Genomic DNA, 72,089 nt, shown 5'->3' with positions numbered 1-72,089 from the left:
GCTATTTTAGCAGGTAGACAGTGGGTTTCCTTATGGCTTTAATTTACTTTTCTTAGTAGGTAATAGGAGGAACACGGTGTGCATATTCGTCACATTTGTCTGTTGTGAATAATCTCAGTCTTTGCTCATTTTTCCATTTCTTTGTTCCTCTTGCTACACTGTGAGAGTTTATAATACATTTTATACACACACTCTGGTTCAGGCATGGCACTTTTCCAATATGTAGTTCATCTTTTCATCCTTTTAATGAATTATTTCATAGAGCAAATACTTTTCATTTTAATGAAGTATAATCTGTCAAATTTGGTTTTGGTATCTAGTCTTAGAATGGTTTGCCTAACTCTGGCTGCTGAATACTCTATGCTTTATTCTGAAACAGATATAAATATAAATTATATATATATATATATATATATATATTACATGTAATTCTGCAATCCTAATTAAGTTAACTTAAGTATCTTAAGACTTGTGTTAAAGTGTTTAATTTGAAGCCATGGATGCTCAGTCACCCAGCACACATATTAACACCTATTGGGATTCAGCATAGAGCAGAATACACTGGCTCTTTATCACAAGGTCAAAATTAAAACCCTTTCAAGAAGCACCAGTTATCCATGATATAAGACAGAAAGAGCATTTGTCAATGAGTGTGACCAGCTCAGCTGTCAAACTTAACAGAGATCCTTCCTTGAGAGTACCACCCTAAGCCAGTGGCTGACACCAGCCTGCACCTCTGGATTCAGGGTTTGTTTGGTGCCAGAGATGGTAGAACTCACAAGAATCTTATTTCAAGAGGGAAAAGCTACCCTGTGGCATTTGTTCTTTGCTCAGGTAACATTTTTACTGTTTCCCCATCTTTTCTGCTTTGCAAAATTGATTATTTCATAGATGAGACATATATGTATCCAGTAATTAAATTAACAAATTCAGCATGTCTAATAGGTAACAGGAATAGAATTAAATAAAAAGTAGTGTCTATGGAAAGAAACATTCTTTTGTCTACTTTAAAACCATATCTTTCTCATAAAGTAGGTAGAAATGTGGTATAATATCAAGTCACTCTGATATTTTCTACTGACCTGGTAGTATTGTTTTATTAGTTATACTAGTTTAAGAATTGTGAAAATAACATTATTTAATATTGTTAATGCAAAAACCACAGGTTTCACCTTAAAGGAAATTTAGTTTACTCTGGAGCCATTTTGAAAGGCAATGGCCTAAAAACAGAGATGTAAGTTACCCCAAATTCCATGTTCCAATGTGGAAGCAGTTTAATGAAGTTTTATAGTTTTACAGAACAAAGTCATACATCAAGGCAAGTTTAAAATGCATGGTTGGGTGCATCAGCAAGACAGTTATAGCAAAATGGGAGTCTGTATTTTATAGGACCTAGATGCTATTTGATGGCATTCTTGGGTTTTGCATTGGTGGAAGCTAGTGGTCTAAGTTAATAGACTGCAAAACAAAACTCCTATCTATTAGTCACAAATGTTAGTTAAGACACAGGGTTGTGGGCAAGGAATAGCTGTTCTAGATGCTTAGAACCAGCCCAAGATAAGTGATTAGTCCTTGGGCCTGCAATCTTCTAACCTCTCCATGGTACTGAAATTCTAATCAGTCTCTGCAGGCACAATAGTTTTCTTTCACAATATCAAAGAATACAGATTAGTGATTTGCCCCCATCCACTTATAGGTACTTACTAACCGTGTGTTCTATGATACATTTTAGAACAACTATTGCCTAGTGAAATAATTATCTTGCTATTTTAATTAAATTACATTTTGATGACTAGATTTCAGGTCCAATTGTATCATTGAGAAATTGACTTTTTTTTTTTTATCTGAGTACATGAGTTGTAGGTTATTTTTGCCATTAATAATTTTCTTCCCTTAGTACTATTTAATATGTCCAGGTTGCTGCTTGAGTCAGTGATTTGAAATTGTTTCCTCTCTTCACAGTCATGGCTGAAATATTTGTAGTAGGACTGATAATTCTGGATGGAGGAACAGCCTGGGAGAAGATTTACAAGAAGTCTGGAAATAAGTGACTACCTTCCCTACTCAAGTGCCTTTCACATTATGAACCCCACACAGAAAAGACCTCAATCTCTGTGTGCATGTGTATATAGTACATGCCTAGTGATTATGTTTGTATGGACACAGGGTGACCTTCTATAAGCTGGATACTAATCAAATGTACTTTGGAGAGATATTGATTTAAAGAATCATTAGGAAATGTATTTCTTTTTTTTTTTTCTTACATTTATCTTATGTATGTTTTGATGTCTGTACTCAAGAAATTAGAGACAATCTCAAAGATAACCTCAAAGATAACCAAGTCTGGAATTCTCTTCTGAAAAATCCCCCCACATGGGTAAACAAACAAAGTTATACTTGCACAGTCTTTTACAGAGGACAGACAATAAGAAAGAATCCACAAGCAAAATTTTGAAGACCTATTCACTAGAACTGAAATCCTGAAAATATCATGTTAAGACAGGACAGATCAATTCTTCCCTGACTTATCTGTGCAAAATTCTCAACTGTGTCTAACAGCTCTCTACTCAAAAATAATACTGAAAAAGCACAACCATGCCAGATATTGTTAGATCTAAGTATAATAAGGAAAAGCAACCAAGTCAGTAACACCTAAAAAAAAAAAAAAAAAAAAAAAAAAAAAAAAAAGAAAAAGAAAAAGAAAAAAATGGTGGTAAGGACCTGAACCATCTCAGAAAAGCAGAAACACAAGCAAATCCATCAACATCACCTTTGTGGAGGTTCTGGGAATTTCAGTGCCTTATAATCAAGTACTGATGTAAGGGAGGGGACAGTAGAACAGAAAAACCTGTCCCAGCCTTCTTGCCTTCCCCAAGGTCTCTGAAAATAGGCAAGAGGCTCACAAGCTATAGCACAGGTAATAGAGATTATAACTGAAATGAATCTATAGGCAATGTTGGTTGCTGGGATGGCGAGTGAAAGACATTTTATTCAGTGGTGTAGCCACTAGTTAAATTACTCATGCTTCTGTAAGCAACCCTAATGAAAAGTCACTGTGTCACCAAAACCAAAACTAACAAAAAAATGACAAAAATTAAAGGGTAGCTAGTTGGGAATGGGATCAGTGGAAGTGGGAGAGACACAAAAGGTAGTAACGGTAAATATGGTAAAAATATCTTACATACATGTATGAAAATGTCATACGGAAACTCGTTATTATCATTAATACATGCTAATAAAAATAAAACACTAATATTAACACAACAATAAACTAAATTTAAATAGGCTCTGTGATATTTTTACTCTCATCATTCCCACAACTGTTTTGCAAATCTTGATTCAAGAGCTGAACCACGTGAACACAGCAGAGCTTCTCTATTTGATTGTTTTCCAATTTTCCTTGAATTAATACAGAAAACTGAGCAGGAGATCAGAAGACTATATTAAGAACTGTGAAAATGGATAGGTGTTTTTACATAATAAAGTACAGGTACAAAGTATAGGAATATTTACTCATACTTGGATAAATATTTTACCTGAAAATTTTACTTTAATACATTAAGCTATGAGAAAAGTTTATATTTCTATTATCTTTTCTTGTATTTCTATAACCAACTATATATGTCACCTAGTTTTCATTTATTTTATTTAGATAACTGGGAAATATTTTAACTGTTTTCCTTTTCAACATAAAAGTAGTACACTAAAAATTATGTCAGTTTTCCTTAAATAAAATATTCACTTCTATGTTGAAATATAACCAAATATATCAAATAAAGTTTAAGGGTTAAAAAGTAAGAAGACCTTTTTTCAGTTTTAACAATAAGTGCTGGTATTACCTACTCCTGACAGAATTAAATAAATACATTATTAAAGTTGTTAAACTGCCAGCAGAACTCTACTTAGCACTAGGGCCACCTCTCTGGAATTAGCCTGTGTCTGGCTTTTTGAGCCACTGGAAATACTATAGTAATCAAGGAGCTTAAGGAGAAGCATTCAAACCACCCAGTTGGGAGATCAGATGAGTAGACACACTGAAGCTCCTCATTACCGTGATGCTGGGGATGTCTGAGAGAGCTGTGAATGACCCCCCACCCCTAGTGTGAGGATAAGGAGACCTGGAATCCAGATGAGCAATATTGCTTTGCCTCACTGCCCTTCCTGTATCCTGATGGCACAATCTGCTATGCCTGACCAGAAGAGAGGAAGAGAATATCCAGGTACCAGGTAAAAATTCCTGGTACCTCACCTTGTGAGCACACACAGCTCATTCCCAGAGAGTTCTAAGAACACGTAAAGTGGCCATAGCAAAACATGTGTTGAAAGAATGTGGCACAACTTCTTTGCACCTCTTTGTATACCACATTGCCTTTGGAGCCCAGAGACTTTCTCTGGAATTTTGCCAAAACCTCTCCTCTACCATCTTGCTAGTTGGTTCCAACCACCATGCTAAAGGACTTTGGGTATATCTCCCTGAACCACTTCAAGAGGACAGATAAAGATGTGTGGCCTCCATTTCCCTATAATCCAAGTAGAGCATGTTTCATGCTGATTAGGAAGTCCCTAACCCTTACCTACGTAGCAAGACAGTTTTACCTGTCTGTCTGAGTTAGGGTTTCTATTGCCTCAATGAAACACCATGGACAAAAAGCAAGTTGGGGAGGAAAGGGTTTATTTGGCTTACACTTTGCTTTGCTGTTCATCACTGGAGGAAGTCAGGACAGGAACTCAAATATGGCAGGAACCTGGAGGCAGGAGCTGATGCAGAGGCCATGGAGCAGAGGTGCTTGCAGGCTTACTTGCTCCTCATGACTTGTTCAGCCTGCTTAGTTATAGAATCCAGGGCCACAAGCCCAAGGATTGCCCTGCCCACCATGGGGTGGGCCCTCCCTCACCTCACTACAGCTAGATCTCAAGGAGGCATTTCCTCAACTGAGGCTCCTTTCTCTGTGATGACTCTAGCTTGTGTCTGTGTCAAGTTGACACACAAAACCAGACAGTACAACTGACCCCTTGTCAACTTGACACACAAACACATCACTATTAAGCCACAACCCTTCCTTTCTTATTCATACCCAAGATCTCATATTAAAGTCATGAATAATTTTTAAAGACCCACAGTCTTTACAAATGGAAACTATTAAAATTTTGGTCTCTTGTAAATATTTAATCTCTTTTAAAAGTTCAAGTCTTTCATCTGTGGACTTCTTTAAAAGGGTGCATGTGAGAGGGCAGAGAGAGTAAAAGGGAGGGAGGGGGAACTGGGATTGACATGTAAATTAATAAATTAAATTTAAAAAGTCAAAATTAAATACCTGTTTGCAAGAGGGGAGAGCAAGAGCATCATCGCAATCTGAATCAAGTGAAATCAAACTCCACCACCATAAATAACTCAATGCCCAATTATGGAGGATTCACTCACGATATTTTGGGCTCCTCCAAAGGGCTTATGTCACTTTTCCAGCTCCACCCTCTGTAGTACACACAGCTTGACTTTTAGGCTCCAACTGGCTCTATTCCTATGCTGATGTTCTTGGTGGTCATCCTTGACACTGGCATCTCCAAAGTGCTGGGGACGTCTGCTGCAACTGGGCTACAATTTCACCAAAAGCTTCTTGTTGGCTCTCTTCATGGTGTCAACCCTCAACTTCTTTACCTGACCCCTTCAGTCCTGGGCCTTCAACTGTTACTGAGGCTGCATCTTCACCAATGACCTCTAACAGTGCCAAGCCTCAGCTGTTCTTCGTGACTCCGTCCTGCCTTCAAAACAAGTACCACCTGGGTGATACTACAGGTTACCATGTCTGGCTGCCAGCATGAGGTACAAACTTGGCAGCCTCTGAACACAGCTTCTTTCTGCTCTCAGGAAACACTTCCCAGAAGATTTCACCTCTTGATGCTGGTCTCCTCTTAATCATCCCTAATTTCTTGGCTGCAGCTAACAAGCATCAAGTATCCTAGCAAAGCAAAGTTCTGTTTTAATGGTTCTGGTATTTTGTTAATAACAGCTGATTCTTCAGCTCCAGCTAACCAGAAACCACAGAAACCCTGATAGAGCCCTTAAATTTCCCTCTTTAACTTTGCAAGCCAGGCCTCCATCCACTGCACTGCTCTTAACATTCTTATCTTCCAAGCTCCCACAGAACATCCCACAGAGCTCTTAACACTCAATGGCGCTTCTAACTCAGTCCTTCCATAATCCCCCCTAAAATGTGGTCAGGTCTACCACAATACCCCACTATGCTGGTACCAGTTTGTCTTAGGGTCTCTATTGCTGTTCCAAAACACTATGACCAAAAAGCAAGTTGGAGAGGAAAGGGTTTATTTGGCTCACACTTTCAGATCATAGCCCTTTCTTGGAGGATCTCAGCACAGAAACACAAGCAGGGCTGGAACCTGACTGCTGGAGCTGATGCAGAGGCCACAGAGAAAACCTGCTCAGTGGATTGCTTCCCCTGGCTTGTTCAGCTTGCTTTCTTATAGAACCCAGAACCACCATCACAGAGATGGCACCACCCACAATGCCCCCCCCTGATTACTAATTGAGAAAATGCCTTACAGCTGGGTCTCATGGAAGCATTTCCTCAACTGTGGCTCCTTTCTCTCTGATGACTCTAGCTCATGTCAAGTTGACACACAAACAAAATAAGCCAGTATACTGTCTACAGGAGATAAGCTCAAACTTCAGCAAGTTAGGTGTTCTAAGTTGTCCCTGATACTACCTTGAAGTTGTGCCAAAATCCAACATCTACTCATGTTTCCACACATGCTTATAGCTATTATGTTAAACATGAATTGTGAGAGTCTGATAGATAAGGGTATTAAAAGGTACATTGTATTTTTTTTTTAAGAAACTGAGTCATTAAAGATGGAACATTGCCAATTAAACATTTAGCACACAGCACCTTCCTGTTTGTGGGCAGGCAGTATGAAGAAACTGAAATCCAAAGACACTGTTGGTTGTCAAGGCTACATGGCCTGTCAGGGCTCAGTTCATCAAAAACCCAAGTCTTACCTGTGTATATATCGGCATCTTGTTAATTATTTCAGGAAAAGAATGGCTATGCTCCTGACATCACTACCATCTCCTGTACTAGAATCTCTATTTGTATACAAACACTCATCCTCTTGCCCAGGAACTCAAGAGAAACACCCTTTATTCCATGTTTTCTAGATGAGGGAATGGCAAGGGCATTTATTCACAAGGATGCAGTTAATAAAGTAGTCAGTCCATGATCCATGAGGAGGTGTGGTCCAAATACCCATTTTCTTAATAAAACATGAGAAACAAGCTGTATCTGGCCTTTTCTTTTGATCCACCATCCAGTTCCCAAACCATGACACAGAGATTTATTGCTAGTTTTGAATGCTTGGCCTAGCTTTGGCATGGTTCTGGTTAGCCCTTTTAATGTAAATTAACCTGTTACTCTTTATCTACATTTTACCTTGGTTCTTATTACCTTTCTTACTTCTGTATATCTTCCTTTCACTGCTTCTGTCCCTATGGCTGGTGTCTGTCTGCCTGGCTTCTTGCCCTGAGCATGTCCCTCATTATTCCTTCATTCCTCTTTTTTTTTTTTTTTTTTTTTTTTTTTTTTCTGTCGAGCCTAGATTTCTCCTTCTATTTATTCTCTCTGCCATCTAGCATTACCTATCCTTTCTCTTCCCTAACAACTGTTCAGCCCTTTATTAGACCAATCAGGCAGGCAAGATGAAACAGATGGAACAGATCTTTACATAATTAAACATGATTCCTCACATTGTGAAATATATACAACATAAACAAAAGTAACACACCTTGACAGTTAAAGTAATATTCTAGCATAAACAAAAGTAACACATCTTTGCCTAATATTCCAAGAAGCCAAATTATACAATGGAAAAAAGAAAGCTTCTTCAACAAATGGTGCTGGCATAACTGGATGTGGCATGTAGAAGACTACAGATAGATCCATATCTATCACCATGCCCAAAACTTAAGTCCAACTGGATCAAACATGTCAACATAAATCCAGCCATACTGAACCTCTTGGAAGAGAAAGTGAGAAGTACCCTTAAACAAATTGGTACAGGAAACCACTTCCTGAACATAACACCAGTAGCACAGACACTGAGATCAACAATTAATAAATGGGACTTCCTGAAACTGAGAGGCTTCTGTAAGACCAAGGACACAGTAAACAAGACAAAAGGGCAACTGGCAGAATGGGAAAAGATCTTCACCAACCCCATCTGACAGAGGGCTGCTCTCCAGAATATACAAAGAACTCAAACAAGTCACCAAAAGGCCAAATAATCCAATTAAAAAGTGGTGTATAGAACGAAATAGAGACTTCTTAATAGAGGAATCTAAAATGACTGAATGACACTTAAGAAAGTGCTCAACATCCTTAACCATCAGGGAAATGTGAGTCAAAACAACTCTGAGATACCATCTTATACCTGTCAGAGTGGCTAAAATAAAATACAACAAAGATATTTTATGCTGAGAAGATGTAGAGAAAGGGGCACACTCCCACTGCTGGTGGTAGTGCAAACTTGCATAGCCACTTTGGGAATCAGTATGGTAGTTCCTTAGGTAAATGGGAATCAGTCTTCCACAGGACCCGGCAATTCTCTTAGCATATACCCAAATGATCCACATCCATGCAACAAAGACATCTGTTCAACTATGTTCATAGCAGCATATTTTTTATAGCAAGAACTTGGAAGCAACTAGATGTTCCCCAAATAAAGAATGGATAAAGAAAATGTGGTACATTTACACAATGGAATACTACTCAGCAGAAGAAAACAAAAAAAAACAAAACAAAACAAAACAACACTGTAATCTTGAAATTTGCAGGCAAATGGATGGGACTAGAAGAAACCATCCTGAGTGAGGTAACCTAGTTACAAAAAGACAAACACGGTATGTACTCACTCATATATGGATTTCAGACATAGAGCAAAAGATCACCAGCCTATAATTCACACTGCCAGAGAAACTAGGATACAAGGAGGAACATAAGAGATTCATACAAGGTCCCTCACAGAATGGGAAAGGAACAAGATCTCCTGAGCAAATTGGGAGCAGAGAGGGAGGGGAGAGGAAGTTAGGAGAAAGAGACAGGGAGAAGAGGAGGGGAGAGGAGAACATGAGGGAGCAGGAAGATTGAGTTGGGGGTAGAATAGAGAAGAACGAGAAAAGAGATACCATAATAGAGGGAGCCATTATAGGTTTAAAGAGAAATCTGGCACTAGGGAAATGTTCAAGGATGACCCCAACTAACAATCTAAGCAATAGAGAAGAGGCTATCTTAAATGCCTTTCCCTGATAATGAGATTGATGACTTCCCTATATGCTGTCCTAGAGCCTTCATTTAGTAGCTGATAGAAGCAGAAGCAGACACCCATAGCTGAACACTGAGCCAAACTCCTGGAATCCAGTTGCAAAGAGGGAAAAGTGATAAGCAAAGGGGTCAAGAACAGGATGGAGAAACCCACAGAAACAGCTGACTTGAACAAGTGGGAGTTCATGCACTCCAGACTGATAGCTGGGAATCCAGCAAAAGACTGAACCAGACTCCCTGAACACAGAGCTCAGTTAGGTCTGGGCAGTCTATGGGACCTCTGACAATGGAACCAGGATGTATCCCTAGTGCATGAACTGATTTCAGAAGCCCATGCCCCAAGGAGGGATAGTTCCTTAGCCTAGAGAAACAGAAGAGGGCCTAGACCCTACCCCAAAATGACTTGACAGATTTTTATGATCCCTCATGGAAGGCCTCACCCTCAGAGGGGAGTGGATGGGGGATGGAATAGAGGGATATGTGGGGGTCATGAGAGGGGAGAGGGGGAATCTGGGATCGATATGTAAAATATGAAAAAAAATAATATTTCACAACAGCAACCTTATAGTAAAAAGCATAAATGTGTAAATTTAATCAACTAAGCATCTTCAGCAAACTTGAATCTGCCCTGGAGGCAGATTACATCAACATAGGGACTATAAATTGACAGTTCTCTATATGGACCTAGTGTCACAGTCAATCCATTCAGGAGGTTCAAGAAAACCATATGTTCAAGTCCTGCTTATGGTACAGAAAAAGTTCAATGACAGTCTTGTAAACTTATTGAGACCCGATGATGGGAGATGTCATTCTGTATATGTTTCTCATACTGGTTAATAATAAAGCACTGTTGGCCAATAGGAAAGGAAGATAGGAGGGACTAGGAGACAAGGAGGAAATAGGAAGTAGTAAGGAGGAGTCAAGATGGAGAGAGCAGTATGCAGCAGCCGGCTCCCAGTAAGAAGACCACATGGAAATACATAGATTAACACAAATGGGTTAATACTTAAGACAGAGCTAGCCGATAAGAAAGTAGTAACTGGCTAACAGTATAATATCTAATACAGAGTCTCTGTGTGTTATTTGGGGCTGGCGCTGCGGCAGGACAAGACGGGACAAGGAGTTTGGGAGGAAAAACCCATACTCCTTACAAGACCCCGTTTCAAAATAAAAGTAAAAAGAGGGCTAGGGATATCACTTAGTATATGCCTATCATGCACAAAACACCAAGAATTCTGTCCTCCTCTAGTAATATTGTCTGTCCTGAGGAATTGCTGTTCATCCAGGAGAAATACCATGTACTTTAAGAAAACTCTCTTCACCCTGAGAAAAAAAACTGTTCACTCTGAGGAAATGCTGCCCACTGTGAAGAAAGATGTTTACCTTAAGAAAATTCTGTCTACTTTCAGGAAATGCTATTCAAGGTGAAGAAATATTTTATCATGAACCATTGTCCAGTGTGGAAACTTTCCAATCTTAGAAAACTGTCTGTGCAAAGAAAATGCTGTTCAGTTTGAGGAAATTTCTATCTACTGTGAAGAAACATTGCTTGCCTTGAGGAAGCCCTGCTCATTCTGGAGAATTGCATCCCTGAAGTTCCTCTTTCCCCAACATTGAATTCCTTCTGCATACAGCACTGCTCCCTGGGTGATGGAGAGCCCCCAGGCCTGCTATCTGCCCCATCCTCACCCTAAACTGAGACCTGTTAAAGGCAAAGACTGTGCCTTCCAATTTGAGCATTGCTACTGCTCAGCTGTCATTAAAACATCCTTTATGTCAAAACAGAAGAGGATTCGTGTCTGAAATTGGTTTTTGCTGCCTCTAAAAGCAATGTGACCTTGTCCAAGTGACTGTATGACCTCTGCTTGGGAGGAGTTCAGAGCTGATGAGTTCTAAATCCCTTCCCAGGCTGAGGATTTTGTTTGAAGGGGTGAAAGGAGCCAGAGGGAGCCAATGCTCATCTCCCACCCACAGACTCCTTGGTACGCACACAGAGGTGTGTGCATCTACCAGGAAGCACAGATGAGCTGTGGGTGTGCCTCTCCTGCTGCTTTGTCCCAAGCACCACCACAGTGGATCAGCCTCTGCCTTCCACAGCTTCCCTGCTTTCAGTTTCAAGCTGTTCATACATTATAGACACCAGATAGCCCCCTATTTAAAGAGTCAATTAGAATAAAAATATGACCTTGGGGTCAGATGAAAGCATAGAATTTCACAGGAAATGTTAAAGAACAGTGAAAATATTATTAAAATATACTATTCAAAGAACAGAGGGAGAAAGGGAACTGTAACTTGGACAGGACATTTTAAGATTGGAGATGTCCTTCTGAATGAATGTCCATAGCCCAGCAAGATGCTGGCCATGGAAACAAAGTCAGATGTCTACAGAAATCTCCAGAGAAATCTACACCTCCATTATTTTTATTATTGACTAATACAATAAACATCAGAAAGCTAATACCTATGGAATTAATCTGGGTACATAAAAAAGAAATAAACACATGTTTAAAGGAAAATTGTACTTTTTAAAAATATTTTGAAATTTAAAAACCAGAATAAGCTACAGTTTGATAGTTGCTTCATGTGGATGAATGATACCATTGATTTTTTCTTTTGATTCATCATGTATTTCAAGCTTAGAGATGACCCATTGAGGACTCAGGCAGTTCTAAGTACCCAGTGAAAGGTCAAATCCACTGGCCTAGGTCCAGAATGATAGAGTCATCTACTATTAGGAACAGCAGTCATCTTCTTTAAGACACAAGAAATTGGGAATCTCACAGAGTGGGAGGATAGATGATATTGGTGTTCTTTTCATTATTATTATTCATTTTACATACCAGCCTCAGTTTCCCCTCCCTCCACTCTCCTCCCCCTCCCTCCAGCCTACCCCATCCATTCCTAGAAAGGGTAAGGCCTCCCACAGAGAGTCAGTTGAAATATATAACCAAGCGCCCCTCCCCCACATCAAATTTGAGCAAGGCATGCCACCATATGGGGAAATAGAGATATCCTGGGTAACCTGGGAGCAGGGGACAGTAAAGGGGAGGGGTGGGGGATGAGAATATGAGGAAACAGAATAGCCAGAGTTGGGGGGAGGGGTGGGGTGGAAGAACAAGGAAAGAGATACCTTGATAGAGGGAGTCATTATGGGGCTAGGGAGAACTCTGATGCTAGGAATATTCCCAGGAATCCACAAGGATGACCTCAGCTAAGACCCCTAGCAATAGTAGAGAGGGTGCCTAAACTGGCCTTCCCTGCAATCACATTGTGACCACCTTAATTGCTATCATAGAACCTTTATCCTGTAACTGTTAGAAGCAGATGCAGAGATCCACATCCAAGCACCAGGCCAAGTTCCAGGAGTCCAATAGAAGAGAAGGAGGAGGAATTATATGAGCAACAGGGGTCAAGATCATGATGGAGAAACCCACAGAGATATCTGTGGTATTCTAAGTAATTCCAGAAATTAAATTACATTGAATTGGAATGGAATTTTAATTTATGAGGGGGGTTCCTATGCATGCTGTCATTATTGAAATTGGTCATTCCATCTCCTAGGTAAAGCTGTAGCTTGGAGTGTTTGAATAATATTCCCAGGAAAAGGGTATAAGGGACAAAGCTGGGAAATCATCACTTTATCCTCTGGAGTTGCTGTGATGAAACTAGATGACAGTAGACTCTGTTCATTGTTGGTAACATGAACACAGAGTCAGATTTGTATTGTGGCACTTGGAGCATTCATGATGTGATCAAGAACAGCAGGATAGAAATTGGGAAAGTACTACTGGGAGACTGAGTTCTCAGTAGAGATCTGTAGGGTGTGCAAGAGCAGGGGGAAAAGTCAGTCTTTGCCTGAGCAGTCCAGCATCAGTAGAACATGGGCAAAGGTGGTGGTTCTGAAAGCAGTTTGTAGAGTAGGGGTTAGTTTTGGTATGACTTGTTGCTTTGGTCTTAAGCATTAGGCACTGAAGCTTTCTGTAAACTCCATGGTGTCGCTCTTAGTTGGGTTTTTATTGCTAATGATGAACTACATCACCAAGAGCAACTTGAAGAGGAAAAGGTTTATTTCCATTTACTTCTTGTAGTCCATTTTCCAGGGAAGCTAGATGCAAGGACTGATGATCATGGAGGGGTGTTGCTTACTGATTTGATGCCCTCCAGGTTCCTCAGCCTGCTTTCTTATTTCACCCAGGACCAGCATCCCAGGGATGGAACCCCCCCACAACAGGTGGGGCCCTTTTATATCATTGAGAAAATACCCTACAGGCTTGTCTACAGCCTAATCTGATGGAGGCATCGTCTTAACTGAGTTTCTGTACTCTCAGATGATTCTAGTTTATGCTAAGTTGATAGGAGAACTAGCCAGCACAGAGGTAAATATATGTTACAGACATGAAATCAACACATTGGACAATCTATGCACATAAAGTAATTAGATTAAAAAGTAACCTAGTACAGCCAGTTAGAACCAACACTCATGAAGGAGACACAGAAGATTCAGTCCTCTCACTCCAGGACATTACTGTTTCACTGAGTCACAACATGTGCCGAGTCTGAAAGAGTAATCTGGAGCTAGCTAAATAAATCCCAGAGGGCACACATACTGTGTTGTAAAAATCACATCATCTAGTAATTTGGTGTTGTGAAGGGATTATAATACTTTAAAAAGAAAAAGCTTGTTTTGCTTTTAACAGACTTGTTGCTTTTTGCACCTCTTGTTTTTGAGGCAGAGCAGGTAATTAGACAAAGCTGGGGAGGGAGGTATAAACACACTTAGAGCTTGCAGTGTAGACAAACCTGGAGGGGTAATAGAGGAAAAACCTGGTAGAATAGATACTTCTGGAGCAGATGGTGTATAAATACACCAGGAGCAGGTGTTAACAACATGCCTGTAGCAGTTGGTATAGAGGTGCCTGGAAAGAGTAATATAAACAAATAATTGAAACAGGTGGTATAGACATGTCTGAAACAGGTAGTGAAGAAATCCCAGGAGAGGGTACAATAAACACATCTGGAATGGGTGGCACAGAAATGCTTTGGGTGGGTGGTATAAACATTTGGAAGAAATAATTAAGCAGCCCAAAGTCACACTTCTTGGGGTATGATTGGGGGATTACTGAGGACCTGGGACATTCTAATTTACCCAGGGGATCTTTTGCAGCACACACCATCTGAGGAAAGAAAAACAGAGGAAGATGTGAGCTGATGAGATCAAAACAGCACAAGGTATTTCTAAAGGCATAGTCTGCCAGCATCTGCCCCAAACAGACGGCTTAGGGAAAATAAAAAAGTGTCATGGAAGGGAAACCAGGCTGGAACCCATTCATCTGACAGCTCTACTAAGCATCATACCTATTCTCATAAAGAGAGGATTTTGTCCCCAATGATGTATAACCCAGGTACTCAAACAGGTTTTCTGAAGACAGGTACACTTCTCCACAGTATTGGATCCATTTTTGGTATTCAGAAAGAAGGAAGACTCTGCCTTTCCCTAGCTTGGCAGTTTTCCTTTCCAAAAACAACAAATAAACAAACAAAATAAAACAGAAACAAAAAAACCCTCTAACTATAGTGTTCCTAATTTCAAGTAATAAAGGCCACTATGGACTAATTAAAATAACTTAATATGAAGACACTTTGACTTCTAACACAATTATATATTGCCAACATTCCTCTGTTGAGGAACTAGGACTACAGTGCTGTAGTGGACAATTTCCTAGCATTGTTCAGGCCTTGGGTCTCATTCCAAGCATTGGAGGAAACAACAAACCAAACCAAACCAACCAAACAAACAAACAAAATCCTCTCTATACTATGTTTATCCCCAGGAATGCCTGAGCTGTGAAATCTGGAGTAGAACATGATGTCCAAATTTGAATGTGAAAATCTAGTTCAGTTCTTAAAACACTTGAGTGATGTCAGAGATTGTGAGCACATAGTGTTGGTGTTCATGTGTGTGTGGCACAATGTGCAAATCATCAAAGTAACTTGCAGATTTCCTAGTTGTCTTCATGTACAGATTCTCTGCACTTTTTTAAACTTGAACAAACAAGCTTGCCTTATGTGAACTTTGTCTATTTAAAATTTCCCTAGAAGCCATAGATCTGTTCTTGTATATGGATTATAAAATCTTTCATAAAAATATTTTAAAAGCTTTCACTTCTACTTTTAGTAGAAATAAAGCACTTGTAGGCTGTTCAGGCAGGACAGGCCACACTACTGGACATGACACAAGAGAAAAGAGGAGAAAGCAAAGGACCATGTTCAGTGAGTATATCAGCAAAGGTAACATAAAACACCAGGGGCAAGTGATAAATTGGCAAAGATGAGGAAGCAGGAGCAGGTAGAGGAAAATTCATTCTCATATAGGTACACTTAAGTTGTCTGATATTAGGAAGCCACCAAATTATGCCTGCCAGGTTTGTGTCTGTGACACAGAACAAGCAACACTGTTCCTTGTGGTGGGATAAAATGAGAGAGCTGTCATGATTTGTTACTGGTGAAGACAGCAATTTATTTCCAAATCTAGACAAATAATTTCCATATGAATATCAGGGTAGCACAGTGGAAAAAGTCATTCAAATGCAAAACGGCAATATCACAAGAATTATTGGTAATAAAATTTCTCAGTATTTCAGATTAATAAGGAGTGAAGGACTTGAACAACATTACAGAAAACATTAGAATAAACATTTGTACCCAGGAACACAGAATAGTGCAGGGTAGCACACACCAGACCCTAAAACAAGTCCAAGTCATTATTAGAAAGCTTAAATCTTATGAAGCATTTTTTTCCGACCAAAACAGAATGGCTAAGTCAATAAAAGAAACAAAGCTCCATAATTTGTAAATATATAGAAGTTAGACAAAACACTCCTAAGCAACCAGTGTGTAAGAGGAAAAGAATTCACAAGGAAAATTAAAAAATACTATGAGAGCCTGGTGGTGGTGGCACATGCCTTTAATCCCAGCACTTGGGAGGCAGAGGCAAGTGGATCTCTATGAGTTCGAGACCAGCCTGGTCTATAAGAGTGAGTTCCAGAACATCTTTCAAAGCCACAGAGAAACCCTGTCTAAAAAAAAACCAAAACAAAACAAAACAAAAACAAACAAAAAAAATCATGAAATGAAGACAAGGGTTACCAAAACTCATAGTTCATAGGAAAGAAATATTCTAAAGAAACTTTATAATCTGAAAATTCTAAACAAAGAAAAGGAAAACAGAGAAAAAGAAGTAAAGAGGAAGGAAGGAGGGAAAGATGTGGAGGAAAGAGGGGAGGGAGGAAATGAGACCACCTCAACTATCAGTTAGGAAATAACCAGCATTTTAGAAATTGTATATAGTTTTAATAGGTAGAAATCAGACATTTTTAGGGGCCTTGTAAAATTACACATTACAATTCTTCAAACTACTTCAGCAACATTGGATATGTAGCTATTAGAAAACCAGCAATTCACCATTACAAAGAGGCTGGCTACAGAGCAGCTGGAGGCTGTAGCAAGGTCAGCGAGACTCCCTCCTGCCTCACTCTGCACTGAAAATGGAAAGACAGGAACCCACTTCATCCTAGCTATGTCCTGCTGACAGTCTGATTTAGATAGTCAGGGGAAATACATTTCAAGTTCAATGCTATTTAGTTTTCCAGCAGACAAACTCTGTCAAACATATTTGAAGGTTCAGCACACACATTGAATTTCAGATGCCTCCAAAAAATAATGTGTGTGAAAAGTAAATCTGTTTTACTATGATAAGATCCGACTGGCAATTGGGTAAACAACATTTCAGGGGCTGGGTCTCTCCCACACTAAACACAATGTTGTTCACCTCGTTATCTAGAATATCTATAAGAAATCCCACTGTCAGTTATAAATCTCTCAGCTAGCCTACTGAAATAATCAGAAAAGTTAAATGATCCTTTACTCTGTAGTGAAGAGGAAAACTCTTGGGTATAATGGGGCTCAGGCAGTGCCTGTCTGTTGAACTTAATTGTCTTCTTAATGTGCTAGGGAAGGTGAGACAAAGATCCTCCTTGAAAGACCTAGTTTTAAAGAATAAGACAAACTAAGAAAACTCGTATTTTCTTCATAAAACATGATTATCTAGTTTCCATTTGTATATATTATCCAATGGGCATCATTATGACATTTTCATGTATGTATGTAATGTATTAGGTTATATTCAACCCCTAATACTCACTCCCATTTCCACTTTTACTTCCCCTCACCTTACTCTTCTCAACTAGAACCCATGTCCCCCTTCTACTATCTTACCTTTAAGAAACAAAAGTAACTGCTTTCAATTGTTAGAGGTGAGCATGAGAACACAGGGTAGGCAAGATCTTTCCATAAACGAGAAGTCAATGGATAGGAGCAGTCAGCTGTGGAGTAGCCTCTGGCCTGGAGGTGATGGGAACATACTTGGAAGCAGAAGTACATATGTCCTTGCAGTGTTATTGAGGGCAACAGAAGGAATCTCTTCCTGCCACTGAAGCCCTGGGGAGCCAAGTTTCCTGAAGAACGGAGACTACACCATCATAGAAATAAGGGCATATTTGTTTTTATGTGCCTCCCGATTCAGTAGCTGTGCCTATGACACCATCCTGACCATCTTTGGAATAACTGAACTTTATTATAGATCACTTTGTTTACTCTTGCCTGGATTCAACAACCTCACATCTTGAACTTTGCCTCATGGCCACACTCAGCTTTCCAGCAAATCCTGATATTGGTTTAGGCTCCATAATGTTTGGCCTTCCTTGAGAAATTTCCTAATCTTTGTCTTTATCTCCAAAAACTTTAATTTAGTATGCCTCTTATCATTGCATTGACCAATAATGTCACCTACTATTTAAGGAAAAATTCATCCTTATAATGTTGTATTTGTTTTTGTTTTTGTTTGTTTGTTTGCAAGAATTTATTACATGTGATCTTAGAAGGATGTAAAAGAGAGTCATATAACAACATCATGGGCATTTGACAAAAGGATAATTTAGAGAAGTTGGTGGGGATTGATGCTTGGATGATCTGCTTTCTATTGCTTCCCACTTATGGTTTCTTTTTTATTTTCTTTTTATTTTTTCCTTATTTTACATATCGATCCCAGTTCCTTCTCTTTCATGTCCTCCCATGCCTCCCACAGACCCTCCCATCCCATCCCCCATATACTCCCCCAGGAAGGGTGAGGCCTTCCATGAGAGATCATCAAAGTCTTGTCAAGTCATTTGGTGTAGGGCCTAGGCCCTCCCCCATGTCTATAGGCTAAGGGAACCTGGTTGCAGAGAGGGAGGAGTGATGAGAAAAGGGGTCAAGACCAGGATGGAGAAACCCATAGAAACAGCTGACCTGAACAAGGGGGAGCTCATGGACCCCAGATTGTTAGCTGGGAAACCAGCATAAGAGTGCCCCAGACCCCCTGAACATGGGTCTCAATTAGGAGGCCTGGGAAGTTTATGGTACCTCTATCAATGGAACCAGGACCTAGTGCAGGAACGGACTTCTTCGGGAGCCCATTCCCCATTGGAGGGATATTCATTCCACTTACAGTTTCTTAACAAAGTAGCATATGTTAGAAATAAGAGCCAAATAGATAACAGAGTTTCCCTTCATTAATGAATTGAGAAACATAATAGAATCCAGGCCCTCTGGTATATTTACTGTAGGATGAGCCTATGTCTGGGATTACTAATCATGAGGCTGTATTGAAAGAAGCGTCTTGACTTAGTGGTAGGGACTGGGATTTGGAACAGGGACTACATTAAAGGTTATAGGCTCTGACTGCCCAGATGTAATATAGCTTTTTTTTTTTAATCTGGAAAATACTATGTCCTTCCATTTTGACACAGTTATCATTTCAGTTTTCCCTGAAGAGTTGGTTTAGTATTGGTTGCTAGTTTAGTAAAATTATAAGACCATTTAACAATGAGACTTTGGCCCAGGGTTTGGACTCCCCCAGGATTGGACTTTAATAACAGCTTCAGTATACTGAAGAATTATAGATCTATTCAAGTTTTCTATTTCTTCCTAGATACTTTTAATCTATGGGCATTTCTAAGAATTTCATTACGTATATATTTTCAAATATACATATTCTCAAACAAACAAAAGTTTGTTCATCATTCTTCCTATTAGTTTATTATTTTTATCTACTCAGATTTTCGCCACTGTAACAAATACCCAAGGAAGCAGACTAAAAGTGTGGAAACTTATGGTCACGGTCTCAGAAGTTTCAGTTCATGGTTAGCTGGCTTTGTTGCTTCTGGGTTGTGGTGAGGGAGGATATCAAGGCAGACAGTTCGACAGAGAACACTCAACTCGAAGCAATGGGTGTGAGAGAGGAAAGAGGGCAACACAAGGGATGAGAGACAATGAAAGAATGCTTATCTCAGGGCACCAATCTATGAGCTGACGTCCCCCTTAATTAACCATCTGTGGGAATGTCCTTACAGATATATCCACAAACATGGATAAATCATCAGAGTGACATCTTTATGTTCTAATTTGGTAAGTGCAGACACTCTTAAATAAGTGAGCATCTTGATTTACTTAGGAAGCATTAAACATCCTAAAGGCAAGAGGAGGCTGAGTAAGACTACACAAAGTGACACACAAAGATCATGTCACATAAAGCCAGAGAAAACACACAAAAGAAGATGACCTCCTTGCCAACTTGACATGAAACCCCACACTATAGATTTACCATTTTGAGTTCATTTTATTAAAAATGCTTGTCTGACCTTTTACCCCGAAATGAGACATGATAAAACAAGGAAAAATATATCTTAAACAGCAATGTTAAGATCAGCATAGACACAGGCTTAGGGAAGATTTTCATACAGATCAGACAGGGTACTTATATGATTATGAATGATATCTTAGTGCCCTTGTAGAAAAAAATTAATACTCAGGAACATAGAAAAATGATAAATATGGAACCTCTATGAAGGAATCAATGCAAGTGCTAGAAATCAAAATACTCCAATGTTACTGGCAAGGCCTTAGGATACTTCCCCTGAGTACCTTTCCAGACTCTTCATAAATGGAGATAAAAAGCTAGGGAAGCTTGAGTCCAGATAACAGAGAAAGAATAGTGTAACTTGCAAGACAGAGTGAGGTGTGGTACTGGGAAAATAATGAAGAACTGTCTCCCTGAGCCTTGGGCTGCTTGTAGCTTTTATTGTTGTAAGCATGAAAACTGGATTCTGCCAGGATAATTTGAGCCTTGGGTTTAAAGTTCTCTTATGTCTTTTTGGGTCAACTGAGGAATAATTAATTAATTAAATACATTATTGTTGATATTAACATTGTGGTTAAAGGCTTTTCTACATAGCAGGAAAATCAGGGAGGATGTTTGAAACAAGAGATAGTTACTCACATTTATTACAGAGTTTACCCTTTAGCTTTTGTTAGCTCTAGTCCAGGATGCTTTTATTAGCTATCGTCAGTTTATCCTTTGCTGTTATAGCCAGTTTAAAGCCCCCATTGACTTCTTGTCTTTAACCCCACAGTTACAGCTTCCAGCGGCTCTCATAGTTCATCTTAACTACATAGTGAGAAGTTGATTGAGGATGGTGCTTAAAAGCTGAAGCTGTGTTTTGGAGAATCTTCGTCTAATTCCCAAATTCCTTGCCTACCCCAAAGCACCAGCTTCTCTGTCTCCTTTACAAAGACAACAAGGACCATGAATGAGCACAGGAATCTCGGTAGCTAGGACAACTATTCTGGCAAACTGTAGAACCTGGGCAAGATATTCCTGGAATCTCTGACTTTATGATTATAGTGGACAGAAAAGTAGACGAGACATTCACTTTGTTCTTGTCCTCTATGTACACATCCATCTTCAAATTAACTAGAGGATTCATGTTTTCACCTTGGGAATTCCATTTAAGAAGATACAACTCAAAAATATATTTTTTTTAAAGATGAGATGGCTTTTTTCTTCTTCTGATGCCCTCAGAACTGGCAGTAATTAATATCTGGTTCCCATGCTTCCAGGACTACTTCCACCAGATCAGCAGTTTTCTCAAGACATTCAGTGTTTGAACCCTCAGGCTAGAACATCAATACCAATGGCGGGACAATGGACATGAGTCCTGAACCTAGGAAGCCAGCTACCACTACCCTGTAGCCCCCAGAATGTGCAGGAACAATGATTCATGGGGTCTTCCTAATCTCAGAGGCAACCAGACAGGAAAAACAAAATTCCAGTGAGGGCTTCAACCCTCTATTAAGTGAAAATATTTGTTAGAGATTTTCAAAAAGGAAAACTGGAAATTATTTTAAAAACTTGAGCCTGGAAGGAGGAAAGATCTGATACCAAGGACCTACCAATATTCTGCATTAACTTTCTATTTTTATTCTAGGGTGGATTTTATATATCTGAGTTCTGTTCATACTCCATAATGAAAAATTAATGTATAAGTAAGGCACTTTATATAAATAATTTGAATACTATTATGAAATAAGACATAATGGATTATAGAAAGGTGGATGCTCCCATAAAGTAAATGGACGTTGTTTCAGAGAATGCAATCTTTCATGAAATAGAAAGGAAATCATACCCTAAGGAAGGAAACAGAACCCTGTGATTTAAGGCTATTGTCACAGGTAAAGCTTTCATGAAGCATGTAATGCACTCTTTTCATAAACACTCTCCATGCTTGTGTGCAGATCTTATGAAGATGGGTTAAAGTTAGAAAATGATGAAATTGAGCTCCCTGAAAATTCGTAGAGAAGAAGGCAAAGGAAAAACCATACTCTAAGTAATATGACAGACATTTCAAAATCACAGGGAAAGGAAATTCTCCCACATGCTACTCTACTGCTGAAGGTTTTCATGTTCACACTTATGAGACATCTGGAAAGCACACATAAACCCAAGGCTGGCGTGAAGAGTAAAGACGATGTAGTTTTAATTACTGTGCATGTGTATGCATGTAAATATATATGGGGTCTGTTGCATCTTTGAGGAAATGTTTGTTTTAATTAAAATGTATGTGTATGTATATGTGTGAGCTTGGTTTGGGTTGATACGTACCATATCAGTACAAAACCTCAAGAAGCCTGAAAAGGGACTCTGCATCCCCTAAAAATAGAGTTATAGGTTGCATGTTGCCATATGAGTGCTGGAAAGTAAACCTGAGTCCTCTGTAAGAGCAGTAAGCATTCTTAGGTCTGTGGAGACCTACCTCTGTAGCCCCCACTTTTTTAAAATTTTGTTGTTGATGATGGGGATTAGAGTTGGGAGCTTACTCTAGGCTGAGCACATGTCCCCAATCTGAGCTGCATCCAAAAGCTGTCATAACTCCCAAAGAAATGATGCTTGTAGAAGTCTAAAACAATCCAAGAATTAGTGTCTTCTCTACCTTTTTGTTCACACTAATAAATTGGTTACTTCAATAATGGAGAGCATAGTGACTGATTAAAACAATAATACTATGTACATCTTTGCACAATGCTTCCTATCCAGAGCCCAGCAAGCCCTGGAGACATTAAGGCTCAACACAGGAGTAGCATTTTCAAAAATGAAGAGACTTTTACATATTGTATTAGTCAGGGTTCTCTGGAGTAACAGAATGTATGGGATGAATATATATATATATATATAATAAAATATATATAATATATAATAAATCATGTGTGTGTATATGATTTATTAGAATAACTTATAGGCTGTGGTCCAGCTAACCCAACAATGGCTGTTATGAAGAGAAGATCCAAGAATCCAGTAGCTGTTTAGTTCACAAGGCTGTATGTTATGGTTGGTCTTCAGTATATGTCAGAATCTAGAAGAATTAGCCTCTATCACCAGGGAAGAAATGGACTTGCCAGTTAGACAAGAGTATGAAAGCAAAAGCTTTCTTCTTCCATGTATTTATGCAGGGTTCAAGCAAGAGCAAAAACTTCTTTCCTCCATTTCCTTATGTAGAGTTCAAGAAGAAGGCATGGCTCAGATTAAAGGTATGTCTTCCCAGCTCAAAGATCTAGAATAGAAGTGAATCTTCCCACTTCAAATTAAGCAAAACTCCCCAAGTGTGCTCCTCCATATTGTAGGTTTTAGTTCATTCCAAATGTAGTCAATTTGCCAACCAAGAACAGCCATCACAAATTAGTTTCTTTCTATTTGTTGATGAAGTGGTCTCCTGAGTGGTAAAATATATATTGTACATGTATATAAATATATGTTACATTTTTTTCTTGTGACAAAAAATTCACAGCATTCTAGCTTTTATCATGAAATGGGTAATAAAATGTTAGGAATATATTCTCAGTGCTTCTGATTTGAGATGCTGATTCTCAGTTGTGTAGTATATAGAAGTTGTCAAATTAAATAAAAATTTCCTTCTATTTTCTAGATATTTTAAAATAATTTATTATAAATCATCTTATTTACATATCAATCCCAGTTCCCTCTCCCTCCCATCCTCCCATGCACCTGACTGATCCCCCATTCCACCCTCCATCTACTCCCCAGGGAGGGTGAAGCCTTCCATGAGGGATCATCAAAATCTGTCAAGCTATTTGGGGTAGGGCCTAGGCCCTTCCCCATATATCTAGGCTGAAAGAGTGTCCTTCCCTGGGGAATGGGCTCCTGAAGTCTGTTCATGTACTAGGGATACACCCTGTTTCACTGCCAGAGGTCCCATAGACTGCCCAGTCCTCCTTGCTGACACCCACATTAATAGGGCCTAATTTGGCCCTATGTTGGTTTCCCAGCTGTAAGACTGGGGTCCATGAATTCCCACTTGCTCAGGACAGCTGTTTCTGTGGGTTTTCCCAGCATGGTCTTAATCCCTTTGTTCATCACTCCTTCCTCTCTGAAACTGGCTTCCAGGAGTTTGGCTCAGTGTTCAGCAATAGATTTCTGCTTCTGTTTTCATCAGCTTCTGGGTGAAGACTCTAGGATGGGATTTAAGGTGGTCATCATTCTCATTATAGGGGAAGGGCATTTAAGGTAGCCTCTCCATTATTGCTTAGATTCCTAGTTGGGGTCATCTTTGTAGTTCTCTGTATAATTTCCTAGTGCCAGATTTCTCAATAAACCTATAATGGCTCACTCTATTGATATGTCTCTTTTCTTGCTCTCCTCTTTTCATCTCCCCACTCAATCTTCCTGATCCTTTATGTTCTCTCCCCACTCCTCTTCTTCCCTTCTCTTTCTCCTACCTCCCCCCACCCCGTGTTCCCAGTTTGTTCAGGGGCTCTTGTCCCTTTCCCCTTTACTGGGGGACCGTGTATGTCTCTCTCATTGTTCTTGTTTCCTAGCTTCTCTGGAGGTGTGGATTGTAATCTGGTAAACCTTTGTTCTATAGCTAATGTCCATATATAAGTGAGTACATACCATGTTTGTCTTTCTGTGACTCAGGATGGTTTCACTTAGTTCCATCCATTTGCCTGCAAATTTCAAGATTCCATTGTTTTTCCACTGAGTAGTACTCCATTGGATAAATGTACCACATTTTCTTTATCCATTCTTCAGTCGGGGGGCATCTAGGTTGTTTCCAGGTTCTGGATATTATAAATAATGCTGCTATAAACATAGTTGAACAGATGTCTTTGTTGTTTGAGTGCACATCTTTTGGGTATATGCCTAAGAGTGGAACTGCTGGATCTTGAGGTAGAATGATTCCCATTTACTGAGAAACTGCCATGCTGATTTCCAAAGTGGCTGTACAAGTTTGTACCCCCACCAGCAGTGGAGGAGTGTTCCCCTTTCTCCACATCCTCTCCAGCATAAATTGTCTTTGTTTTTTATTTTAGCCATTCTGACAGGAGTGAGATGATATCTCAGAGTTGCTTTGATTTGCATTTCCCTGATGTCTAAGAATGTTGAGCACTTTCTTAAGTGTCTTTCAGCCATTTTAGATTCCTCTATTGAGAATTCTGTTTAGTTCTGAACCCCACTTTTTAATTAAATTATTTGGTGTTTTTATGACTAGGTTCTTGAGTTTTTTGTATATTTTGGAGATCAGCCCTCTGTCAGATGTGGGGTTGGTGAAGATCTTTACCCATTCTGCAAGCTGCTGTTTTGTCTTATTGACTATGTCTTTTACTTTACAAATCTTCTCAGTTTCAGGAAGTCCCATTTATTAATTGTCAATCTCAGTGTCTGTGATACTGGCGTTGTTCAGGATGTGGTCTCCTATGCCAGTTCATTCAAGGGTACCTTCCACTTTCTCTTCTATGAAGTTCAGTGTTGCTGGATTTATGTTTATGTGTTTGATCCATTTGAACTTAAGTTTTGTGCATGGTGACAGATATGGATCTATCTGCAATATTCTACATGTCCACATCCAGATTCAATGCAATCACCATCACAATTCCAGCACAATTCTTCACAGTCCTTGAAAGGACAATACTTAACTTCATATGGAAAAACAAAAAACAAAACAAAACAAATAAACAAACAAAACACCAGGATAGCCAAAACAACCCTGTACAATAAACTTCTGGGGGCATCACTATCCCTGACTTCAAGATCCACTATAGAGCTATAGTAGTGAAAACAACTTGGTATTGGCACAAAAATCAGACAGGTAGACTAATGGAACCAAATTGAAGACCCTGATATTTACCTACACACCTAAGAACACCTGATTTTTTTTTTAGAAAGAAGCTAAAACTATACAATGGAAAAAAGAAAGCATCTTCAACAAATGGTGCTGGCCTAACTAGATGCAGACATGTAGAAGAATGTAGAGAGATAAATATTTTCTAGATTTTGTTCTGATTTTTTGAGAGGGGTATAAATTGGATGGCCATGATTATGACTGTGCTTTCCTAAGGGCTATCTTTTGTTAGAATCCTTAAACTGTTCTTAGGGCTGGAGGTATGACTCGGTGTATATTAGTACTTAATGCATAAACCTGTGTTTAATTACTAAGAACCTATTTAAAATATTATCAGGCATCTATAGTCTAACTGCATCTATGTTATGGAAAATGCAAGGTGGAAATCAGAGAGTCTTCAGAATCTCAGGGGCTAGCTAGCGTAGTTTACACAGTCGCAAAGAGACCATGTCTCAAACAAGGTGTAAAGGTGAAGAACAGAGGCTATCTTTTGACATGTTCTCTGTGAAATTCCCTGCCTCTGCCCCCCATACACACACCCATACCTACTTCTTCTCCACACAAATATCCTGAGACTCTTCCAGCTGGAGAAGCCTGTTGGCTCCACTTCTTATTTGGGGTCAGAAGTGGTAGCTTCTGCCTGCTGTCCCTTGATGGCATTTGGTGGGCAGGCCAAGGCTCTCCAGTAGCAGTTTCCTGGGGCACAGAGTTGGGGTGCCCTCTGTGTTCTCCATTTAGCATTGAGGTTCTCACCTTGTCTTTGTTTGTGAGAGACGTGCACACAGTTTATATTAAATACACATGAAGGACCATCCAGTGCTTGCAAGTAAGTGTTAAGGATTATGGTACAAGAAGAGTTCATGAATAAAACATGACATCACTTTATTTCATGAGGAAAATGTGAGGCAGCATTGGACTCCCAATGAAGAAGGAAGAAACTTTAAACTCCTAACCTCTGGCATCCATGAATATCGAATTTCCCCTAATAACATCATCTGAGTAGGAATATATTATGCTTGTATCTCAAAGGGCTAATTTTAAAAAGCAGTACATGTGCTTTTGTCATTCAGAGTGCTTAGTGTTACCCATGGTGACACAAACAGACGGGTATACGGGTATATGATACACCAGGAAAGTTTCTTCTGATAGTCCAAAAATCCAGGGACCTCTGCTTTTTCTGCAGCCAAATAGCTCTTTGTTCAAAGACTGCAGGACCAAAGTGGTTCTGAGAAATAAATACCACCATCCCATCAACTACTGACTTGCTATCTCTACTCAAACCCGTTGTACCAGGACAATTCTATGACCCAATCAAGTTGTAATTGCTTCTATCTTATTTTGTTTAGCATATGAAAACAAGGGGAACTCTTTCCAGTAATGCAGGGATTTGGTATGTGAGAGACTATTATGGCACATTTAAATATCCTGATGACATTTAAAATGTAAATTAGATATGAGAACTAGATAAAATCATTTCCAGATCCACAACTCCCTGAAATTTGCCGTCTAAGTGCCTTTCTTGGGAAGTTCCTAGAATAAGTAATCTATCCATTAGAATAAACCCAGGAAAGGAGCTAACCAGAGGAACGCAGGAATGAGAGTAGATGATAAGTAAAGACCTCAAAGTGGAAGCTGGATGATTGTCAGTCATGTGGCTAGTCCAATCACAGAAGGGAAAGAACTCTGGAGGGCTTAACCAAGGACACACCAAGCAGATAACATTGTGTATGCAAGCCACAGCCTGCTCATCTGCTTGGGAAACTTTTCTATGTGGGGTTCTTACTCATGACAATCTGGTCATGTACCCATAACATTAGAGAGAGCACATAACTTATCCAAAACCAGTGTAGTGGTCAGGCTGCCTGACAGTTGAGACACATTGTGAATTAAAGGCCATTCTGAGTCACAGAGCAAAACCATTTCAAAAATCCAAAGAACAAGAAAAATGAGAAAGAAAGGGGAAAAAACTTAGTGTCCTGGACTTGGGATATTTTTCAACTATCTTTAAACTCACACTTTACTTGGAAGTCACTGAGCAGCATGTGAGCAAACCTGCTCTGTAAGCAGGAACCTGAATCATAGCACTGGTCTCCTCCTTCCTCTGAATGCCACTAACCAATTATCATTTCCATCTTTGGTAATTTGTAAATATCCAGGATATATCGTTCTTATGACTGGTACAAATTCCCTGGAATCAAGTTTCAAACTTTTACATTTTGGAGAGAAGTAGTCCCCAACACATAGGACTAGTTTTTTATCACCTCACTTATTTGGCACGGCAAATGAGGTGACCCAATTCTTCCCATCTTTGGCTTGGGACTTCTTCATCTGACCAGCTTTACCAATTATCTTCATACTAACAAGCAGTGGAGAAAATATATAGCCCAAGTATTTTTCAAGTTTTCTTCATGCTTACAGTTCAATTTCGTGTACATAACTCAGGCAAAATATATACAAAAGCTGTATTTTTATTGTTGTACAGGTTAGATTTCATCAACTTGACACAAAGTGGAGTCATTTGGGAAGAGGGAACCTCCACTAAAGAACTACCTCCATCAGACTGGTCTGTAAGAATGTCCAGGGAACATTTTCTTGATTAAGGATTTATGTGGGAGGGCCCAGCCCACTTTGTGCTGTGTCACCTGGATTCAAGAAATCAAACAGGGCAAGCCATGGGAAGCAAGCCAATGGGAAGGATTCCTTCTAGGTTTTGCTTTAAGCTCTCACTACAAGTTCCTACCTTAGTTTTCACCAGGGATGAACAGTAAAGTGTAAGATGAAATAAACCTTTTTTCTGGCAAGTTGATTTTGGTCATAGCATTTATCACAGCAAGAGAAACCAAACTAGAAAAATCCTCAACTAGTTTTTGCTAGTTCCCTATACCCTGTGATGTCCTCAAAGTCCTCCAAATTGCTTGGTCCATATTCTTCCCTTTTTTTCTCTCCTGTATTTCTTGATCTACCTTTTACTATTCTTGACAAAACCTCCCCCAAAATATTGGTTTCTTTTTTAAAAAATATTACATTTATTATTGTGTGTTGGGGATGCATATACCAACGTATGGATGTGAGATCAGAGGACACTATTGTAGAATTGGTCACTATTTATATCTTTATGTTCAAACTAAAGTTTTCAGGCTTCTGTGACAAACACCTTTACCTTCTGAGACTTTTAATCAGCCACTTTTTTTTTTTTGCCCACTGACAGAGAATAACTCTATTCAGTTTTATGGGTGTCAAGTGATGAATACATGTCAGTAAAAATTCAGTAAGTTTATGGCAAATGTGAGACTTCATTTCAAAAGTGGTTCATAACCTGGAGAGACTTAGCCTTTGTTAGGAAAGGATATGCCAAGAAAAAAAAAAAAAAGAAAAAGAAAAAGAAAAACGGACTAATGTTCAGAGGTCCTTCCCAAGTGTCCATAACACATTGGGAAAAGGAGGGGTGACAGCCTATGGAAGACACTTTGCCTTCTTCAGGTGGCATTTGATTTTATTAAGGATGGCCAAGAGACTTCCTACAGAATATTCCTCTTGCATCTGAAACAGTGTGGTATGGGACCTCATTGCAGAGCAGTCTTGTGACTTCCTGGGACCATTTTTGAAAGGTAATGTTTATTAGGGCTTAATATAAAACTCAATAAATAACTGTAACATGGTGTTAATATTAACAATTAGTCTAAACTTGAACAAGGAGAAATTGCTCATGAGCTAATCTTAGCAACTATAAAAATAAAATCCAAAATTACATGATGACAGACATTGTAAGTCTGTCTCACCACATGAAACCCAAATGACTTCATGGCTGGCTTGCTGCCTCTTCAGTTTGAGTTTGCCTGAAACTATTGGAACCAGCATGGAGTGTGTATGTACAAATTCCATTTGTGCCCTGTAGAAGAGAGAGAGATAAGAACCCGACCCAGGTCTGTCTCCCTGCAATAGCACATGTCCATTTTCTTTCTGAAGAATAATTATTCACCTATATTCTCTAATATACTGGAAACTATTTAAGGTTGATGTACATCTTCCTCCTATGGCTCCTTCACAGGATGTAAAAGAGAAACCAGAACCACAAGGTAGACACACACACACACACATCTTCAAAAACCCAAGATGAAAGATATCTGTAAACAACTGGTGGATTAAAAGACAGAATATGAAGATTGTAAAGCACAGTATGAACCATGCAGTCACGTGGATGAAATAGGAATTGGATGTAGCTCCTAAAATATTGTTCTAGTCCTTTAAATCTCTTCCAACTATAACACACAATATGCTATGATGTTCAGAGAAGCAGATGAACCTCTATATTATAGTTCAAAAAAATAACACTACCCCTCAAACAAAAGAAACAGTTTTTGCTATGTTGTCTTCATAGAATCTATAATATGCACAAAAAAAGAGCTAGAGTATAGAATTTGGGTCTTACAAGTTGGATAACTAAGATAAATACTGTTGAAAATATAGAAACAGTTGCCGTTGTTAAGCAAAAGCCATGAATCTATAGAACAATGCAAAACATTAAAGTCCTTTTGTCAAATTGTTCAAGCAGTCTTCCAGAAAGCCTATCAGTGTAGCTTACACAGAATTAGACTAATACGCTATATGGAGATCTGGCTATACCTTGTTCTATATGACTCCATACTATGTAAAGTAATGGCTTTCAGGCTGTGTCTTGCCCCAAATAACTTCATTTTACAAGCAGAATTCGTCTTCATATTGAGAGTAAATGAAGAACATAGAACATAGATGCTACCACATGTCCAGCACCAGCCATGGGACATAGATTGATAACTTATCCTTTAAATTAAAAATTCTACTATAATGAATCTATCAAATTCCATTGGAAATACATGGAAACATGGATATTTTAAACACACATCAAAATGTGTGGGGGGAGGGGGTAGCAAGAACTTATTGAACACATTAGACCAACAAACATCCCCACTTATAGTGCAGAAAAGGACACATAGCTTGACAATTGTTTGACTCAACCAACCTATCATCATGAAGAAAGATAGGAAGACAGAGAAAATGGAAGAAAATGGGACAGGAAAGAAAGAAGTCCCTGGGATCTAGTTTGCTTTTCCTAGCAACTGAAAGTCACAAATACTTCAAGGATGAAATTGCCAACAAAGATTTGTGTTTTCCTAAAGACAAGGTGCTAAAAATAACAAAGGAACAAAGGAACTATGCTTACTTATATCCAGTAAGTTTTATCTTGAGTTTTACCTATTAGTACTCCTGACTTCTCCATAAAACTAAACACCACCTCATAAATCTACAAAAGGAAATGCTTTTAGATAAGAGAAAGACATAAACCAAACATAAAAATATTTATATTTAATTTTTAAATTCATTTAAAATTTAAATTTAGCTCAATTGCTAATTATTGTTCTAGATTACATCATTTGAGCAATGTAATTTAGGGAACTATGAAATCATAAATGTAGCTATTGCAAAGATATCTGGGTTTGTCTCTATTAAAAGGCCAATATCCACTTCTAGGGATTGTATACTGCCCTTTTCCTAAGTATGTAAACTCACTAAGTTTGCTTCACTCTTGCCAGTTCTGAAATTTTCTCTGACATACTCAAGGATTCTGCTCTGACTGAGTGTAGGTCTCTAACAGGCGAGCAAAACCCACATCCTGCTGCTGCAAACAGCATTTGGCTGTATCTTCCCACAGCAGCTGACTTTTCCTATAAGGACTTGTCTAGTATCTGCAAAATGAGGAGTAAAACCTCACATGAAACCAGCCTTGCAACACCTTAACTAAGGAGTTCCAAATTCCAGAACAATAAGAAAGTACATTTCTGTTGCTTCATCCACTGAGCCTGTGGTACCTTTTCATGAAAGTAACTACAATAGTGCAGAAGGGTATACAGAACGTTGGAGACAACTCTTAGACATGTCAGAGACTGATTATGAAAAGCTCCATGCATATAAGCTTAATGACATCAAGAGCTGATATAAGCACCAATGAGAATTTGTATTACCCATAGGCTCAATTCTGCCAATTAAGTTTCTATAGGCACTCAGATTTCTGAATACCAATTTTTGTCAGAAAAACTGCCCTATCATTCAGTGAATTGCAAACACAAATCTGCATGTTAAAAACTCAGGAACAATCATCTGCTGATTTTGCTTACAATTTAGTAGCTTAGATACCTGCACCATCCATTCTTGGGTTTTGTCTCTTTTGTACCCCATGAAAATTGCAGTTATGTCTTAGTGAACATGATGCAAGAAGGCATTCTACAAGCATTAATCTAGTAAGAATGAGTCCTGATTGCTTGGAGTGAGGAGGAAATTTTGTTGCAACTTAACAAATGTCTCTAAAATTATATTTCAGTTATATAGCATTTCTTAAAAATAAGTGAGATGACAAATTGATCACTAACAAAGTCCAGGGAACTGTTGAGTCAGCTCCAGCCATCTCTTAAATGTTGGAGAAAATAACAAGTGGTTGGTGTGAGGCAACCAAAACCCAGAATGCCAGAGGGAACTGGGAGTTCTTTAGTAACAGAAGAACAAGTGGTCATGAGAGAAATATCCTGCCCTATGCTGTGTTGATTGTGCTCTCCCTACATAATTTCTTGGGAGGAATATAATACAGGCTGCCATGGTAGTATCTGACAACATGCTTTAGATCCCTCTATTAGTAATTGTGGCCACTGGGAGAGCTATGAGTAACCTAGTGCCCTGGGCATTACAGGTTGAAATTTTTATTTATATATAATATGTAGGTAAAATGTTACTTCTGTGACAATCTTCCAAAAGAGTACAAGCAGATGGAGAGATAAGCTTGTACTGTGCTCTTAGTGATTCCATGATATACACAACTGTGGTTATTGGGCTCGGCCTTGCCTTGGGTGACTTCATACTACAAACCAAAAGTTAGCTCCATTTTAAAGTGCAATGCTAAATCAGAATGACTACATTTTGTTTGTACACATAGAGACCAACATGCTTCTAGCCCCAGCCATAAACCACAGGCTGATAACTAACTTGTTCATTTAAATAAAATTCCACCTATGCGCTTACTGAAATGCATGGGCATTTATAGAAAGAGAAAGACCACAAAACAGCTCTTTCCCTCACTTTGCCCTGGAACAAAGTGACCTCACAGTCAGAATACACTCTGTCTGTGAAACATCAAGCAAATCTACCAGCACCTGAACCATGGGCTCACAACCTCCAGAACTGGAAAAAATGCATCCCTGTGGCAATATATGATAGGAGCCCAAGCTGATTTCACAATGGGTACAAAGAAATCAGTAGACTTTTGAGCTAGAGATGGAAATCAGGTAGATGGAGACCTGTACCAACATGACCAGGAATAGGCAGGCACACATATACACAGGGTTTTACAGACAGCAGGGGTTTTCTATAGTGTTTGGAATCTTAAACGCTCACCCAAGTCCACCAGTGGACTACTGAAGGTTTGATATTCAGCCTTGGGAATGACTGGGAGTAGTGTGCTTTAAGGAAGTAGAATCTGTTAGAAGGAAGTTATGTTACCAGGAGCATGTCTTTTCCTTTTTGATCTCTTTGCTTTCTCTTGTCATAATATGAGCAGCATTGTTCTACAATGTGTTTTACCATGATGCATTGCCTCAACAAAAGCCTAAAGCAATGGAGCTAGCCAAACATGAACTAAAATCTTTGTAACCATGAGCCAATATTAATCTTTCTTCCTAATAAGTTGATTTTCTAATCATTTTTTTGCCAATGAGAGCTAACACATAAACGAGGTGACCAAATGGAACCTTGAATAATTTCTTGTTGCTTCCAAAATAAATCATATAAGCCTCATGACTATTGAAACCTAGGGCAGGTAAATCTGGCTCCTGGAGGCAAATAGGAGAATTTCTTCCTCTGCAACTGCTAGCACCTCACACACTCAGCTATGGCCTGTGCCTCCTGAAACTGGCAGTAAGTACAGGACTTCTCATATCTCCCCTTAGCAATGATCTTAGCCCCCATCTCTGAAAACCTTGGCCACCACGAAGCTTGATGACCTCTTCCTGTGAAGTCAGTTGACCAGCAACTCCCAGCCTATCTGGCCCCTCTTGTTGGAGCATGAGTTCCTAAGGATGAGGTTGATTCTATGGAGAAGACATTTTCTGTTTATAGTACTGTCTTCTACTTTCTGTTCTACATACTCTGGGGCCAGGCAACCATACTGTGTGCTCAACCCCACCTACTGTGATTTTGAAAACATCCTTGTCCCTCAGAGAAGTCTGAACTCAGTGAAAACCAGCCCACAGTCTAGCTCCAATGGTCTCTATGACTGTGACTCTACTTCTCTATCCAATCCACACTTGCTTCGTTACCTCTTCAGTGGTTTTACTCAGACAACCTTGATTAAACTTTTCTGGGACAGGCAGAGGCACCAACTAGAAAAGTGTTCTTTTGGTTCAAGCAGTACATAGTCCAGTGACTTAAAATTACATCAAAGGGGCGCCCCCGGGGAAACAGTCATGGTTTCACCTGTACCCATCATTTCCTTTGCTCACCAAAAGCCCCCACCTACATGGCATTGCCTGTGGTGAAGAGGAAGAGCAAGGCATTTAGCAATCCATAGCAGGGGGCGGGGGCTGGCAAGGGCATCACCCTGGAGCCACCAGTAGTTAGAATACAAACATTGACAGAGCTAATCACCATATACTGGCTATCCCCAAATTTCCTGACTTGAAATTAGCAAATACCAAATAGCATATTGGTACATCCTGACCTCCAATCATAGATTAGGGCATTTTCTTCTATTTTGGACCAAAAGCAAAGAATAATTTAAAAAAAAAAAAACAAAAAAGTGTTCAAATATGAAGGAATAACCCTGATGCAATGGTGCAATGATTGGCATTAGCTTACCAGATATGCTCTGCAAATCATGCTGGTAGTACCAGGGTTAGAATGAGGCAAGAATAGGATCTCCTCCTTGTGTTAATATTGACTCCATTGTCTCAAGAAAAGACAGTGACTGTGTGGTTCCTTCTATTCTTTTTCATTTTCCTTCATCTTAAGGAAAAGCCTGTCTGTTAATATGAGACAGTGTTAGAGAGGTGTGCCTGGTCAGGTAGAGCCCTAGAAACAAAAGTGAAGGCCTCTCCATGGGCTAATTTGTTTGTTCAATCATGATATTGAGGGTGTGAAAAGATTGGAGAATCCATGTGAAAGGTTCATTCTTATTAAGAAAGACAGAGATAGCGCTTTCTCTTCTGGGCCCAGGCGCTTCAGGAGCCGCCTGATACCGTTCAGACATGGCCAAGTCCAAGAACCACCCCACACACACCACACACAACCAGTCCGGGAAATGGCACAGAAATGGCATCAAGAAACCCTGATCGCAAAGATACGAATCTCCTAAGGGGGTTGACCCCAAGTTCCTGAGGAACATGAGCTTTGCCAAGAAACACAAGAAAGGCCTGAAGAAGATGCAGGCAAACAACACGAAGGCAACGAGTGCACGCGAAGAGGCCATCAAGGCCCTTGTGACGCCCAAGGTGGTAAAACCTAAGATGCCAAAGGGTCCTGGCTGCAAACTCAGCCATCTTGCTTTCATCGCTCACCCCAAGCTTGGGAAGAAGATTAGAAATTACATGGCCAAGGGTCATAGGCTCTGCCAACCAAAGCCCAAGGTTCAAACCAAAGCAGAGGCCTCGGCTCCCGCTAAGGTCCAGGCTGCCGCTCCAGCTCAGGCTCCCAAAGGCACCCAGGCCCCTGTGAAGGCCCCATAGAAAAGGTTTCTGCCACTGTGAAGACAGATGGGCTGGTATGACACATCTACACACTCTGCAGATGACCTGTGCCCTATGCTGTCTTTACAAATAAACTTGAGGCAAGACCTGTTTTTTTTTTTTTTTAAAAAAAAAGAAAGACAAGAAATACATAAATTAAACTAAGATTCATTAGATTTTTTTTCTATAAACCTTGTATTTGCAATTACCAGTTTTTCTCACAAGCATGTTTTAAATGACTAGTTTTCAAAAGTCAGTTTATTACAGTTTATGTACTACATAATCCTCAATAAATATATTTGATGGTGCAAACTAAAAGCTTTCACTTCAATAATTAAGCATATGAAAGTTTACTTTTCTTAATTGCAGAAATGTGGGATTGTCTGTTATCCTGTTGGAAGGCAGGTGCTGCCACCTAGTGCCCAGTTAAGGTATATGGCAGCCCTGCATGCAAGGCCAAAGAAGGGGAGCAACAATCTTGTCCCCTTGCAGGATTAACATCAACTGTTATCTTAAGCACACTATTGTAAATACAGAGACAGAATCATAGTTTGAACTTCTGAATGTTTTAACCGAGTGTGTGTGTGTGTGTGTGTGTGTGTGTGTGTGTGTGTGTGTGTGTGTACAGGAGGGGTAACGTTGCTACTGGAACATAACCCCTACAATGAGCAACGTACAATCTCAGGAAATTAGACAGGAGGGGAACAAGAGAAGGCTGAGGGGTCTGTGCCTCTCACTTGGGGCTCATGGTTTTTCCAAAGGGGAAAGATGTTACATTCCTTATATTTCTCTTGTATAAATAAATGTGCTAAGACACAGACCAGCCCCACCTTCCATTTTGTTGTAAAGTACATATATGAACAACAGACATATTGTTTTGAGAGTTTCAACTAAGAAAAAAAGAGTTCAGGAGGCAACAAAGGATGAGACCTAAAGAGGCCAGGCCTTCTGGAGGTACAGGTGACCATCAGGCCTCCCAAGAGCAACATGGTGACAATATTAGAGTGATGGTCTTTCCAAGAGCTCTTTTCTGAACAATTTTATCATATGTTCACTGAAATTATGATCTTTTATTTCTCTTTTGAAAGCTTTAATTAAAAGAGCAGTGTTATCAAATACTTCATTGTTAAAAATTTGTAGCTGAAACTAAAGGAAAAATGTTCTGTGGGTCAGGGCAAAATATTGTGCATCAATACAAAGCATTGAACTAGGATCTGCCCCAAATCAGGTTTCTGGCAGACATCTGTTATATGGCCTGTCATTGGGCCCTTCCACCGTGGAGATGAAGCATCATACTTTGTCATAGGTCAGAAGCATTTCTATGGGTCTGATTGTCACCAAGTGAAGCACTAAGAGGCAGCGGGTGCCTAGCCCTCAGGAGTCTGTTGGGCACAAGTTCCCAAGACATTCCTGAGATGAAGTCTCATTCAATCCCCACTTGAATGACAAGACTGAGAGAATCCTAAAACAGTGAGTAAAAGTCAAACTCTAGAGATTATAGTGGAGAGCCATGGTATCTTCCTTGATCTTCATAACTGAGTACACTGGGTAGCAAATCATTGAGACACAGAAGTGTTCCAAGTCTTATGAGCTCTTCCAAATATGCCCTCACCTACATCCCAGGGTCTTCATCTGACTTTTCACAAGTCCTAGAGATACCACTTGGCACACACGTTAGTAAGGCTCAGAGGTAAGAGCTTGTAGGGCAAGGCCGTCAGTAGTACTGGCCTGACATGGCCTCAGAACAGCTCTAGAGCTGGGGGAGGATGCTCAAAATCACTGTTGTTTTGATGAACAACTGGCAAGAGAAACAGTAACAACATGGAATTTATTTGGGAACTGTGTGGACCGCAGCAGATTTAGCCTATGGGGCACTGTCAAAGAATGAGGTAAAGTAGCTTCTGATGCAAGGATGGTAGGCAGGGAGTAGAGCTTGAGAAGCATTTATGTATGGCTCAGAGTCTAGCCCCTGAGTAGGAATGTAATGATAGGTCTACACTGTGAGAAGTGGGTTCTGACCATGGCACAGGTAACCATTACACACATGACCATGATGACCTGATACACTAGCCTGGAGGCACAGACATCCTCCATGTTCTCAATGGATGAGACACTTTAGACTTTGGGGTGAGAGGGATCCTTTCCTTTCTGGTGTCTCCTTAATTCTCCCCTTTCTATCCTGCTTCAGTGAGGACTTCTAGCCACCTGATGAAAGTGAGACAATGATCAACCCTTCCAGCCCTTGGCAAAAACTTCTTAATTATGAAAAGCACTTGCCATTCTTTCATCAGTATCCCTTTATTTAAACCTAAGGCTCATGTCATCTTAGCCCATGTCTCTCCTTCTCTCTTTCTTGCTTTCTCTTTGAAACTATATTTCTCCTCCTATTTATTCTCTTTGTCCTGCTAGCCCCACCTAACCTTTCTCTGCCTAGCTATTGGCGGTTTGGCCCTTTATTAGCCCAATCAGGTGCCTTAATCAGGCAAAGTGAAACAGATGCAACATATCTATTTTTACATAATTAAACACACATCCTTACTTCATCAAACAAATGCAGCATTAACAAAAGTAACACACCTTTTCACAGTTAAAGTAATATTCTTCAGCATAAACAATGTAACAGGCTTTGCTGGGTTCAACAAACATTCCACAGCCGTGTGTAATTTAAATAAGGAATATGGGTGAAAACACTGGTGACGTTAAACCATGTCCTGGGTTGAGCAGTGTCACCGGAAGGTATGAGGAAGTGCTAGCCAGGACATATAAGGATGAAATGTAGCCTAATCACAGTTTTTACAGGTGGGATTATGCTTAGATGAAATTGTGGGAGGCTGGGCTGGGCCCAAACCCAAAGAGAAAATTTGGAGGGAAGACAGCCTCTGAAAGCTAAACACCTTTGGAGTGCTGCAACAGTAGGGTTGAGAGATCAGTAGAGTGTAGAACGGAGGTCTCTGTCCCACCTGGTCCCATAGCCATTCAGTTCCAAATAAACACATAGAGGCTTATATTAATTACAAACTGCTTGGCCGATGGCTATGGCTTCTTATTGGCTAGTTCTCTCTTAATTATTAACCCATTACTATTAGACTATGTATTGCCATGAGGCTATTGCTTACCTGTAATGCTTTGGGACATTACTCCTTCAACAGCTACATGGCATCTCCCTGGCAACTCACTCTCTGCCTTCCTCTTCCCAGCATTCTCCTAGTCTGGTAGCCACGCCTATACTTCCTGCCTGGCTACTTGCCAATTAGCGTCTTATTAAACCAATATGAGAAACATATACACAGCATACAGAAGGACATCCCCCATCAGTAGAGTGTACAAGGGCTCTCAGGAGCTGGACCCATTTATCAGCTTGGAACACTGACCTCCAGGAAACGAGGAACCCTCCTTTCCCTCCAAATTTCCACCAGTGTTGCTGGTACCTTGTTAGAGGAACCCAGGGAACCAACACAGCAAATGAAGATGTTGAAAATGTAAGAGTGAGCAGCCAGGAAAGTCGGTAAAGGTCTAGATGGCTGCAAGACACCATGACACCTGAAACACAGGGCTAGGGAACATACTGAACAGTGCCGAGAAAAGAAGAAATGTGGACAGGAAATCGGGAACCTTCTTGGTTGGAGATTCTATAGGACCAGACCACAAAAGAGTCGAGGGGTCTCAAGAGCAGTGGACACCTGTGAAATGTACGAGCAAGGCACTGTAAAAACATCTTGTCTGTGCTAAAATCTCTAGCTGTGGTGTAAAGAACTGTCTGTGGGACAGAAGCCTGGGACAGTGCACAGTGCAGAGATAGAAAAGAGATGTAATCAGACAGGGAAATCTGTAGATTTCAGGTCTCTAGAAACAAAGGAAGGACTGCCTGTGGGGGAGTTTGGTCTGGGTCCTTCAGGAGGCAAGTGGGGGAAGCAATGCAGACAGCTTAACAGCATGCAGCTTATGGCAGGGTTCCACAGCCTAGGAATTCAGTCGCATGTTATAACAGCGCTGCTTTTAATTCTTCCATTGCAAAATTATCTCAAGGCTGGGCCCCATCATGCTGGGCAAAGCAACTACAGTTAGTCTTTTATTTCACGTCTTCACTGAAGTCAGTCCAAAAAACATCAGGAATAGCTAGCTCTCAGACCCACAAGAAAACTCCAGCCCACACATCAACTCCTAGGCAAATGACAGTAAAGCTGAATGGGGATGACCCTTGTCCTGGCAGAGTGGCAACACTTAAGTGTTCTCTTAAAGCAGAACTTTAGGTCACATTCGGAGGACCTAGAGACTTTCCCTCCTTCTCCCCCTCCTCCTCCCCTTTTTCCCCTTTCTTCCTTCCCTTATCTTTGGTGAAGACAGATGGGGGACATGTATCTGAGAAACAGAGAGTAGCCCACGTCTGAAAAGGACAGATGAGGCAACAATGACAATGACATTCCGGGTCAGCCTCTGAGAAAGAGGAGGAAGACTTAAGGTGGGCAGTTGCTAAACAGGTGAAGGATATGGGACCACTTTATCAGAGCCCATTCCACAGCCAGGCGAAGGAGATAGGCTGTCGCTGTCACAGTGTTCAGACCCACTAGTCTCACACCATTAAGTGAAGAGCAAACAAGGTGCATGCATTTGTGCATGTACATTTGTTGTGGCACATAAGGGTTAATTAACTCTTCTGAGTCCTCATTGTTTGCACAGGCAATTAGGAGAACTTCACACATGAGCTAAGTGTACTCAACAGTCTTACAAACGTTAAACAATCCATTGTCAGTCCATGTCAATGGACTGTCCCTTCTCCAATAACATGTGTAACAGGAAGATAGCTCAATCTATCCAGGGTTTGTGGGACCTGACTATCTGACCTGGGTTTTTAAGGTACCAATGCTATGTCGTCCACTACTGTGGACTCTTGTGAGGTAAGTCAGTCAGCTCATTCCGGTTCTGTGAGGAGCACAGACACAGTACCGAGCCTGGGTCTGTGGGTGAGACAGACAGGACATCGTGTTCTTTTGGGTATGTGAAGCAAGGAAGCCGATCTGTACCGTGGACGTTGCATCCGTCCGCGGTCCACGACGTGGATGCTGAGCTCATCCCGATTCGGTGGGACTCTCTGAGGAGCACACTGTCTTTATCACGAGTTTGTGTGGAGGTTGCCGTGTCCTTTCCAGGTGTGTGGTGCAGACTCCGAGATGATCCTGCTACTGTGGGGCCAACGCTGTTTTCACCCCAGGACTGTGAAGAGAACATCAGGTCCAACCCAGGTCTGCAAAGAGCATGCTCCTTCGCAAATTCATTCCTGGACTGTGGCGCAGGGTGCTGTCCAAGCCTGACAAACTGGCCCCAACCTCTGGCTGTGTCTGTGGAACCAAACACCCTCAGCTTTCTGAGGACGGCAAGCACTTTTTACACTGCTTACAGAAACCCATTAATGTAAGAATGAAAGTTGGACCTCTTAAAAGAAAAAAAAAAAAATTCTCGCGAGAAGAGCTAAATGTCAGGTTCGTACCCGTAGATCTCGCGAGAAGACTAGGCGACTTTCCCGGCTGCCGGAAGCCGTGGAGTTCTCCAGGTTGTCTGTAACCTCGGCGTGATGCCCTCCCCGTTCTCGGTCAGAGCCTTCCCGGTCAGCATCCCCGCGGTGATCATGGTAACTCGCAGACCCTGGAGACTGGGAGGCGCTGGCACGCGCTGGGGATGCTTTAGTTCTTTTGTGGACAGCGCGGGCAGGCTGTATCCTGGAGTCGCGCTGTGGCTCTGCTGGATGGGGCAGACCCCGGGTGCGCGCAAGCAGGCGGTCCTCTGGGTCCCCACCCTGGTGGGGTCTTGGCAGCGGCAGCGTACATTGCTTTCCCTACCGGGCTCTTGCATGTGCTGTCTTTCCGGTGTGACACTGAAGACACAAACAGTGCCCAGTTAAGGGCAATGGACTCCAAGCAGTCCTGAAGAGAAGTTTGGGCTCCACACTCCGGAGCTAGTCTTGCCTTGTGGATCAGATAAGAGCACTGGGGAAGTGCTGAGAAATTTGGACTGTGTATCTGGTGAGGACAGTCAGAAAGGTTTGAGCCTTGGGGGTATGGACACTGGTCATCTGTAAGGCCCCAAAGAACTATCTTTGTACATTGCAGAAGTAAGTGCTGGGGGACAGCCAGTCCTGCATGTTAGGATGGCTTCCATTTCCAGGCCTCGATAAGATGAGCTTCCTTTAAGCAGCTTCACATGCTGCAAATGCATCTCCTTAATTAGGTCAGCTTGACTTCAGATGATAATAACCCCTTAGATTTCACCCAGCTTGAAAAGAATTGTATTCACCAATAAAAAGAGGTAAAGGTGCTCAAACTTTAAAATCTTTATGTAAAATTCCTGAATGTGTTTGCAACTATCGTTTCCTCCCTTTTTTGTTTTTCTTCTTGTTCCCACTTGTCTCTGAGGCTTAGCTGTGTGATCCCAAAACTCAGGGGAAGTGGGTAATTCCCGTTACCCACAGTACACACACAAGTTTCTAACAGTGTATCCTCACAGGAGACAGACTGGACAGAACCATGGCTCCTAGGGCTTGTCGTCTTCCACCTGATGTGCCTACTTCTCACGTGCTTCTCATCACAGAGGTATAAACTACAGATTGGACACTTCCTGTGCCTAGGTGAGTAGTAGAAAACTGAATCCCTGTGCTTTGACTGTTGGGATATTGCCCTGGATTTGTTTGTATTATGTTTTCACAGGGTTTCCCAAGCCTTCCATTCTGTATGGAAATCATGAAGTAATCTTTGGACATTGACCTTGAAAGGGGTCTTCCTTTTGCTTCAGGCTGACCAGGAGGGATGTGCAACGTCAGCTGTACTGAGATATTGATTCTGTTATGCTGACTCTTACACAGATAATTTCCTGCTTGAGTTTATTCCTAGATGGCATATCTTTCATGCAGATGTTTTCCTGCCAGGCCTAGTTCTACACTGCATGTTCTGGAAATTAGACTACAAATTAAGAGACATTTTCTACATAAAATACTGTTTTAGATCAGTTTTATAGATAATGGCTTTAGAAATTGTGGGAAGAGATTAGGTATACAGAATGGAGAAAGGTTACACACAAACAGACACAAAATAAAAACCATGGTACTTGGCCAAATGTGGACAATCAATATATTAGGCCCTTCTTCAGTCAGGTCAAAATGATACTTAATACAATGTCAGTAAGAAAATATGAGTAATAGCTGGCTGGCCCAGGCATGAGGTCTGCCCCAAATGCAGACAAGTGGGCAGAGCCCCTAAAATATAAGGTGGAAGATGGGTAGGAAGCTAGATCATGGGTAAGACACCACAGTCCACAGGAGCTAAGTGTGCTAATGCTGATAATTTCAGGTTTAAATACTTGACTTTTGTGGACACTGGAAGAAGATTTTGCTTGGTAAATGGGAAAGGTGATTTTAGACAAGTCTGATCAGTTTACTGTAAGAGGTAGGACATAATCTTAGAAAAATAAGTGAAGTGATGAGCATTCACATTGCATTGACCATTCTTCATTTGAAATTCTTTCCCTAGAAATGTTAGGGTTAACAGTACTGAGCAAAATAGGCCTCTAAGCTTTTAACTTCCTTGGGGACCCCCACATTCAGTAGATACCTGTAGATGTATTATAATTTGCAATAATGAGCATTGTGATGAGAACTGAACTGAGGGGTGCAGTGAAATGTGCTGAGGGGCTGGTACAAATTTCTGCAGTCCGTGTCGAGGCACACAAGTATGAGCACACAAGAGGGCTGGCATGCTAACTTTGTGTAGAGGTCTTGAGGGAAGTGCCTGGAAAGGAGAAATGATTTTCTAAGTTTAAGAACTATGTATGATGCCTTCCAGGAGGGATCATCAAAATCTGTCGTTTGAAGTAGGGACTGGGCTGGGATGGGAGGGAGTCGGGAAGAATGGGAGGGAGGGAGAGGGAACTGGGATCGATATGCAAAATAAGAAAAATTATAAATATACACACATACACACACACATATATATTTAAAAGAACAGTATATGTGCCTGAAATTTTGAAGAGGGATAACCACAGGCATTCTTAAGAAACTACAGACACTATGCTTTATGCTTTGTATGCTTTATGGCTCATTAAAATCTCAGACAGCATGAAAACATCTGAGTTAACTTCCTTCATTTCCACAAATGCTGAGACTCTGATACTGAGCTTTCTACCTGGATTACAGCAGTCAGTCTGTGCAGAACAGCTTCACTTCACGGGTGTTTCACTAAGACCCTTGGCATCTCACACACATGTCGATCTTCTGATTCCTATTAAATGGGCGTATTATAACTTCACCATTTTATAGCTCTTAATACATCAAATGGAAATTGCATTTCTTGGCATTTTTTTTTCGGTATTCCGTTGCTATATGTAAAAATGTATTGTCTTGTTCTGTAATTATTGTGATTGGCTGTGTGATTCTGATATGATTTCTCTCTTTTCTTAGTATTGTTAGTCTATTGTGCGGAGTATATTAATGAAGTGGCTGCAATGAATTGGAGGTAAAGTCACTTTTCATGCTCTTGACTGTGTCTTAGGAGTTTCCCTCTGCGGTATTGCCATGTGGAACTTTGTAAATAAAACATGAAATTTCTAGGGAAATTGAAGATGTCAGAAATATTGAGCACCTTGTACATATAGGCTTAGGCCTTAAGAAAAGCAATTAAATACTTTTGTTGTTGTTAATAGAAGACTAATAATTTTTATTAATAAAATAAGTAATCCAAAGCTCCTCCTTGAAGCTCTGTGTTATTAAACAAAAATCTCAGTGCCACTTTTGGGATAACTCCTTAAGGTCATGGAGGCCTCAGAGGCTTACAAAATAGATATTTCAAGAATGGCATAACCATGTTGACTGTACCACCTGAGCTGTTAAGGTGCTGGCCAATAAAGTACAATCTGTGAGAAAATATTAGAAGTATTATAAAGTATTTTGAGTTTCGAAATACAAAGGTGGGAGTTTTAGAAGGTATTGAGTAGTAGCGGTTGTTACTGCAGGAGTGGGCTTCAGAGACCTTTCCCCTGCTCACTCCCCTTTCCTCTTGGAAACTTCCTCCCAATACCTGGACAGTGCCAGAGCCTCCACAGTCTTTTCCCTGCTTTTCCAGCCCCAACCCTGGACCTAAGTTGTCTTAACTGATTCTCCTGTCTCAGTGCAGATCACTCCAAACATCCCAAAGTATCCCTAATCACTCAGAGAAGGGCACAGAACTGTTCTGATGCCCATGGCCCCTGCTGCAACCCTTCCTGCTGGGCCCATGGCCACCTCAAATTTGTGTTGATCACATTTCCAGGTCAGAGGCTAAACTTGACCTCTCCCCACCCATAGATTCCCATGTTCCCTGCTTTGTTTCTTTAAGTCAGACTGGCACTCTACCTGAGCTCCTCCTTCTCTCCAGAAGGTAGGCTTCCTTTAAGAGTAAATCTGTCCTTACTATTCCTTGCTGTAGCCCAGAGCTCATGTAGCAGGTTCTCAGTCATTGTTGCCCAGTCAGTGAAAACAGCTATGTGGCGTAATTCCACATTACCAAGAGAGAAATCCCCATAGACAGCTCCTACCTTCTGCTGCCTGGCTCTTTACCCCTGGGCAAGTTGGAATGATGCAGTCTTCAAGTCTCTTACACAGAAAGGCAGTACTTTACTAAGGTAGCTAACAGCAGGAAGTATTAGACACAGTACGTTCTTAAGTAGCTGTAGCAGGAATACAGCCCTTTCTGATTTATGAAAAGCATTAGAGCTGTTTCTGTGCAGTTTTGAGAATTTAAGTCATTGTGTCACAATTGCTGTGAACTTGGATGCTTAACTGCTGTTCTTCTGTCACCTCTCCGGACTGAAAGTCCAATAATTATTTTCTTGTGTTTGTTTGTTTTTTCTAAAACAGATTGTTTGCAAAATATCAGTATTTTGATTCCCGGGGAATGTTCATTTCTATTGTGTTCTCGGCACCATTGCTGTTCAATGCAATGGTCATTGTGGTATGTATGGTACAGACTTTGTTTGTCCTGGATTTCTTCAGTCATACGCTTTCCAGTTTTAATTGTGACTCCAAATGATTTTAGATTATGTGGGTACAGAAGACTTTGAATGTGATGTCTGACCTGAAGAGGATGCAAGAAAAGAGAAAGGAGAGGAAAAGGAGAAGAAAAGAAGAATAACGCCTAGCTGTTGCCGTGGACCTTGTTTTTCCTCTGGCTTGGTTGTTTCCAGATATAAGCTGCACATGGCCCAGATGTTCCTTTGTCAGCATACTCGTGGTTTGGAAATGGAGCCCTCGATAAAGTTTCTTAAAAGAACTAACATTGTCACCTGGATGCATGTTGAATGTGAACACACATTTGCATGGTGGGAGCTTTCTGGTTCAGCCATGGGAAGAGTCTTACCCAGCTTTTCAGTTTGCTGGTATACCTCGTTATACTAGGGTTCACTCAATTTTGAGTGTGGACACTGAGAAATAAACAGCACCACCACGTTGTGGCACCACTACCTGCTTACTCTTCTGCTTCTAGCCTGTAGTCGTCGTTCTCAGTTAAGGGCAGTTTTGTTCCCCCAGAGAATTCGGTGACATTTGTCACCACATACGGGCATGGTACTTGTATCTATTGGGCAGAGACTAGGATGCTGAAATCCTGCAGGGCATAGAACACCCCCACCATGGAGTATTGTTCTATATATAATGTCACCAGTACCCATGCTGAGGGACCTGTGGGGCAGGTCTGGAAAAGAATGCAGTGTATCAGTTCCCATGAAGCCAAGCCTCTAAAGAATTGAGTTGGGACTATGCCACTGAAAATGTTTTGTTTAAAAATATTAAGCTAGAATGGATGCTGTAAAGTCAAGACTCTATGGAAAATAGTATGTCAAATGAACTGTTTGGTTTTGTTTTTTCTGGGCACAAGATTATAAATACTTGCATACTCGGTGAATGACTTCGCTATCTCTACACAGGCTGTGACAAGTGCAGACCAGTTCTTCCTGAATGTCACATCTTGTGCATTTGGGGCTTGACGAGCACAGAGAAGAGCATATTGCTTCTGTTTTGTCAGATATCCTTAGTTTCTGTGAAATCTGGACCAAAAATAAATCTCCAGAAATTACAAATGACTGGAGACCCAGACTTAGAAACAGTATTTAGTAATGGGATTCCTATAGACTCTCAGCTTTAAAGAAATAATTTGTGAATTATTTTTTTTTATTTAGTAGGAATTGTTTCCTTCCTAAATGAAACATTTTCTAAGTTCTAAATAAAATGAAATCTAGATAAAAGTATTTAAAAGGTTAAAAGTAGACAGTTTGGTAGATTAAAATTATGTTCTGAAACCCAGATATGCAATTTTAATTTTTGTCCACTTCAGTCTCTCAGTAGAAAGCCTACGGACTGAATGGTCACAGTCTGATAATGCTAAGGAGTGAGTTTGTGCCTCCTTCATGAAGCCACTGCAGCACTTAACCTGAATTGTGTTCTCAATGTCTGATTTGTTCCACTTTTACATTGAAAAACAACAACAAAACAAAAATTACTAATGGAAATAGTGTAATATAGTAATTCAAATTTTAAATTTAAAGCCACACTGTTAAGTCATGGACATTGTATCTAAGGGTATATCTAATTGTTTCTGAAAATTACTGGTTTGGGGTGTTTAATCATTTTATGATTACAAAAGCACTGATGATTAGCTTCACAGAAAATAAATTGTTCAGTTATATTTAGTTAGATAAATCTGAAGCAGGAGAGTGTCCATTGGGTAGGTCTAGAACTCACCAACCAGGTCTGTTCCCCTTGGCCTTTGTTTCCGAGGCTACTGATGCAAAATGGGTCAGAGAGTGGTTGAGCTGCTTGAGTTCTGGCATTGTCCAGGGCAGCTTCAGGGGTGTTGGAGAAACTAGAAAGAGAATAACTAGGCCACTTGTAGATTCTGTGCATTTTGAGACAACACTGTCACCAATCACACATTGTTTAGACTGACTATATTTGAAACCATCCAACTTAATCTATTTTTTTTTCTGATAAAATAGTACAAATGTATTGTTTACTTTTCCATATTTTAATATTAATACCTCAGACTTTATATAACCATGACCTTGACTTTTAGGCTTTTGTGCCTTGTCTCTGCATGTGTAGTTGTGGACACTCATGTGCTTAGTTTTTGAGACAATTAAAGGTTTTTGGTTTTTTTTTTTTTTTTAATAAATATTTTGGATTGGAGAGATGGCTCAGTTGTACTTTCATTCTAAGCATGAAGACCTGAATTTGAACTTACTTAATTTGTACATGGTAACATGAGCTATAATACCAGTACTGGAGATGGGGAGACAGACAGGTGTCTGGAGCGTCCTGACAACCAGCCTAGCCTACTTGGTTAGCTCTAAGCCAGAGACTCTCAGAAATGAGATGGGACTTATGAGATGGCTCAATGAGTAAGGGTGGTTGCTGCCCGGCATTACAATCCAAGTGCAGTTCCTAGAAAACCCACTTGGTGGAAGGAAAGTACCAATTCATACAGTTGCCCTCTGAATAAGTAGATGTTTTTTTTTTATTTATAAAAAAAAAAAAAAAAGTAGGCATTCCTGAGGAACAACACCTGAAGTTGTCTTCTGGCTTGCACCCATGCATGTGTGCATCAGTACACACATAACACATACACACATGTTTTGTGAAACTCACACTCAGTGGCTAAAATTTTACTTTGAAAAGTTGTCAATATTTTGTCCTCATATTAAGGAAAACCCAGCAAGCCAAAATTATAAACATGCAATTGGGTTTGTCAGTGCAGCTCTGAGGATGTCCTCTTCATCACCATCCCAGACAGGAAAAGATAGTATCTACTTGGAATATTTCATGGGGTCCATGGGTAAACACCACTGTACTTTCCAGGCCCAGCTCCCAAACCCAGCATTTCAGTGGCAAGAATAACTAGAATCTATGAACTTGATTACTGAAGCCATGATTCTCTTTCTTGGCATATTTGCAAAGAACTATGTGTTTGTCCATGTGGTCACTCAGGCTAGTCTTTTTACTTTAAATCTTCCTTGTAAGTTTCTCCAAATAATGTGACAGACTTTGAAGATCTCCCATGGAAGGTCTCACCCTCCCTGGGGGGGGGGCAGAAAGGGGATAAAATAGAAGATCAGTGGGGGTGGGGCAGGGGAAGGGGAGAGGGAACTGGGATTGACATGTAAAATAAGATTGTTTCTAATTTAAATAAAAGTTTCAGATATGATAATTACAAAGTCAATAGAAATTTCAGGCAATGTATTTTGATAACATAAAATTATATCTAAGTATATGTCAAGAAATTTAGTGTACAGAACTATGTTCCACTTTTGAAGTTGACCAAATACCTTGACAGGATCTTGGCTTTCTTCAGGTGTGACTCTCAGGCTCAACAGATTCTCCCTTGTTTTAAATTGATTGTCCTCCAGTTGGATGCATGCTTTCCATAGGCCTGCAGTTGTGTGCAACAGGTGTGTTGCTTGGAAGTTTATTGGCAGTCATTTGTTCCCTGGAGGCCCCTATTCCTTAGGCTGATAAAACCAAAACGTCAAGTACTGAGTAGGGCCTCTTCTGCACGATTACTTACTTTTCACTAGACCTCGAGAGGGCGCCAAAGCTCCATGTCACTTGGCAGCCCATGTTCTAGTTGCTGAAGAAAAACAGCATTCAAAAAGATGACCTAACACTTTTGATTGAGTAATATCTTCCAGAGCCAAAGAAACTGGATTTTTTTCTTTTACATTCGATCTGGATTAACAAGCACATTCTATAACATAATATACTGTGCAGTCAGCAGTGAAAACCACACTAAAACATGTATGTCCTACATGCATACACAGCACACAAAGCGCACAAAGTACTGAGAGAAAATAACACCGAACTGACTTTTCCATCACGTTATCTAACAGTGATCTTAAAATAGTTTTATCAAGGGAAGAAAGAAAAATAAACATGAAAGAGATGATGAGGTCATTTCTTAAGTAATAAATGATCTCACATGACATTGAAATGATTGGAGGTGGTTGCTTAGCACCTGCTATGTGTTTGGCATTAAGGTGCTGGCATTGTACAGGAGGAAGATGATACCATGCATGGAAGAGCTTCTGCCTCAAGAATTCTGAGCAAAGAATATAAGTTGGCTGCTAAAGGAAGATCAGGCTCTAGAAGCTGCAGCTCCAGGCTCAGATATTCAGGCTATTGCAAACACTCATCCTTCATCAATAAACAAGGCACTAGGGACTCGGGAAGCTGCCTGAGGATTCACTCTGTCTTTATATCCCGTATTTCCTGTGTGTTGTGACTTCAGTGCGTAGTAAGCACCGATGCTGTTCAGCATGAGTTCTTTACTCCACAGTTACATTTGAACAGCTTCAGAGAGCCAGGTACAGGCCGTCCTTATCCTCAGATGCCTAGAGCTGCCATTTCTAGACTTTAGGGTTGGGTCAATTCCTAGAAGTGATGTGGCTTGGGGAAGAAAGCACCGTACTGGAATAAAGAGAAAGCCTTGCAGAGGAACACACTCTTGGAAGTCAAGTACTGAGGCCACCATGGAGATGCAATGAAAGGTGACACCAACAAGAAGGAAAGGAGGAAGAGAGCAAGAGCAGAAGAGGAAGAGAAAGATAGAAGGAAGTTCCAGCTCTAGCTGGCAGAAGGATATGTGGGATGCACTAGAAGGCAGAAAGACAGTTTTTGGCCAACAGAAGGCAATGGCTCAATTATTAGCATAACCAGTATTCGTGTTTACATCTATATAACTTTTCACAATAATTCTACAAAACAGATACCTTGATTATCTGTAATGTTAAAAAAAAAAAAAAAAAAAAAAAAAGGAAACTCAGAAAGAGAAGCAGTTTCCATGCTCAACTCTACCATGCTGGAGGAGAGAGCCTATAGGTCTGTATCTTCAGAGCTCTTTGCTGCTGGCCTTGTCTGAATATGAATTGCCTTGTCCAGTGCCTCTGTTACCTTGGTGTCTGTGGTGAAGACTGGGTGTATCTACAGAGCCACAGCCAGACCTTCTCTCTTTCTCAATTTCAACACCTCATAGTCTGGCTGGAAGCTAAGCTCTCACTGTATTCCTCTGGCCCCAGCTTCTCCTGTCAGTGTGCATGAGAGACACAGCCCATACCCTGCTGCCTTCTTAGAGTCAGTTGAACCTCAACTTTGGGCTGAGCAGAACGGTCTAGAATTAGTTGTACTAGCAAGGCAAATGCCGGGAAACTATAGAGCTATAGGATGAACAGGTGTGGGATCCCTTTTCCTTCCAGGAAAGCTTGGAGTCTACAGGGAAAATAGGAGGAGATAAAAATAGATAATCCAAACACAAGCTTAGTCAGGAGAAGCATATGTTTGATGGAGAGAGAAAGGAAAAGTGGAGGAGATAAGAAAAGAGTAGGGTAAAGTAGAAGGTTGCCCACCGTAAGTCTGGAGGGAAGACTGGTTCCTAGAACTTTTCTTCTGAACTTGGTATGGCACAATGGATTCTTTATTAACCTCTAAGGTTAATGTTTAAGTTTATACTTCAAAGTATGACTCACTTTCTGGAGATGTAATTTTCCTTCAGTCCCTTGATTTTCTGATGTGAACTAAAACTGGAAAGCAAATGACAAATGGAGTCTCATCTCTGTGGACTTGAAGTCCAGCCTCGTGTGCTTTGGAGAGCAGGATGCACCGGGAGTTGCTAGGTGTCAGCTATAGTATTTCTTTAAAGTATGGTGCAAGTCTGAGCTAAGTCATGATTTAGTGGAAACTGCTAGGAGCTCTGAAGAACAGCACAGCACAAGGAAGTCAAAGCCAGCAAATGAGAGAAACAGGTTTGTTGTCTGAGTCTCCCCTGGGATTCCACATGTCAAAGACATCCGGGCTTTGCTGCAGTGGCAGGTTAATGACCAAAACTAAAGGGAAAATATGTATGATTTGGGTTCTCCTCAAGATTCATCTTCAAATAAATATAAATAAAGTAAACATTGCCTCTGCTGTTTTAGTAACCAGAACTATACTAAGAAATGATGACAGCAGAAATCAGAGTTTGTATGTAAATCAGACTGCAAGTTCAAGAGAGAATATTTTCCTCTGGAGTTGTGCGAAAGCTCAGCAACAGCAACAATCTCGAGTATTTATGGTAATTTCTTTGAAGTTTATGGAGGTCTCTAAGTTAATGGATCTTTCCCTTCTGTGTTGGGTTTTTTGTTGAGGCTCCTGCAGCTGGCCCTTTCAGATCTCTGGAAAGTCCCTGTGCTCATTTGTCTGAGGCTGGTAAGGACAGCAAACTTCCTCACTGCTACTGTGCAACACACAGGGCCAGCCTCAGGGGTTGTGAACACATGCTCTAAGCTTGCAATTTTTTCAACAGCTTGCCCTTCTTTCAATACTCAAAGCTAACAGCATCATGGAATCAGGGTTCTCCACTGCTCACTCCCAGAGTGGGGAGTTAGCACTGACCATCCATCATAAGGGAGAACTTGGCCAGGAGCAGGTCTCCCTATCACAACAAGGTGACCAAATTCCATGAATGAACACCCCAAAGGACAGGCACATCACTGTGTCTATGCTACCCCTATGCCCTTGAAAATCAAATGCAATTTTCCTATGCAGGGTGTTACTGACACTTTTTGCCTCAGAGTTGCCTGTCCACCCTTCTAAAACTGAAGCTCTGTGTCTGCTTCAGTCATTTTTAGACTTTTATGAAGCATTGCCCCCCTTATAATCTTGTATGGGGCAATCCAACCTATCTATTAGAGTTTGACCTCTCTGACCTACAAAGTACACCTATCCTTTCTCTGAGACTCAGTGACAAGTTTGGGTTCTGCTTAGGCAGACCTCTTCAGAGGACATGAAGGCCAGAGACTAGTAGAATGCTTATTTTTGGTGTGTATTCAGCATGTGAGAAAATAGTGTGCCGTATTTTATTAAACTGTAACCATATTTTAATTTGGAGGGGGGGGGGATAACATCCACAGATGGGCCCAAAGGAAAAATCTGGATGCATCGCTATTTAGGGACCAATGCAATAGACCCACACCTACCTATGGGAAGGGAGCTCAGTAGGTGTCCCTGTGTGTCCAGGCCCTGGTGTCTGGTCCACAGACTTCTTCATTCCACCTGGCTTTCTGAATTAAGACTAATGCTTTCAGCTGTTCCCTCACTCTTTCAAGTCCCCACTGTAAAACTAAAACAAAAACCTTTAGAAGGTGGAGACAGGCAGTGGAGAGGATGTGGATAGGGTCTGAGCTTCATTCAATCTGTAGTTGTTCACAGTGAAGACAGTCAAGGCTGTCTGAGTAAGATGAGCTGCAGAGGAGCTGGACAGCCAGCTTCCCAGTGAGCTCAGTCAGGACCACAGCCTTCGCTGCAGAGAAATATTAAACTTGCTTCATAAGAAAGGTTGGATAAGGATATTCTCAGGAAATAAGGAATAAATAGGCTGTACAAAGTTCAAAATGAACAGTAAAATAAATAAATAAAAGAGATAAAACTTGAAAGGAAGAAAATAAAACTTGTCTTTAATCACAGATGATATTATTTTTTTTACTCAGAAAACCACAAATAAAGCATATATAGATAGCATAAGACAGTTGAGGTGGGGTGGCTAAACTACAATATCAATGTCCACTGTCTAATTCATTTCAAAAACAAAGTCTTTAAAGGTTATCTTATAAAAATGTGTTTTATGATATATTAGCCAAAATATTCATTTCATGGAAACCATTGTAAAAATGTATGAGATTTTTAGGAATAAAATCACAATTTAAAAAAGAAAGATGTAAGGATGAGCTGATAGAAAAGAATCCACAGGAAGATTTCATGTCAAAAATGAAATATGGATCTATAGTTGCTGTAGCACATGGGAAAGGAGCCTTTAAAGAGGCTCATATTGGATTTTTACCAAACTCAAAGCAAAGACAAAGGTACCAAACTGAGGCTCTAACAGCACCTGCAGGAAGATTTCCCACCAGACCCCAAACTGTGAAACCCCACAATTTCAAAGAATTAAGAGAAAGATGGATAAAGCTCACTGCCTGCATTTAAATTATGAATTTTTTAAAAATTTTACTCAAGAGCATTTGGAAAGGTAAAAAGACTGGTAATACATAGCTAGCAAAAAAAAAAAATAGTTCTAGCCAAAGTATATGAAGAATTTCCCCCAAGAATTCACAAAAAAGTAAAAGTGGACATAGGGGAAAATGACATTTCCTGGAAGGGCTAACCGAGTGGTGATTAGAGTACCAGACAGTCTTTGGGTCTCCCTGGGGCCATCTTCTGGACCGCTGAACACTGTCAAGTCTAAAAATGTAAAAGATTTTCCAAGATGAGAAGTGAAAAGAATAGGGTGCAGTGTCCCTTAGCAGATACCCTGCCAAGCCTGTGCTGAGGAACATGTCAGACCTTCTGAGAGGAAGAGCTGTGGTCTCCCATGGTGCAAAAACTATACTGGTCTCATCTCAAGCCAAAGGTTTAATGACTAGAGATGACTCAGTTCTGTAGAACAACCTACCCACTTATAAGCTTCCCCAAAGCCAACCTGTGAGCAAGACCATTCACCAGAAAACAAAACAGGTCCAAAATTAAGCTTCATGTATACCTTGTTGATGCATATTCTTGGAACAATATAGTAAAAGTAAGAAGTTTATGATTCAGCATGCGGCTTACTCCTGGCAAGGGGAGATGTATTTTGGGTTTGAGGGGCACCTAATCTTCCTTCATCATTTTTATGTGACATGTATCATGGCATAAGCTGTTGATCAAAATGATTATAAATTACTAAGTTGAAATATATATGCACATATATGTATATATAGTGATGGTGGGATTAAATTGGGGATAAATTTTCTTTCACATTCAAGAAATAATCTTATTAGGTTTGGAAACAAAACTAAAAATGAAGACCAAAGCCTGAAAGCAGGAAATGAACACAGCTGGCCAATTCACCCAGCAGCATCCTCTACAGACAACAAGCAAGCACAGAGGTCACCGTTTGTCAGACTTCAAACTTCAGTGACTCAGGGTCTGAGGCTCTGGGCTGACCAGGTTTCCAGGGCAGTTCCAGGGCACCCTCACCAAGGAGGCTCCATCCTGGGTAGCAGACAGGGTCTGCTACTGATACAGTTTCAAAGAACCACACTTTTCATATCCACAGTGTGGTTCTTACATGGGTTTGTTTCATGTCAAGCTCCAGCTGCTCCTTTATCCCAACATCTGTTCTGCCTCCATGTCTTGCACAAAGGAAGTATCTCTCCTTCGTTTTGCTCCATGAGAACATTTATCTTCTGGGGATATCTGGCAGTTTTGCCTTTCCTTCTCTAACCCTATCTGAAGTCTCTCGGATCCTCTGTGTCTTCTGTCCTATTCTTTCTGGGTTCTTATTGCATGCTTCTTCCTAGCTGTGTGGGCCTCAGATGGTAATGCTTTGGGTCCCTTGTCCCACATAAGTCCACAAAGCCAGATTTGTCTATCCTCTGATGGATAGAAGATACATTCAGAAAAAAGATGCATAGCTGACCCTGTGACTCCAGCATACAATTCCAGTGTGCCTTCCTCCCTGAGCCTCTACCTTTTTCTCCAACTCCTTTGTTTGTTTTTGTTGTTGTTTTTTGAGACAGGGTTTCTCTGTATTGCTTTGGAGCTTGTCCAGGGACTTGTTCTGTAGACCAGGCTGACCTCGAACTCACAGAGATTTGCCTGCCTCTTCCTCCTGAATGCTGGGATGGATTAAAGGCGTGCACCACCAATGAACAGCCTCTTCCAACTCTTTAACCCCCTTCTTTTCATTTTCCAAATATCCTACAAGTCACAGCCATGGTATCTCTCTTTACCCACCTGGGCTGTAAAGTCATGTGACTATGGATATTGTATTTTCTTTCATATAATATGATATATGAGATGGTGCATTTACCTTTTAGAAGCAAAAAATAATTCCTTTGGTGATGTGTGTCTGTTTGCTTATAGAACAAAGGATACAAAGTAAAGTCACAAAGGTATGTTTGAAGGAGAACTATAGTTTAAAGGACCCCTGGACAGGAGCCTACAGGGACAAGAGGTGAGATCCAGAAAGCCTTCTGCCCTGGCCTCTGCCTGTACTTCAGCCTGAGCCACAGGAATCACTGCACTGGCTACATAGGGTTCTGAGTACCTTGGTAGCTACAAGAACACCAGGGTGGTTGTAGGAGCTCTATCTCTCCTTCTTGTCATCTCAGACTCTACCGATCAGCAGGCCTTCTGGGGACTCAGAGACAAGAGCAGGAAGACATGGAGCCGGGTGTATCACAGTGCTGACCTGACAAAAGTGGCCAGACTGGTTTGTAAAGTCTAAGGGGAACCAGAAGGAACAACACAGGAACTCCTTCTGACCTCAGGACCTGGGCCCACTGGCCTCCCACGGCCATGTGATGAAATCAAGCTGGTACTGACTGGTTTCTTCAGATTTACCTTTATACCACCAACTTCCTCTAGCTGCAGTCTCCCCCATATGCCCTCAATGGAAAGCAAAACAGACCCTGGGTTCAATGTCGAGTTCTTTTAGAAACAGATGTGTGTTGAGTGGCCTGAACATGCCAGCATGTGGCATTAATTTAGACTGCATTCACTCTGTAATTGACCCTTACTTTATCGACAATCAGGCTGACAATACCCCACCCCCCTCCCTGAGTTGCTAAAATATTTTAGAATCCATTCCAGAAAATCACTTTCCCAGATTTCTGAGTAGCAACTGTTATTGATTTCATTGCATTCACCCAAGTAAACAGAATATTTTGAATACTTAATACGTTTCCCATTATTTAGCATCACACAAACCAGATAATGGAGGCTTGTAGCGAATGAGATTCGGTAATAAGCCGCATTGGCAAATCATCCTGGGCCCATCCCGAAGCCAGTTCCTGGAGACACAGATATGCAGGGCTCAGGTCTGGGAACTCTTTTCCTTCATAGCTCTGGGACATCTCCATACTGTAGTCTACACAGCTGTCCTACAGAGTTCTCAACTGCCAAGTGTCACTAATGAAACCCCAAATAAAGGGTTAGCTGAGCTGGCTCCTCCTGCCCCCGTTTCATAAACAAAGTTCTGAGTTTCCTTCCATCTGACACCTGATGTGGAGATGGAACCCCTTCCCGAGTTGCAACAGGGGCTCCGGTACAAGACCATTCACAAAGTACAGTGCAGGGAATCGGCAGTGACCTTACTGCAATCATCACTACTGCGAGCATTGTGTGCCGAGGTGGAGCAAGTTTTTGGTATGGCAGGGCTGCGCTGGCTCTGAGCTGCTGCCAGGTGGCAGGCATACCTGTGAGGACGAAGGGCTGCATAAAGGAGGCATGGATGTGCCCTCCACAGGATAACTCTTTTCTGGGAACAGGCTTCCCCTCTACATTTGATTACACTGCCACTAGGGCTTCTGCTGAGGCACAGAGTTTAACATGTTCACCCTGCTGTTGTCTGCATCTGCCTTGCACTTTCCTCAAAACAGCAACTCTAAGTCATCCTGACATCCACATGCTTTTGCCTCCTAACACTGTCCATGGTCATTCTGGCCTCACCACCTTCCATGGTACCCTGTCCCCTTAGCATACCTTTAGTAACAGTCTTGGATATTATCTTGGGATGTAGAACCCCAAATATCAGTGGCACAGAATGAATAGAAGAGTGAGTTTTGTTCTTGAATGTACCTTGCAGCTTGTCTCAGCTTCCTTCAGCCTACTCCCTGTCCCAGCCTGACAGAACACCACATGGAGCACCTACCTGTAGACATACCCAGCCTGAGTTGTTCCATCTAATCTCTTGATGCAGACACTCTCAATCAGCACAGGGGTGACCCAGAAAGTCCAGGCTGGTGGTGTGTCCACATGGCCCTGTGGAACAGTACAAGGAGAATATGCTTTACACTTGATAACAAGATTCTGCCTGTTGACTTTGTACTTTCTATTTGAATATTAGTAACATATTGTACTTCTTTTAGAAAAATCAGTTAATCCCTTATTCCCACACAGTGTTGCAGAAACTTCAGATAATGAAAGAATCATGAACCTTATTTGAGTCTATCATCCTGACATTAATTGATAAATAATAGTCCATGTTGTTATAGCTTTAATCACTTCATTACAGTATTTAATTAGAATATTTTTAAAAAAATATATCAAGCAAAAACAAAACATTGATTTTTTTTTAATATTTACATCTAATATTGCTGCTCCTGTGACCTTCCCAGGGAGGTGGGAACAGCATCCAAGCAGCATTCACAGAAAAAAAGAGTATCTTTGATTATTTCCTCTATGCTTGTCCAGGGGAAGGAAAGGTGAAGCTCACAGGTGATATGCAGAGCCAGAGCTTCCCAGAGCACCACTAGTCCACAAGCCTTCCCGAAAGCCTGTGTGAAAGCTGAGGAAGTGGCTTTTCTCTCTCAGGACAAATGTGCTTGGCCCAAGGCCCAATTTTCTGGAATCTGGAATGACAGTTGTATTGATTGCCCAACAATACTGTGGTTTTTGAGAGCCCAGGATTGAAATTAAGGTGTGTGCTTCCCCCAAGGTCTGCAGGTATGTTGCACTTAATTCATTAAGGGTACTGAGATACAGCAAGAGGTTGCAGGAAATGGGAATGGCCACCTTCAGCAGACTTGGGTCTGTAGCTGTGGGCCTATTGCTGAGGTTGGGATTGTTGAAAAGACCTTCCATTCAGCATAGATTCTGCCACTTGTTCTTTTTTCTAAAACAAGGTCAGAGAAGAATGCCATAATTTTAGTTATGCAATTGTATGAATAAACACAGAAGGGTTTTATTCACTGCACATTTGTGCAAAGAAAAATACTGTATACACTTAATTTGAATTGAGTTTTTCTGTTTATGAAAGCTCAGTTGACTGGTGGTATGGAGCACTTGGCATTTCAAGTCTAACTTTCTATATATGTGAGAGCTGAGCCTATCAAGGCTGTTCTTTGGGAAGAAGGAAAGAGCTAAGAGATTTTGGCCTAGATTATTGCCCCACCCCACCAGCTGCAGTGTAAATATGTTCTGTGAATAGAAATGTCTTAATGTTTTGAGAAATTCAGGATAAAATGCAGATACTATTATGATTGGAAGTCCTTCAAACCATCACCAAAACTCACCAAAGCAACACATTGCTCACAAGATTTAGTATTAGAAAGCCACTTAGAAAGTTGGCAACACTGTGCAACCTACTTCTGTTCCTTGTAAGAACTTATGACAAGATGACTCACAAGTATTGAGTGACTCCATCAACTCCCTAAAGTTTGAGCAACTCAGTCCAAACAGAGCTCATCCAAGAGACAATGGTAGGTGCTTATGACCCAAGAGTTCTCAGTTTTGGGGCTCCTCCTGGCAGAATCCTCTACACTAGCTTCAGGTGAGGAACAGGCAGATCAGGGAGGTGCTGGAAGTTCCAGACCATAGGTCTGAAAGCAGTACAATTGTGTTTCCTCCCCAACTTAATTCAGTCAGTGGCCCAGTACCCAAAGAGAATGGATCAGGAGTAAACAGCAATAAGTTCGCCAAAACACAGTCCTAGAACATGCACCACAAACCATAGTCCAAAGATACATATATCAAACACATGTTACATATGCAAACACTTGAAGGCTGGGGAAATTTTTCTTTTTATCCTCTTGGCAAAGTTATATTTGTACAGAGTATTATATTTTTAAAGATACAGTTATAATTATCTTTAAGCATTGGGGACTTGGCATTCTGTAGTTTTTGTTTGTCTTGAAGTCTGGCAGGTGCACAAATTTAACACATACTCTGCACTCATTCAGAAATCTGACATGTAATCAGATGCTCCCTCCAGACTCTAGGATTGTATCAGGTATCTTTGTGGTCTTCAGGGAGGATCCTGCTGAAGTTGCATGCCAAGAGAAAAAGAAAGTATGGAACGGGTCTACACTTTCTAGGACAGGCCAGTTAGTATATAAGAAACTTAGAGGGAAGGTGGTGAAGGGGAAAAAACAAACAAGCAAGCATACAAACAGAGAAGTGAATGGAGTCACTTTTGTCTCAAAAACTTATAGACTCTATCAGCATGTTTTGATAATTTGCCTAAAATGACAGAAACAGCAATTCTGAACATGGAGCAGAAATATGGTAACCCACAAGCCTCACACTGATACCAGGCATTTGACTGAGCCCTAGCAAGGAAATAGCACTAGAGATGATGGGTAATGGATTCCTTCCTATTTGTAGAGCATGCCCAGAAGAGATATGTGTATACTCATGTCACAGTTCCATAAAACACACCAGAATTAAACTGAAATCTGATCCCATGATGGAAGGGGTAGAAAAGATGTTATCTGAGTTAATGTTTCTATTGTTGTGAGAGAACATTGCAAGTATAAAAAAACAACTTGAGAGAAAATGATTTATTTCAGCTTAGTTTTCGCATCACAGTTCTTCACTGAGGGAAGTCGGGGCAGGGACCTGTGGGCAAGAAGTGACGTAGAGTCCATGGAAGAATGCTTCTAATGTTTCTTACTGCTTGATCCCCATGGCATGCTCAGTCTGCCTTCCTATAAAGCCCACCAGACAAGGGTGATACCACCCACAGTGATCTAGGCCTTTCCAAACCAATCAGCATTCAAGAAAATGCACTACAGACTTACCTACAGGCAAATCTTATAGAGGACTTTTTCTTAATTGAGTAATTGAGGTTCCCTCTCTTCAAATGACTCTACCTTTGGACCAGTGAACAAAAACTAGCCAACACAGATTGCTTTATCTTAGGAGCAACATACAATTCAAAGTGCCTTTTTCCCCTCTGTGCTTGTGATAGAGACACACTTTGGCTGTTGACATTCAACAGTCATAGCAAATTGAGTCAGCTCTAAGGTGATGAATGGAAGTCTTTGGCTGTGTGAACTGACATGGGATAGAGGTGAGTTGGGAGTGGATGATAACAGACATTAGCTCCCAGATCCCATCATAGTTCTGAAGTTCAAGAACAAGAAGGCCCTCCCCAAATTACAGTCTCTAGTCATACCTCTTACCTGCTCTCATGTCAGAGACTTCAATTATCCCCCTCTCTCTGTACTTTACGTGAAGACTCCCTATCCTTGGCATCCTAGCTCTTATTCCCAAACATGGCACCCTTCCCATGTGTCCTCTTTTTTTTTAAGTCAAGACTGGCTTGAGTCTCAGAAGAAATAGCATAGATATGACTTCCTTACCTTTCTGAAGATACATTTACTGCAAAGAGCTCTACTCCTTAAATCCTTAGCAGCACTGTATTATATTTATTTTTGACAGTTTCATACAATATATTTTCTATCCACCACCTCCTCCCAGATCCTCCTCTACCTCCCTATGCTCAACATCATGTTCTTTTTGTCTCTTAAAAACAGAAGCATTCACAGGACCCAGCAATCCCACTCTTAGGCATATACCCAAATGATCCACATCCATACAACAAAGACATCTGTTCAACTATGTTCATAGCAGCATTCTTTGTAATAGAACCTGGAAGCAACCTAGATGTCCCTCAACTGAAGAATGGATAAAGAAGATGTGGCACATCTACACAATGGAATACTACTCTGTGGGGGGAGGGGAGAAACAATGGAATCTTGAAATTCGCAGGCAAGTGGATGGAACTGAAGAAACTATCCTGAATGAGGTAACCCAGTCACAAAAAGAGGAACATGGTATGTACTTACTCATACATGGATTTTATATATAGAGCAAAGTATCACCAGCCTATAATTCACAATGCCAGAGAAACTAGGATACAAGGAGGAACCTAAGAGATTCATATAAGGTCCCTCACAGAAGGGGAGGGGGCAGGCACCCACAGCTAGGCACTGAGCCGAACTCCTGAAATCCAGTTGCAGAGAGGGAGGAATGATAAGTAATGAGGTTAAGAACAGGCTACAGAAACCCACAGAGACAGCTGACCTGAACAAGGGAAGCTCATGAACCCCCAGATTGATAGCTAAGAAACCAGCATTGAACTAATCCAGACACCCTGAACATGGGTCTCAATTAGAAGGTTTGAGAAGTCTACAGAACCTCTGACAGTGGAACCAGGATGTATTCCTGGTGCATGAAAGGACTTTGAGAGCACATTCCCCATGGAGGCATGTTCCCTTAACCTAGAGACAGGAGGGAGGGCCTAGACCCTACTCCAAATGACTTGACAGATTTTGATGATCCCTCCTGGAATGCCTCACCCTACCTGTGGAGTGGGTGGGGAATGGGATGTAGAAGACACGGATGGCAGGCTGTTGTGAGTAGGTTTTCCTGCCGGCCCAACCACACTGCTGCGCCAGCCCCAATTAACACACAGAGACTCTCTATTTGATATAACGCTGTTGGCCAGTTACTTGTTTCTCTGTCTTAAGTATTTCTTATTTCTGTCTTAAGTATTTCTATTAATCTAATTATTTCCACGTGGTCTCGTCTTACTGGAGAGTGGGGCCAGCATCTGCTCTCTCCAATCTCTACATGCTGACTCCTCCTTTCTACTTCCTCGAATCCTCCTTGTCTCCTAGTCCCGCCTATATTGCTTTCCTATTGGCCAACAGTGCTTTAATCATTAACCATTATGAGAATCATATTTACAGAATAACATCTCCTATCAGCAGGTTCCTTGATATGTACTCTAGGAATCAGATTAAATCCTCCTCCTAGATCATCAGAGGATTCAAACTCTGAAACTGTCCTGTGCTTCCTACTGCAGGATGGGATTCTGTATTAGCCTAGAACACAAGGAATAGCCTCCTGGCCAAGCCTTCCAGCAGAGGAACAGGCAATAGGTGCATCTGGAAAAGTTCTGCTTGGAAGACTTGCAAGTCAGTGCTTGTACTAAGCAGCATGCATAACACTTGTCTGGGTCCTGGTGGCCAAGGTGTCCTTTGTTTTCAGTGATTTTCATTCATGAACTGTCCAGCCATCCAGACCTTTCTTAGGTCCCTCTGAACTGTGTCTAAATATCCTCAGTTAAATCAAACAATCCTATGCTTGGGACAAGAGATATTAATTGTCAGTTGGTGATTCAGCTCACACAGGCACAAAGCTCATCTTGGAATTAATGAGCCTGAGGCTTTGCATATTTCCCTGGGCTTCACAGCCATGGACATAACTCTGATTCACAGTTTCATTCTCTTTTCCTAAGAGGGGATTCTGTAAACAGTGTTAGTTCCACTTCTGAGCCTTCTGGGCCAGCTTTGCAGAGGGAGAGCCAGGGCAGAAGTTAAATTGTTTCCATGCTCTAATTTTTGTCATGTCAACCATGAATACTTCTTTTACAGTGATAATTACCTGATAAAATTCACAAACTATAGCTTCGGCCTAGAAATCTAGATCTTAGTTTGAACTTCACTTTGGAGACACCCCTGAGATAAGTCTACGTGCAGGACCCATATATCACACTGAACCCCCTCTCTGCTTCAGGCCTGACTTCCTGTGAGTAAGGCTGATCAGAATCTTACTGTATCACCCAACCATGTCTCGGACCTGCAACAGATCCACTAACCTCCATGTTGTGCTTATGCCAGTGGGTCATCTAGAGTAACACCACATGTCCCTCTACACTGCAAGATGACTGACGTGCTCTAATGAGTAACATGATCACATGGCTTACACAGGGCCTTGAGACAGGACAGGTGAACTCTTTCTATAACCTTCCTTATCATTCCCCCCTTTGAGGGTGTCTCTTCCCTAGTCAAGGAAGATAAAAAGTATGAGAACATAGATCTCACAGAAATGGATGGCATTAGAAGGGACAAGCAAAGAATATGCTCCACAGTGGAAAGAACTGGTCTCAACCTAGTACCTCCTCAGGCTGCATACTGCAGGTGCACATCCTGTCCCCAGGGTCAAACTCTCATAGTTGAGTGCCTTGATAGGGAACCTCCAGATGATCATCCCTTACATACCAGGCCTCAGTGACTGTGCCAGGAACGAGGCTTCCAGCATCCCCTCTGGGAATGCAAATTCCAGCTCATGAAACAGCTGTCCAGTTAGAATGAATTAAGGGCAAGTCCTGGGTGAATTATGGAGTCCTTTTAAAGAAATGACTGTTTCATTGTTAAAATAAATAGTAGCCATTCTCATGGTCCAGGACATTGCTAAACACCCACTATGTGTTGCAATTAGGGAAAATGATGCTTATACACCTGCCTGCCAAGGTCTCTATAATTCAGTCTGACCCAACATAGTCTGTAGCTTCCCTTAAAAAATCCCTGAGACCCTCACATCTGATTTATTCTTTTCTTTGTCTAACAGGTTACAGCCAAACCTCTGTTATGGTTCTTGTTAGATGGTCTCAGCAAGGTTGTGGTAATGACTTTATTTCTGTCTGTCACTCCAAGTAGTCTACACACTTGAAAAGCCTCAGATACAAACCTATACAGTCCTGTGCAGAACAAGTTCGTGAAAAAGCCTGCATAGAATTAATTTTTTGAGATTCTTTAAACACACACACACACACACACACATACACACACACACACACCACAAAACCTTAAATGAATTTCAAGCTACTTGGGTTGACAATACTACCCACGAGAACCATAGACAATCAAAACCCCAGTACCAGACATGAGAAACCTCCTTTCCCATGGTTGATAATTCAGGGTAATTCAAATGACTCCCCAACTAAAACAGATTATAGGGGTAGCCCTTGGTTACCTCCTCTCTTTAGTTGAGGGTAAACTCTTATTGATGAAGATACTACATACTTCAGACCCAACACAGATGATTTGACTTGGATCTGATCTGCAAGCCTCATTCCTAAGGTCTAGACTTCATGGTTACAGCAAACACTGTGTAAGCTGCCAAGAGAATTTATCATTTAAACGGCCCCATCCAGCTGCAACACCTATGAACCATGACAATGACCAGAATGGCAAGATATGCATAGAAGTACAATAAGTGGTACTCACATGTCAGTGGTGACAAACAGCTGTCTAACTGGACTTAAGATCTACTCATCAACAAGAGGGAAATATACCCCATACTGAAAACAAGGCATTCCTTAATTATCCTGTACTTCCTTATTTAGGGCAAAAGGTGGGTCTTTTGCTCTTGGAATTTCATGTATTACTGTGGAGGGGGTGCCATGGTAAAGCTGCCAGCAGGCTTGTCAAGTGAACAGTCTTCACAGGCAGCGCTCGCTATGCCACATGCCACATATCTGCCCCACCTCTAGCTGAGTTTTGTCCATCTGGGAAACAGAGACAGTCAAGAAATCCACTATCTTCTGTGTTTTAGGAGTGTCTACTCATCAAGACCTTCTTCCCCCTGGGTCCCCAGATGAAACTCAGGACAAGATGCAGATTCTCCATGTCTCAGGATTTGCCTCACAACAGCAACCTGATATGACTAGCCATTTCTCAGAAAATTGAAGCCCTCATATTCCATTCTCACTCTCATAGATATCAAACAATGAAGAAAAGATTCAGCTGCTTTCTTCGACCAGGAGGGACACCAGGCAGCATTGTCCACAGGTGAAGATTTTCTCAAGAGGATACCAATGTTCTAAGGGGTTCTCTTCTGAATTTCATTGACTCTTACTTGGGTGACACACTTAGCTGATGCTTTGATATGACTATGGCCATCAACTTTCCAGGATAAACACAAGGGCAAGCAAGATAACCAGACTTACACTTACTGTGCAGCGCACCCCAGGTTTCTCCATTCTTTTGTGAATGACTTTGGATCCAAACATATTTTCCTCTCCTGGGCTGAGCTGTGAGGTGCTGTGCAGACTCAAAACCACAGGGGGTGCTAGAGGATTTCTCTTCACATAGCCTCAAATCTTTGGACTTAAAGGTTCTTGGGGCAAATTTACTGTCTCTTCCAAGATGCTTTTACACCAAAGCTGGCTTTCTATTTGTTTGTTTCTCATCATTGTTAAGATTTGATTGCCTCTGGGGAAGTAGTTGTGAAATCCTCAGTGCCTCATGGCTAGAAAGATGTGGAATGTTTCTTCAGGGTCCCCTGGGGTTCATAGAGCCAGGCTTCCAAAAGCTTGTCTACCTTGATGCCATCATTTTTCCTCAGCACCTCAGGGAACATGTCTTTCCCTCATACATTCAGGCTGCCCTGCATCAAAAAACACTGCATGCTGAAATTTTTCTGGAATGCTCTACTGCCCCAACTTGGCATTCTTTTTGCAGGACTTCAGTTTGGTCAGGCTCACATTACACTTGTCTCTAACCAACTCAACACTTTGCTCAGTTCTCACTAATGGGACATAGAGGGAGACTTTGAGGATGTGGTGGAGGCAGGATGGTGTCTTTGAACCAGGCGACACCTAATGTGAGAGAGGGGAACCTATGTGGGTCATTAGAGATTATGTCTCCCACACATCCTGTATTCTTAGGAAAGAGAGCCATGATACTCCTCTTTCTTTTCCTTTTCTTTCCTTTTCATCACATTAGGCTTTCAGACTCATTTTTGAAAAGACAGACCATCTTGGAGGTAGACAGAATCTCATTCTTGCTCTAGGAGGGGAATAAACAATGAGATTGGAATATTTGACCGCTACCACCAGCTATTAAAGCAAGCACAATTTTATTCTTTTTTACTGTTAAGTATATTCTGTATATACCACAATACACTGGCAATATTATATGAACATACTTTTGAAGTAGTGACATGATATGACATCAGGTATTATTCTCTTTTTGTTTATCAAAGCAAAAATATACTTGCTTTCAGCTAAAATTGTTAACACATCATTCAAGAATAGGATTTAAAGGCACTTTGATTTATTATTAAAGAAAAATAATTTCACATGTGAAAGGAAATATCGTCATTGTAAAATAAATTAAAATCTGAAATTATTGTTTAAAAACTAGTACAGCTAGGCATAGTGGCAAGAGTTTGTAATTCTAGCAAAAGGGAGGCCAGAGCAGGAGGATTGCAAGTTTGAGGCCAGTCTGGGTTTCGTAGCAAATTTCTGTCTAAAACAAAACAAAACACCAACGCTTCATGGCTCATCTGTAATAGTATATTTCATGTGCCAGTAGCAATATTGAAAACAGTAGATTTAAAACATCAGTAATATGAAAGTAAGTATACATAAAATTAATGTTCTAAGGTGTCTATCATAAAAATACAGAACCTTTTGCAATTATTGTAAGTAATGGGGTGCCCAGATTGCATTTTGTTTTGATTGCAATAAAAGTTAACTAAAGGATAAACCTATATATCTTACCACCTCATATTTTACACAAAAGTAGAACCATTCAAATATATAAGTGGGTCAGTTTCTGGCAGTCTGCCAGTGGGAATGCATTAGTCTGTGGAGCCTTGTGAGTTCCTCAAAAAGGCTGATGAAAACTCACCTGTGCTCATGTTTGCTGCAAACACATCCAGTCCTGTTACAGCAGGACTGCAGACAAAAAGCACACACATGAGTAGAAAGCTCCACCAGTGATTGTTGAAACAATGTGAATGAACCGTGTAACTTTGGGGTGTGACCTTGATGCTGTCACGAGTGTGAGAATTCAAGGTCTGAGAGTTAACAGTAAATAAAAAGATAGCTAGAATTCTAAAATGAACCAGAACCCATTGTACTTGTTTGCTTCTTACTTTTTTCTCCCCCTTTCTCTTCCTTCTTTCTTCTTTCCCCTCTTCCTGCACTCCCCATCCCTACCTCATGTCTCATTTAAAGCATATTTTATTGTCTCACAATCAAAGGTAACAGTCACCAAACCCAGCACAAAGTGCCCTGAGTCATGTAATAAAGGTAGAGAACTTAGTTATGAAAGAGTTCCTTTTGAACTCTTTACCATTTGAAGTAGAAAGGGTACAAGTATGCACTTGTGTACATAGCCACAGATCCTCATCGCTGACTCTTGCCGGCTGGTGACTTCAGTTCCAGAGATATTGCATGCAATTCCAGGCCCACCGTCACCCACAGAATGCACTAAAGTCAGAACCCAGAGGAGTTGGACACCCACAGAGTGAGGACTCTGCCCCCCTTTTCCCCCAGGCCTCCTCTAAATTCAGCACCTCTTCAAAGATAGCAGACACTTGAATTACCACAATGTTTCCAAAACACTCCACTGAGGTTCTTTATTTGGATATCATGTCATTCTCTGAGATAGGGTCTGGTGCATCCCACACTATCTCTGTGTAACTGAGGATATCTTTGAACTTTTGAGCCTCCTACCTTCACTTCCTGAGTACCGGGCTTGTCTACATGTTCTATCATGCCTGGTTTATTTGGTGCCGGGGGATCAAACTCAGAACTATGCACAGGCCAGGCAAGCGCTCTACCAACTACTCTTTTACCTCCTTTAATTATAAAATAAAAAGATTTTTCAAAAAAAAGATTTATCAATTTTCCTGAAAATTCCAAGAAAACCAAATCAAATTTTCTTCTCATATGTAATATAATATGAGAGAGAATATTTACTACCTTAAAACACCTCACTGGGGGAAACTATTTCAAGGTTCTCCTGGCTCTAGCCAGCCTGTACATGCTGGCAGCCAAAGCTTGGTAGCAGACTTTAGGCTGCCCATATAAAGGTGGAAGGTGGATTCTTCACTGAGCTCAACTTTGTCGTGTGAGTTTGGTGAGCTCCTTGTCCCATCATGTGTTTGTGAGGACAAGTGGCTCTGTGCAGTGTGGTTATAGTCTTGGATACAGTTGGGTATGACAGCTTAAGGAATGTCTTAAACACTTTTTATTTTTCTCTTCATTTCAGATTTTTCCTTCCTCTCTTTCCTCTTTTGCTAGGTTTAACTGTTTGCTATCCAGCCTAGTGTTTATTTGCATTTCACCTCAAAGCAGAGAGGGCTGCGGTTGCCAACTGTTCCTTTTCTGTACAGAAATTTCTTGTTATAATCCCACTTCTTTGCTTTTGCTTTTCATCCCTGTACTCTGTTTACCATAGGCATTTTTTCCAAGAGCAATATTCCTTTATGTTTCCTTCCTGGTTTTTATGGTTTCAGATCTTATGGTTAAATCTAATATATTTTGAGTTAATTTTAGTCTGTGACATAAAATACAACCTTATTTTTTTTCTTACCTGGTGGCTAAACAGCTTCTTCTATATCATTTGTTGAATAGACTCTCCCTGTGTCCAATGTCTGCATGAAGGATTAGTTCACTATATATGCACAGATCTATTCCTGGGCTCTCTCTGATTTTGTAGTGCCAGTAATACCTTAGTGCTTTTATTATTTAGCTTTGTAGCATGTTTGAAATCACGATGTGCAGTGATCCAGTTCTATATTTTCTTCTCAAAACTGCTTTGCCAATTCAGTCTTTTGTAGTTCTGTGTGAAATGTGAGGTTGTTTCTCTCCATTCTGTGAAAAAAAAAACATTGTATTTTATATTTAGTCTTAGATCTCTTCAAGTAGTGAATAATTACTAATTTCTAAAATCACACTCAAGTGTGCTGTTTTTGATTATTGGTGAGTTTGTCTCTTATGAGACTAAGTTTCAGGGGTGGAAGAAGTTTATTTTGTTCACCACTGAATTCCTCCTTCTGCACGTAGGAGAGAGGTAAACATTTGTGGCACTAATTGCTTACAGCAGCAGAGTGATACAACTGCACTCATTGTCTGGGAAAATCTCTGGTAGCACAGGATCAGCCCATGTTTCTTACTTAGTAGCATCTGCATAAATACATCTATATATACACACATGGGACAGTAGATGCTTACTGAGGTCAGCAAGACCTGAGAGTTTTCAAAGTAATAATCCCAGAGATGCTGTCTGCTCAGAATTTAAACACAACACTGAAAATAACAAGTCTTTTTTTTTTTATTTTAAGTGATAATACACTGTGCTCAGTAAGAACATTCTGTTGATCCAAGTTGTTCTGATCAATTGCTTCAATTTAATGCTATAAATGTGAGCTTCAAATTAGCACATTCATACAACTTTCACTTTAATAACAAGTTATTTGAGGGAACTCTCCAATACCTCCAGAGTCAGTCACAGGGGCTTACATTGTTCTGTGTCTTGAGTATGTGTACAGGTTGCTATATACTATGATGCTCAAGCACTGTCAAATGTTCAGTGGCATTGGAGCAACTAGAAGCACACAGGAGAAAAGTGGTGGTCAGTTCTAGTGCGGCACTGGGAACCTGAAGGAGCTGACATTCCTCGGGGGCAGTGGTGTGTGGTCTGCACACAGCTCCTGGCCTGTGCGCTTGTCTTGATGACTCTTGAGCAGAAGTGATCCTGAGGCCAGGACTCCTCTGACTCCATCCTTCTCACATTACAAGGCCCATCTGTATGAGAGTCCCAGTGCTGGAGCCCCAGCAAGCCTGTGAGGAGAGTTATGTTCTAATTTCACAAAGGAACAAATGTGTGCTGCCAAATGTAATCAGGAGCAGATTCTTCTTGAGAAGATTCCAGAACCCAGGGGCCTAGAGGAGGCGGCAATGGGGCTACATCACAGTGATTGGGTTTAAAATAACAGTACTTACTCATATCTTTAGTTGTCCATTCACTCAGGAAACGTTCATTGGTTGTGCAGTGCAGGAGAAGGATATGAAAGATTCTTACGTGAGAGAGCTCCACTTCGTGTTTAATTGGATCAATCAGAACTTGCAGAACCATGTTATAGAAATAATTAAGGTTGTAGGAGACACTTGTTTATGCACTCAATTTTCTGAAGAAGGGCTTTCAAAGGGGGTTACCTGTTCTGCCTCTCTGTTCAGTACAGATGTCCTGGTAAGTAAAAAACAGACGAAGAGGTGCCATACATTGTCCATCCTTATCCTGTGTCTGCTGACTGCTCTTTGTGTTTCATGTTAGTTCTGGAGGTTTGATATGAATTCATTGTTTTGTTTGTTTGTGGTTTTTTTTTTTTTGTGCCACAGATTGTCTTCTCTTAAGCTATGATTATGGGTAATGCCAGATCTCACTGGATTAGAGCAGCCAAGACTCTTGGAAACAATTGGTAAGCTACATGCAACACTGCCCAGTTCCTGGAGCAAGGTCCTCAGTTGAACTTTGAGCAAACTTTTCTCTAAACACTTTGTCTACTCTGTAGTATTTATAGAGGCTACATTTTTAGCCTTCAGGGACACCTTAGTCATAATAAGACTTGCAATTAGAAATATAAAGTCAAAGTCTGTTGCTTTCTTTATGATCCAAACAGTGACAGCAACAGTGTCTGCATGACTTATGATTACTAGACACACTGCAGAATTTTACTTTATTTAATAATCAGTGATCAATTTCTAAGTGTGATAAAATTTTTGTATAAGAGTCAGCAATATATAAGTAATAAAAATGGCCAAAATTCAAAACATAGATCTCACATAGAGAAATTCAACAAGACAGCAGGCATATTTATTGTTTGTGTCTTGTGATCTTTTTTCCTTTTTTTTATTTTTTATTTTACATATTGATCCCAGTTCCCTCTCCCTCCCTCTTTCCCTCTTTCCCACCCTCCCATGACCCCTGACCACCCTACCCTCCCACCCACCCCCACACGACATGTAAGGTGATTCCTTCCAGGAGGGGTCATCTAAATCTGTCAAGTCATTTGGAGTAGGGACCAGGCCTTGTGTCCTGTCTCTAGGTTAAGGGAGTATCCCCCTATGGGGGATGTGCTCCCAAAGTCCTTTTGTGCACCAGAGATACATCCTGGTTTCACTGTCCAGGGTCCCTTAGACTGCCCAGGCCTTCTAACTGAGACCCATGTTCAGGGGGTCTGAGTCAGTTCCATGCTGGATTCCCAGCTATCAGTCTGGGGGCCCGTTAGCTCCTCCTTGTTCAGGTCAGCTGTCTCTGTGGGTTTCTATAGCCTGAACTTGTCCTCCCTCTCTGCATCTGGATTCCATTTCTGCTCAGTATTTAGTTGTGGGTGTCTGCTTCTGTTTCCATCAGCTACTAGATGAGGGCTCCATGATGGTGGATAAGTAAGTCATTGATCTCATTATCAGAGAAGGGCATTTATAATAGCCTTTCCACTGTTGCTCAAATTGTTAGTTGGGGTCAGTCTTGTAGGTAGATCTCTGGACATTTCTATAGATTCAGTTTTTCTCTGAATAGAGAACTCTTAATAGAGGAAATCAAAAAAGCTGAAAGTCACTTCAGAACGTGCTCAACATCCTTAGCTATCAGGGAAATGCAAATCAAAACAACTCTGAGATACCATCTTACTCCTGTCAGAAAGGCTAAAATTACAAACACCAATGACAACTTATGTGGAGAAAGGGGAACACTCCTCCACTGCTGGTGGGAGTGCAAACTCGTACAGCCATTTTGGAATTAGTATGGTGGTTCCTCAGGAAAATGGGAATCAATCTACCACAGGACCCAGCAATTCCCCTCTTAGGCATATACCCAAATGATCCACATCCATGCAACAAAGACATCTGTTCAACTATGTTCACACCAGCACTATTTGTAATAGAAAGAACCTGGAAGCAACCTAGATGCACCTCAACTGAAGAATGGATAAAGAAGATGTGGCACATTTACACAATGGAATACTACTCTGTGGGGGGAAAAATACCGATGGAATCTTGAAATTC

The 72,089-nt window shown here is 40.8% G+C and overlaps 1 protein-coding gene and 1 pseudogene across 1 annotated transcript; both read left to right on the top strand.

The window, feature by feature from the left end:
• The first annotated feature begins 35,166 nt into the window (after nt 1-35,166).
• Nucleotides 35,167-35,755, top strand: LOC127234379 (60S ribosomal protein L29-like; annotated as a pseudogene).
• A 5,362-nt stretch (nt 35,756-41,117) lies between these two features.
• On the top strand, nt 41,118-46,122 carry Tmem18 (transmembrane protein 18). Its single transcript, XM_051201294.1, has 5 exons — nt 41,118-41,269; nt 42,142-42,262; nt 44,087-44,141; nt 45,521-45,614; nt 45,699-46,122. The coding sequence occupies exons 1-5, from the start codon at nt 41,213-41,215 to the stop codon at nt 45,792-45,794; spliced, it is 423 nt and encodes a 140-aa protein (XP_051057251.1). The 5' UTR covers nt 41,118-41,212; the 3' UTR covers nt 45,795-46,122.
• The last annotated feature ends 25,967 nt before the right edge of the window (nt 46,123-72,089 follow it).

Source organism: Phodopus roborovskii, unplaced genomic scaffold, assembly GCF_943737965.1.
Source record: "Phodopus roborovskii unplaced genomic scaffold, PHOROB, whole genome shotgun sequence".
NCBI classification, from domain to species: Eukaryota; Metazoa; Chordata; class Mammalia; order Rodentia; family Cricetidae; genus Phodopus; species Phodopus roborovskii.
The sequence above is the reverse complement of the archived record's forward strand: the minus strand, read 5'-3'. Positions and strand labels throughout refer to the sequence as shown.

Excerpts from the sequence above, each read along its gene's own strand:
- Tmem18 (XM_051201294.1), top strand. The coding sequence starts at position 41,213 with ATGCCCTCCCCGTTCTCGGTCAGAGCCTTCCCGGTCAGCATCCCCGCG. Across the intron at positions 41,270-42,141 it reads GCATCCCCGCGGTGATCATG|GAGACAGACTGGACAGAACC; the intron begins GTAACTCGCAGA and ends GTATCCTCACAG. Across the intron at positions 45,615-45,698 it reads TCAATGCAATGGTCATTGTG|ATTATGTGGGTACAGAAGAC; the intron begins GTATGTATGGTA and ends AAATGATTTTAG.